General features: G+C 52.2%; 2 protein-coding genes across 4 annotated transcripts in view; both read left to right on the forward strand.

The window, feature by feature from the left end:
- The first annotated feature begins 5575 nt into the window (after positions 1–5575).
- On the forward strand, positions 5576–39742 carry SYNGR1 (synaptogyrin 1). 3 transcript variants are annotated; one of them, XM_054470154.2, is made up of 4 exons: positions 5576–5740; positions 28493–28730; positions 30200–30345; positions 35921–39742. In XM_054470154.2, the coding sequence occupies exons 1-4, from the start codon at positions 5642–5644 to the stop codon at positions 36074–36076; spliced, it is 639 nt and encodes a 212-aa protein (XP_054326129.1). In that variant the 5' UTR covers positions 5576–5641; the 3' UTR covers positions 36077–39742. The 3 variants fall into 3 exon arrangements, with proteins under 3 accessions (XP_054326129.1, XP_054326128.1, XP_054326130.1); XM_054470153.2 differs by having other exon boundaries at positions 5578–5740; positions 35855–39742; XM_054470155.2 differs by lacking the exon at positions 35921–39742 and adding an exon at positions 31765–32077 and having other exon boundaries at positions 5579–5740.
- A 10280-nt stretch (positions 39743–50022) lies between these two features.
- Positions 50023–69608, forward strand: part of TAB1 (TGF-beta activated kinase 1 (MAP3K7) binding protein 1) — a 32619-nt gene continuing 13033 nt past the window's right edge. The window contains exons 1-6 of the mRNA XM_054470152.2: positions 50023–50144; positions 65727–65863; positions 66221–66374; positions 67512–67598; positions 68438–68576; positions 69476–69589. Of these exons, the coding sequence (XP_054326127.1) occupies positions 50112–50144; positions 65727–65863; positions 66221–66374; positions 67512–67598; positions 68438–68576; positions 69476–69589 (664 nt within the window). The 5' untranslated portion in view covers positions 50023–50111. The remainder of the gene's footprint in view (positions 50145–65726; positions 65864–66220; positions 66375–67511; positions 67599–68437; positions 68577–69475; positions 69590–69608) is intronic.

Consider the following 69608-nt stretch of genomic DNA (forward strand, 5'->3'; position numbering starts at 1 on the left):
ATGTGGGGGATGAGGGGTTCTTGCTAAACTGACTTAGGAGGGTTCTTTGCTAAAACTGGATTTTACAAGGAAGTGCATAGGGGGGCTTAATAGAGGATCCAGAAGCCTGACTAAAGTTTGGCAATGCAAAGAATCTTTGTCAGTACATACCCACCTTGAAAACCAACCATAAAGCTGCAGCTAATAACATTTACTGATCCCATTCTTTGTATCAGGCACCATTCTAAGCATCTCTTACGCATTCTCTCAGTTAATCTCGACAATAATCCTCCGAGGTAGGTACTATGCTTATTTCTGTTTTCCAGATGAGGGAATAGGCTCAGAAAAGTGAAGCCATTTGTCCAAGGTTCCACAGTGAGTCAGGATAAGGGAAGCCAAGGCTTCTATCCATCCCCCCAAAATATTTGCACCTGAAATTCAGGATGCTAAACACCATGCTTTCTGAGATTTAATGTATTAGTATGATCAAATCTTAGGGGCAGAGGGTTAGGGACAGTCCAGTTATTCAGCCATATACCCCTATGACTAAGACAAAGCCTAATGTAGGGTGGACTTCGAATAAAGGTTTATTGAATTAATAAATGAAGGAGGCTGGGCGTGGTGGCTCACACCTGTAATCCCAGCACATTGGGAAGCCGAGGCAGGTGGATCATGAGGTCAGGAGCTCGAGACCAGTCTGGCCAACATGGTGAAACCCTGTCTCTACTAAAAATGCAAAAAAATAGCCAGGTATGGTGGTGTGCTCCTGTAATCCCAACTACTCGGGAGGCTGAGGCAGGAGAATCGTGTGAACCTGCGAGGCAGGGGTTGCGGTGAGCTGAGATTGTGCCATTGCACTCCAGCCCGGGCGACAGTGTGAGACTCCATCTCAAAAAACAAATAAATAAATAAATGGAGGAATATTGTCACTGAAAGACTAGCCTGAGCAACATAGTAAGACTTCATCTCTACAAAAAAAAAAAAAAAAATGAAGTAAGCTCAGTGGCATGAGTGCACAAGTCTGTAGTCCCATCTACTGGGGAAGCTGAGGCAGGAAGATGGCTTGAGCCCAGGAGTTCAAGGCTTCAGTGAGCTACGATTGTGTCACTTGACTCCAGCCTGGACAACAGAGCAAGACCCTGTCTCCAAAAAAAAAGGTGTAACTTAATGCAGTGAAAATCACCTCTTGTGTGGATAGTCCTGCAAGGTTTTTTTGTTTGTTTGTTTGTTTGTTTGTTTGGAAACAGAATCTCACTCAGTCACCCAGGCTGGAGTGCAGTGGTGCAATTTCGGCTCACTACAACCTCTGCCTCCCGGTCAGTTTAGGCGATTCTTGTGCCTCAGCCTCCTGAGTAGCTGGAATTATAGGCACACACCACCATGCCTGGCTAATTTTTGTATTTTTTGTAGAGATAGGGTTTCACCATGTTGGTGAGGCTAGTCTCCAACTCCTGGCCTCAAGTGATTTACCTGCCTTGGCCTCCCAAAGTGGTGGGATTACAGGCATGAGCCACCACACCTGGCCTGTTCTGCAAGTTTTGATAAACAATTTTTTTTTTTTTTTGGAGACGGAGTCTTGCTCTGTCTCCAGGCTGGAGTGCAGTGGTGCGATCTCAGCTCACTACAACCTCTGCCTCCCGGGGTTCAAGTGATTCCCCTGTCTCAACCACCCGAGTAGCTGGGACTACAGGTGTACGCCACCATGCCCAGCGCCCAGCTAATTTTTTTTTTTTTTTTTGAGACAGAGTCTCACTCTTGTCATCTGGGCTGGAATGCAGCGGCTCGATCTCGGCTGACTGCAACCTCCGCCTCCCAGGTTCAAGTGATTCTCCCGCCTCAGCCTCCTGAGTAGCTGGGATTACAGGCCAGGCTGGTCTTGAACTCCTGACCTCGTGATTCGCCTGCCTCAGCCTCCCAAAGTGCTGGGATTACAAGCTTGAGCCACCATGCCCGGCTGCTAATTTTTTGTATTTTAGTAGAGACGGGGTTTCACCATGTTGGCCAGGATGGTCTCAATCTCCTGACCTCGTGATCCTCTCACCTTGGCCTCCCAAAGTGCTGGGATTACAGTCATGAGCCACCGCGCCCAGCTGACAAACATTTTTTATTTTATTAATAAAACATGTTTTATTAATAAAATAAATTAACAATTTTATTAATTTTGTAACCATTCCCATAAATAAGATATGGAATGATTCTATCATGCCTCCAGATTTCCCCGTGCCTCTTAGTAGTAAATCTCTGCCCACCAATCCCCTGGCAACCGCTGATCTTTTTTCTGTCCTTAACAGTTTTGTCTTTGCAAAAATGTCACATAAAGGGAATCCTGCAGTCTCTAGACATTTGAGTCTGGCATCTTTCACTTTGCATAATACATTTGAGGGTCACCCATATTGTTGAGTGTATCCACCGTTCGTTGCTTTTTATTCCTGAGTAGTGTTTATTCCTGAGTAGTGTACCACAGTTTATACCCTCCCAACTTGAGGAGCATTTGGGTTGTTTCCAGGTTTGGGTTATTACAAATAAAACTGCTCCAATCTCTGTTCAGGGTTGGGCTCAGTGGCTCATGCCTGTAATCCCAACGCTTTGGGAGGCCAAGGCGGGCAGATCACCTGAGGTCAGGAGTTCAAGACCAGCCTGGCCAACATGGTGAAACCCCGTCTCTACTAAAAATACAAACATCAGCCAGGCATGGCAGCGGGCACCTGTAATCCCAGTTACTCATGAGGCTGAGGCAGGAGAATCACTTGAACCCAGGAGGCGGAGGTTGCAGTGAGCCAAGATCGCACCACTGCACTCCAGCCTGGGTGACAAAGCGAGACTCCGTCTCAAAAATAAATAAATAAATAAAAGAAATAAAACTCTGTACAGGTTTTTTTATGAGTAAACTTTTCACTTTTTTTTTTTTTTGAGACTGTCACCCAGGCTGGAGTGCAGTGGTGCCATCTCGGCTCACCGCAACCTCCACCTCCTGGGTTCAAGTGATGCTCCTGCCTCAGCCTCCCGAGTAGCTGGGATTACAGGCACACACCACCACGCCTGGCTAATTTTTTTTTGTATTTTTAGTAGAGACTGGGTTTCTCCATGTTGGTCAGGCTGTTCTTGAACTCCTGACCTCAAGCGATCCACCGCCTCAGCCTCCCAAAGTGCTGGGATTACAGACATGAGCCACCGTGCCCAGCCTAGCCATATTAATAGATGTGTAGAAGTATCTCATTCTAATTTTAATTTGTACTTCTCTCTCTCTCTCTCTTTTTAACAGAGTCTCACTCGGTTGCCCAGTCTGAAGTGCATTGGTGCAATCCTGGCTCACTGCAGCCTTGAATTCCTGGGCTCAAGCAATCCTTCAGCCTCAGCTTCCCAAGCAGCTGGGATCACACATACCACACCCAGGTCATATTTCTGACTAATGATGTTGGGCATCTTTTCTTTTCTTTCTTTCTTTTTTTTTTTTTTGAGACAGACTCTCGCTCTGTTGCCCAGGCTAGAGTGCAGTGGCGCGATCTCGGCTCACTGCAAGCTCTGCCTCCGGGGTTCACGCCATTCTCCTGCCTCAGCCTCTCGAGTAGCTGGGACTACAGGCGCCAGCCACTACACGTGGCTAATTTTTTTTTTTTTTTTTTTTTTGTATTTTTAGTAGAGACGGGGTTTCACCATGTTAGCCAGGATGGTCTCAATCTCCTGACCTCATGATCCTCCCGTCTCGGCCTCCCAAAGTGCTGGGATTACAGGCGTGAGCCACCGCGGATGTTGGGCATCTTTTTATGTGCTGAGTTGCCGTGTGTATATCGTCTTTGGTGAGGTGTATAACTATTCAAATCTTTTGCCCATTTTTTAAAAAGTGGGTCCTCTCCTTATTATTGATTTTGAACGTTCTTTATTTGGGATGCAAGTTCTTTAGATCTATGCTTTGCAAATATTTTCTCCCAGACTACCGTTTGTCTTTTCATACATTCTTTTAACAATGCCTTTTAAAGAGCAGAAGTTCTTAATTTTGATAAAGTCCAGTTTATCAATTGTTTCTTTTATGAATCATGTTCTTCAAGTTTTTTTTTTTTTTTTTTTTTTTTTGAGACGGAGTCTCGCTCTGTCGCCAGGCTGGAGTGCTGTGGCACGATCTCGGCTCACTGCAACTTCCACCTCCTGGGTTCAAGTGATTCTCCTGCCTCAGCCTCCCGAGTAGCTGGGACTACAGGAGCGTGCCACCACGCCTGGCTAATTTTTGTATTTTTAGTAGAGACGGGGTTTCACCATGTTGGCCAGGATGGCCTCAATCACTTGACCTTGTGATCCACCCACCTTGGCCTCCCAAAGTGCTGGGATTACAGGTGTGAGCCACTGCGCCTGGCCTTCTCTTGTGCTTTCTTCTAAAAGTTTTATATAGTCATAGTAGACACCTTATAAGTGTGCTGGATTAAATGCAAAAATGTATGTAAAGCCCTTAGCACACGGCCTGGTAGAGACTAAACAATCAGCTGAACCTAAGATGGACATTGACTATGTAATTTTTATAAGGAGCACCCTCAGGCCCAGCACACATTTCCTCCACACAGATGTTGTGTCCTGTCATCACAGAACGGCAGGATACCAGAGAAGCAAAAGCCTCCACCCACATCCTCATCCAACCTGCTCCTGGAACCAGTGAAGGTAACTGCAGACATAGAGAGGCCATAGAGCTACCGGGCAGCAGGAGAGCCAGCCCTGCAAGGTGGCCCTTCCCCTGCAGGGAGCAGTCCTCCATCTAGCCTCCATGGAAACCTGGAGGTCTAGCCCAAGCTGTGATGGGGTGATGGGGACTAGGCTCTGTTTACTGAGCACCTACTGTATGCCAGGCCCTTGGGTAAGGCATTGAATAAGTTAGACAACACCTGGGCCTCGGGAGCTCACAGACTAGCAGCAGAAGAGGCCATGAACAAACGATTGCGTAATTAATTGCTAGATTCAGGAAAGGGGCAACGTTCTGGGGTAGGAGGGGATGGGGAAGAGGAAGTCTCAGCCGCCGCCTCTGTGCCAGGCCCCTCCAGGCTGGGGGTGGGAGGGTGCGCGGGCACAGGGACACACATGACGTCATCGTAAGAGGCAGGGGAAGGGTGGTCCTGGGAGGTGGGGGCTGCTCTGGACGGCTGTAAGAGAGGGTCATTCACTTGTGGTTCATTCATTCGAGAAATATTCATGCGGCGCCTACTGTGTACCAAGCACCCTCTAAGAAGGACGAACATCGCTCCTGCCCTCTCATGATATTTGGGGCCGACAAAGCGGCAGGAAACAGCCAAACAAATCAAGCATGAAGATGGTTTCAGCAGAGCCGACGGCTCGGAGGGGCTGCGACCGGGGCAGGGGACCGGGGATGAGGGGCAGGGACACGGCCCACACTTGCTGCACACGCACCGCCCTCCCCCCAATACTTTGCAAAGAGGTCACCGCACTGGCTGCGAGCGCGCCCTGCGCCCCGGGCCGCAGCACGCGCGCCCCCGCGCCCGAGGTCGCGCGCCGCCCAGCCCCCCCGCTCGCGCCCCGCGAGCTGCGCCCGCCGCGCACGACTCCCCTTCGCGGGAGCCCTGGGCCGCCGGCCGCGCGCGCAGGGGAGGGGGCGGGGGCGCCGCGCACGCGCACGGGCCGGCGGCGCGCGCCGAGCGGGGGGCACCGCGCGGGTGCAGCCACGATGGAAGGGGGTGCGTACGGAGCGGGCAAAGCCGGGGGCGCCTTCGACCCCTACGCCCTGGTCCGGCAGCCGCACACCATCCTGCGCGTCGTGTCTTGGGTAAGGACGGACTGGCCGGCGGCTCCGCCAGGCCGGGGTGGGGGTGTGGGCAAGGGCGGCGCGCCCGGAGCGACCCCGACCCCGACCCCAACGGGCCCCCGGCGGCGCGGCGGCGGGCGAGGAGCTGCCTTGCCTGTGGGGCTCGCTGCCGCCGCTCCTACTTCCCGGGCCCGGGGCGGGCGGGAGCCCTGGCGCTCGCGGGAGACGCCGCTCCGGCTCCCGGAGCCCTGGTTTCCTGGGGCCCCCGGTTCGTGCGCCCCCCTTCCCGCCCCGGTTGCTGTGACCTCCAGGCCGCGGCTATGCAGCTAAAGGCTCGGATTGTGCGCGGCCGCCAGGGCGGACTGGGGACCGTGGGGACGGAGATAGGGTTTAAGGTGGCCTTTTCTGGGGGGTGGATCAGGGCGTGGACCATCTCGCTGGGGTGCACGCCGCGCCTGCGATGGACGTTGGAGGAGGAGAGGGCAGGGAACCGGGTTCGTATTGCCTAGCCCTGCCCGTGTGGAGCGATGAGTCGGGAACTGAGTACCTCTCTTCCACCCGGGAACTGCCTCTCCTTCTCTGCGTGACCTTGGGCTGGGAGCCACCCAGGAGATGTTCTCGAGAAATGAGGACTTCAATTCCGAGGTGGGGAGTGTCATCTCCTCTCATGCCTCAGTTTCCCAATTTATAGACAAGGTGGGAGGAGCCTTCTGGAGGCCCCATTGGGCTCTGACATTACATGAACCGGTAACACCCCTCCCACTCAGCATGCACCTGGATGCCCAAGGCGGGTGTCTGGGAGAAAGGTCTGCTCCCACAGTGAAGAGGCCAGGGTGGCCTCCAGCCTAGCTGGGGAGCAGGGTCCTCAGTGCAGAGGGCTGAGTGGGGCTCTTGTTCAGACGGGTGGTCAGGGGGAGGATGGGTCAGAGACAGCGAGCACAGAGGGAGGGGTTCAGGTGCCTTGAGTGGCACCCCATGGAAAGAAGCCCTGCTGGGGTCTGGAGAGGGGATTTCTGGGGCTCCCTGGGGTTGGCTGGCTGTATCCCAGAAACTCCCACTCGAGGTTCTGGCCTCTGCAGGCCTGGGGCCCATTCCTGGTGGGCTTAGACTAGAAGGGCTTGGACTGGGGATGCTGGGCAGGGGCACTGTCAGGGACCCCAGGGGCTACCCCAAGGCCAGCTGTGACCTCAGGGTGCCCAAGCTTCTCCTTTCCTTGGTTTTCAGGGTCTGGTTGGTAGGATGGCTTGGGTATGTATCCCTGGCCTGCCAAGGATGACCCCATTTAAAGCCTTTTCTTCTCAAATGCTGTCAGATGGGAGCTCTTTGAGGGCAGGAAAGCCCAGTTCCTTTAGCCCTTGTGTCAGTGCCTGCACAGAGCTGGGCACCCCAGCACATCTGTGTTTGTGGCTCTGAATTCATTTATCTGTGCCAGTCTCCTGCTCCCCAGATGCCCCGACAGACCCTTGGCAAAGGTGGGAGTCCTGGGGGGCACCTGCCGGATCAGACGGGTGGGCTGTGTTCACTTCTTCAATCTGCCCACCCCTGGGCCTCTGGCCTGGAAGGGCGAAGTCACTGGCTTTGTGAGGGAGCATGGGCATTCTGCCTGCTTGGGTCGTTTCTGCCTGGGATGCCTTCATTTAGCAAAGCTTTATTGAATCTGCTGGGCCCTGAGGGAAGGCAGCGTGACTCAGAAGCAGCCCTTGTTCTCAGGAAGCCACAGTCCCACTGGGGAGTGAGCCAGGTGCCCCCAGGCAGAGGCCACAAGAGCCAGGAGAGGGGTCTCCCTGCTGTGGAATCAAATTTCATGGTGAAGGTGATGTCAGATTGGGCCTGGTGGGATGAGGGTTTATACATGTGCACATCCAGGGTGGAGGACCTGGAAAGCAGGAGGAAGGATCAGCCCCTCTGAGCACCCATGGGGTGCAAGACCACACACAGCTACCTAGCTGGTTCCCCAACACTAGAGGAAGCTGAGGCTCAGCGAGCGAGGCCAAGTGCCTGGCCCAAGGTCACTAAGCGTGTAAATGGCAGACGAGCATTTGAGCCTAGGTCTTCCTGTCTCCAAAACGTAGTTCTCCCCCTGGGGCAGGGAAGAGTCCAGAATCCTGGAATGTCAGGATTGGAAAGGACACAAAGGTCACCTGGACCAACCAATGCTCAAACGACCCCACGACCTCCCAGCCCCGCTCACCCACGTGGATACAAGGCACTCACTACCTTTGTCAAACCAAGAGGTGTCTGATACGGGCTGATTGACACCTTTAAAAGTAGCTTTTTTTCCTGATCAAAGTAACACCTGCCAATTATTGGAAAGTATAAAAATCAGGTGTGATGGTTGCACGGTAGGAATGCACTTAACACCACTGAAATGGTGAAGATGGTAAATTGTATGTAACGTGTGTTTTACCACAACAGAAAAAGTTTGGTGGGGGGTGGTAATCATGTGATACCACCACTTAGGGAGGGCTGCAGTGAATATGGTGCTGTCTCCTTCTGGTCTCGAAACTGTGTGGCGTGCTGAGCCATTTAAACACATTGGGATCTGCGGGGATGCAGCTGGCGCCTGCTTTTGGCCCTCGCACCACAGGGCAGAGCAAGTGAAGCCTGAGCTCTAGGACCAGGGTGACCCGTTTATCCTGGTGTGCTGGGACTTCCTGCCTTTAGCATTCTGAGAGGCCCTCAGTCCAGACAAACAGGGACAACTAGTCACCCTGTCCAGGACTCCTGGACAACCCAGACCCCTACCACAGCCTTGAAGGGGCCCTAACAGCATATGCACATGGACCTGTGATTGTTTTTTTCTTTTTTTGAGATGGAGTCTTGCTCTGTTGTCCAGGCTGGAGTACAACAGTTGTCATCTCGGCTCATTGCAACCTGCACCTCCCAGGTTCAAGCAACTCTACTGCCTCGGCCTCCCAAGTAGCTGGGACTACAGGCACACACCACCACGCCCAGCTAATTTTTGTATTTTTAGTAGAGATGGGGTTTCACCATGTTAGCCAGGCTGGTCTCGAACTCCTGACCTCAGGTGATCCACCCGCCTTGGCCTCCCAATGTGCTGGGATTACAGGCTTGAGCCACTGCACCCGGCCTGGACCTGGGATTTTTGTAAAATTTGTAAAAGAAAGATTTTTTTTTTCTGTCGCTTTTCCAAAAGAGGACCCCCAAATCATGTAAGCTTCAGGGCCTCACCAACCTGGATCCACCCTGGAACCCAAGCCCTCCGAGCCCCTGAGTCAGCCTGTGCAGAAGCAGGGCCTCCAGGACCTGGCTTGGCTCTTTTTAATTTTTTTAGAGACAGGATCTTGCTGTGTTGCCCAGGCTGGTCTCAGACTTCTGGGCTCAAGTGATCCTCCCACCTCAACCTTGTGAGTAGCTGGGATGACGAGGCGAGGCGTGGGCCGCTGCATCCGGCATGGCTTGTCTCTCAACTAAGGCTTTCTCACTTCTTGGTGTCAGCGCCCCGGTGGCAGATCAGCTGCCACTCCTGGCACCCCCAGGCCACAGCTGTGACCTTCAGTAAGTGTCCCCTCCCCACCCTCTGTGCCTCAGTCTTCCCAACCGAACTGGGCTGGGCTGGGTCAGAAGTGCCTGATCTGTTGCGCGGTGACTGCCGCTTGTCAGTGACTCATTTCTTTGTTCTAAAGCCAGATGGGAAAAAAAGGAGTTACAGCAAGGAGCTAAACTGATTTAATAGAAAGGACCACCTTTTATTTGAAGTTTATATTCTTTTTTGCAGGGGGCTAAAGTGGACTATAGGGAATGAATATCAGTGCTGGCAGATGAGTTTTTTTTGTTTGTTCGTTTTTTGTTTTTGAGATGGAGTCTTTCTCTGTCGCCCAGGCTAGAGTGCAGTGGCGCGATCTTGGCTCACTGCAACCTCTGCCTCCCAGTTTCAAGTGATTCTCCTGCCTCAGCCTCCTGAATAGCTGGGATTACAGGCACCTGCCACCATGCCCAGCTACTTTTTAAATTTTTAGTAGAGACGGGGTTTCACTATCTTGGCCAGGCTGGTCTCAAACTCCTGACCTAGTGATCCACCCGCCTCAGCCTCCCAAAGTGCTGGGATTACAGGCGTGAGCCACCGCACCCAGTCAATGTTTCTTTAATTCTCTACTTTGACAAAATGAAAATGATAAAATGTTTGAAATGTTGCCATTTTCAGGGTTCATTTTTTAAGGCTTTGGCCATAATACCACATGGTTCTGTAAGTGGGGTGGGTATCTTCCCCCCCATTTTACAGATGACAGAATTAAGGCTCAGCCTGGAGAAGTGACTTGTGCTAGCTCAAGGCCTGGGCTTGTCAGAGACTTGGTTTGAACCCGGCCTGCCGGGCTCCATGTTCTGTGTATTCCCTGTGGGTTCCCTGCCTGGATCTCCATGGCACCAACGGGTAGCCTGAGGGGGGCAGCTTTATACCCCTGGTTTTTTTCACCCCCCCCACTCCACCCCCCATCATCCCAAGTGAACACTGAATAAAAAAGCTGAACTTGGCCAGGTGAGGTAGCTCACGCCTATAATCCCAGCACTTTGGGAGGCCGAGGCGGGTGGATCACTTGAGGTCAGGAGTTCGAGACCATCCTGGCCAACATGATGAAACCCCATCTCTACTAAAATACAAAAATTAGCTGAGCGTGGTGGTGGTCACCTGTTATCCCAGCTACTCAGGAGGCTGAGGCAGGAGAATCGCTTGAACCCGGGAGGCGGAGGTTGCAGTGAGCTGAGATCCCACCACTGCACTCCAGCCTGGGCGACAAGAGTGAAATTCCATCTCAAATGAAAAAAAAAACAAAAAAAAACTGCTGTGTTTTTTGTAAACACAGCAGTTTCAAGATAAGACCCCTGGCCTCCCCCAACCAACTTGCCATGTGCCAGCCATGGAGCCACGGGAAAATTCTGGGACCAGCGGGTGTCGGGGAAGAGGGTCCAGGGTAGAGACTTCTAGAACCTCTGGCCAGTTCTGATTTTCATTTGTTCATTCCACAAGTCCGCTGCCCAGTGCCAGCTGCGTGCTCAGTGCCACCCCAAGGCACTCTCGCTCCAGTAACGAGAACAGGATTGAGTGGGAAGCACTGTCCCAGAGGCTCGGGTCACTACAAGAAGGAATTCCCAAGGGGTGGCCCAGGAGAGGCTTGGATGACAGACTCACAAGCTGGACTTCCTCTGAGGGCAGTGGGAAGCTGGAGAGAGGGTCAAGGGTACTTCGGAAGCTCCTGTGGAAGCTTGGTTTGGAGAGGGCTCTGTGGCTGGGAATGTGTGGTCACGTCCAGCCTGTCCTCTCCCAGTACCGGGCACAGCCCTGTCACCTAGACAGGAAGGTGGGCCCACGGCCCTCGTTTGGCATTTATTGCTGACCATCCTGGAGTCTTTCTCACCTCTTCACCCCCTGTGGCCGGCTCCTCCGCCTCTTCTTCTCTCTCAGGTCTAGGACAGGGTCAGCTGCAAGGAGACCACCGGGAGGTGATAGATTTCTGCTGTGTCTTGGGCACTTCCTTATGTCCAAGGACAGCCCAGGGGCGGCCTAGAGAGCCGGAGAAAGCCTAGGGCATCAGGAGCAGGGCTATCAGAGCGGGACCTTGGAAAACCCCTACCTCTTTCAGCCTCGGTTGCCTCATCTGTAACATGGGATTGGAGGGCCTGGGTTTGGGGAGGCCTCGAGAGCTTACAAAAATGCAAATTTTGGCCAGGTGCAGAGGCTCACGCCTGTAATCCCAGCACTTTGGGAGGCAGAGGCAGGTGGATCACCTGAGGTCAGGAGTTCGAGACCAGCCTGGCCAACATGGCGAAACCCTGTCTCTACTAAAATACAAAAAATTAGCCAGGCATGGTGGCACGCGCCTGTAGTCCCAGCTACTTGGGAGGCTGAGGCATGAGAATCGCTTAAGCCCGAGAGGTGGAGGTTGCATTGTGCCTTTGCACTCCAGCCTGGGCTAACAGAGTGAAACTCCATTTCAAAAAAAGAAAAGAAAAAGAAAGAAAGGAAAAGAAAATGCAAGTTATTTTTGTTTGTTTGTTTTTGAGACAGGGTCTCGCTCTGTCACCCAGGTTGGAATGCAGTGGCACGATCTCAGCTCACTGCAGCCTCCACCTTCCAAATTCAAGCGATTCTCCTGCCTCAGACTCCTGAGTAGATGGGATTACAGGTGTCCGCCACCACACCTGGCTAATTTTTATATTTTTAGTAGAGACAGGGTTTCATCATGTTGGCCAGGCTAGTCTCAAACTCCTGACCTCAAGTGATCCGCCTGCCCCGGCCTCCCAAAGTACTGGGATTACAGGTGTGAGCCACCTTGCCTGGCCTGAATGCAAGTTTAAAAGGCCTGCCGTACGTCTGCTGTGGTGGGTTTTGTTATCCCCTCCTTAGATGAAAAGCTGAGGCCCAGACAGGTTAACTGGAGTCACTGGGATTGGAACCCATGGCCCCTGCTCCAGGGAGTCCCCAGCCACGTGGGGAGTCCCACATGAGCAGTGCATGCAAAGCAGTTGGGCGGTCCTGAGCCCCAGGGAGAAAAAAACAGGCTGGGAGAGGAAGGGAAGAGAGGAGGAGAAGCCAGGAGGAGGAGGGAGGGAGGGAGGAAGGGAGAGGCAGATGGCAGGGCTGTTGGAGGGAGCCACACTTGGCACCCAGACCGGAAGAACCAGCTGTCAGGTGGGAGGGGAGACAGGGTAGGCGCTGAGGAGTGCCTTGGCCTGGAGACCTGAGGCTGCGTTCTGCACCCTCTCTGCCAGTGACTGGCTGTGTGACTGGAGCAAGAGGCCCATGCTCTCCTGGCCTTGGTTTCCCCATTTGTCAGATGGGAAAAGGATAGTTGGATTGCTCTGGTGGTTCCCGACCTTTCCACCCTTGAAGAACCCCACTCTGGCTCCTAGTGGACTCCAGGTTGGGAACTTTGGATTGGTCAGTCTTTAAAGAAGTGATGTTGGGGCCAGGCGTGATGGCTCACGCCTGTAATCCCAGCACTTTGGGAGGCTGAGGTGGTTGACTCACTTGAGGTCAGGAGTTTGAGACCCAGCCTGGCCAACATGGTGAAACCCTGCCTTTACTAAAAATACACAAATTAGCCGGGTGTGGTGATGCCTATGATTACGCCTGTAATCCCAGCTACTCCGGAGGCTGAGGCACGAGAATCGCTTGAACCCAGGAGGCGGAGGTTGCAGTGAGCCAAGATCCCACCACTGTGTTCCAGCCAGGGCAACAGAGCAAGACTCTGTTTCAAAAAAAAAAAAAGTGATGTTTGGAGCCATCCCCTCATGCTTTGTGGGGGCCTGCAGCAGAGGGGGCCCTGGGCCCCAGGTCTATGCATGGGAGCAGAGCAGACAGCGTCAGCTGGAGCCTGGAAGGGCAGTCATGGCCTGTGTTTCTGGGAGAAACGTCCCTTCGGGGATGGAGTTTTGCTCATCTCCCCGCTGCTGGTAGAGCAGGGGCCAGGTGAAGGGGACCTGGAAAGAGGGGCGGCTGCGTAGCTGGGACAGCCCCAAGCTGTCAGACCCAAGCTGCAATCATGCAGGAGCTTTAACAAGCTGGGGCTCCTCCAGTACCTCACAGTCCAGGGGGCAAGAGTCCCTGAGCCTTCAGCCCCTCCCAGAATGTCCCTGACACCTTTTGTAAATTGCACTGTAACCTGGCCTCCCCCAGACCCTGCTTCCTGCAGCCTGCTCAGTGGGGGCTGCTTTATCCCTCAGACCCTCCCTCTGCTGGGCCTAGAGGTCGACAGGGTCCTTCTGGTTCCTGAGGCCGCTTCCAGGCCATTGTGCCCCAGCTTTGAATCTCACACCACTACTGGGTCGCCCACTCCCCTTCATGATGAGCCGGCTCGAGGCCACTTTGCCCGTTCTTCAAAGATGCCCACCCAGGCCGGGCACGGTGGCTCACGCCTGTAATCCCAGCACTTTGGGAGGCCAAGGCGGGTGGATCACGAGGTCAGAAGATCAAGACCATCCTGGCTAACACAGTGAAACCCCATCTCTACTAAAAAAAAAATACAAAAAAATTAGCTGGGCGTGGTGGCGGGTGCCTGTAGTCCAGCTCCCCTGGAGGCTGAGTCAGGAGAATGGTGTGAACCTGGGAGGCAGAGCTTGCAGTGAGCCAAGATCGCGCCACTGTACTCCAGCCTGGGCAACAAAGCGAGACTCTGTCTCAAAAATAAAAATAAAAAGATGCCCACCCTAGCTTGGTGTCAGCGCTCTCCAGCACTACTCCTGCTCCAGTCCTGGTCATTGGAGTGTCTATTTCTGCGACCGTTTCCACACCTGGCCTCCTCTCCCCGCATGGTCTTGTCTGCCAGCCTCAGCCAACTGTCACCAGCTGGACCCCAGCTAGGCCTGGCCCTGCCTTCCCAGTAGCCTCTCGCCCTCCCTGATCCTCCATCCAGGCGTCTCCTCCAACCCTCCTACCTTTCCACTTCCCTCTCCCTGCCCTGATCCTAGGTCCTTGGGCCTGAGGCCTCTGAACCACTGATCTTCCCCTGTGCACTGGCCCTCACCACCCCTTGGTCCCTCCTGTCCGCCTCCCCACCTCCCAGTGGCCACATGCTGCAGCTCCAGCTCTTCTGCGCATCACACTCGCCTGGCACAGCTCCGGTTAAATTCAGTCCTAGGCATCTTCACACCTGCGCCCCTCCTCCTAGACTATCTCCCCTGTTCTGGTGGCCCAGGCCAGCCTGGCTGCAGCCTCGTGAGCCTGTTTCTCTCACCTACTCAAGGACACACGTCCATCAGTTCTCTCTCCCTCTCTCTCTCTCCTCCACCTTCAGTTTCGCCCTCTCTACTCTTGGCTCTTCCGCATCAGCTTGCAAATGTGCGTGATTCCCCATCTCAGGAAGACACTCCCTCACTCATTTCTCTGGTCCTTCAGAAGAGTTGTCACCGTCTCCAGGGTTTCTTCTGTGGTCCCCCACACGCGCTCCCCACGGGCTCGCTCTCCCCTCCTCGCCATCTTCTCAGGCTCATTCCTGACCTTCACATTGCCAATCTCATGGCCGACTGTCATTGATGGATCTCTCGGCAGCGTCTGGCAGCCATGAGGGGTTTATGCATCCTCCCTTGAATCCAAACGGCCGCAGAATGTGGACACCCTCACCCCTCTCGTCCTCTCTTTAATATACATGCTGAGCATGGGCCGGATGAGATGCCTGGTCTGTAGGGAGGGCTGACAGTCTAGTGGAGGGAAATGTGGCGGAAACCAGTTAAAATATGGAGGTGAGCACAGACCCCTAGAGAGGGACAGGCAGGTGACACCAGCGTTGAGTCAGCGTTGAGAGGGCAGGAGCCAGCCAGGCAGAGAAGGAGGAAGGAGGAACAGCGAGGGCAAAGGCTGAAAGGCCTGGCAGAGTAGAGACGAGGCTGTCGCCCCTGCTGGGGTGTACGCTTGGAGGGCGAGAACTGCATCTGTCATAGCCCCAGGACTAGATTGGTTCCAGGCATCTCCTTAGGGCCCCAACTATGGATGGATGTGGCGGGAACTGCACCGATGGGTCTTCCTTCTAGCCACTGTTCTTCAGGTGTCCCACCTGGCCTTTAGGGCCCTGCTCAAATATCACCTCCCTGGGAAGCCTTCCTGGATTCTCCCAAGCTTGCGCTCCCCTTCCTGCTTCCCTTGGGCTCTGTGGGGATGACTGACAGAAATCTCAAAACAGGGAGCTTTCCCCTTCTGTGCCTTTCTTCTCTAGAAGGTGAGGCAGGGCCTGGGACCAGATTATTTCCCTGATGACCTGGAATTTGCACAGCAGGAGAGAAACCAAACAACCTCAGGCATGCAGGGACTGGCAGGGCGGGGACAGGCACTGGGGTGAAAAAAAGCAGACAGAACTGGATGGTTAACCCCGCCCTTCTTTTTTTTTTTTTTTTTTTTTTTTTTTTTTTGAGACAAAGTCTTACTCTGTCGCCTAGGCTGGAGTACAGTGGCACGATCCCAACTCATTGCAACCTCCACTTCCTGGGTTCAACTGATTCTCTTGCCTCAGCCTCCCAAGTAGCTGAGATTACAGGCATCCACCACCATGCCTGGCTAATTTTTTTTGTATTTTTAGTAGAGATGGGGGTCTCATCATGTTGGCCAGGCTGGTCTCGAACTCCTGACCTCAAGTCATCCACCCGCCTCTGCCTCCCAAAGTGCTGGGATTACAGCCATGAGCCATCACGCCCGGCCAATCCTGCCCTTCTTATCAACTGAGAGACCTCACAGAGCCTCAGTGGCCGCATCTATAAAATGGGTACAACAGTGCCTACCCCAGGAGTCTCGGGGCATGTAAATGAGGTCTAGCCCTGAAGGGCTCTGCAGTGTTTGGTTGGCATTTACACCCCTTTCTGGGTGGTGATGTTGCTCCCCTCTCCCATCTCTTCGCTGCCTCTGAAAGGGCAGAGGTGATAAGACGTGGAGTGAAGAAGGCCCTGGGGGGGTACAGGATTATGGGGATGGTGGTCCAGATACTTCTGCCACTGAGAGTAAGGCCCTGGGCCAGTCAAGCGAGCCCTCTCTGGGTCTTCGTTTCCTCCTTTCTCTCCTTTTTTTTTTTTGTAGATACGAGGTCTCACTATGTTCCCCAGGCTGGTCTCAAACTCCTGGGTCCAAGTGATCCTCCTGCCTCGGCCTCCTACATAGCTGGGATTACACTCGTGAGCCACCGTGCCGGGCCAATTTCCCCCTTTTTCATGAGGCTCCAAGGCCCCCTTGAGGTTACTCAGCCAGAGGAGAGGAACATGGGGCATTCTGGAAAGAGGGAGGGGCCTGCAGATCACCCAGGCCCAGCCTCAGCACCTTGGGGAGGCAGGGGTCTGCTCGCCCAGGCCCTGCTCAGCGGAGTCCACTGCACCTCCACCACCGAGCACTCGCGGCGACAGCTTGCTGAGATTACGCCTAATCCCCAGCGGGTCACTTCCAAGGCTGCACAACCCAGTGTGAGGCAGGGGTGGGGGAGGGGCCCGGAGCCCCACCTGCCCCACCCCCACCTATTCCCCAGAGCGAGACTCTTCAGGAAGCCAAGGGGCTGCTCAACACCCATCATGTGTCCATGCAGCTTCAGCCGTTTTCCCCACATGACCCTGGGGGGGGGCAAGGCCCTGTTCCTGTGAAGGGGGGCCCTTGGCAGCCTGACTCATTTCTCAAAGTGTGACTGCTCCCTTCTTCCCTCAGCCTTTCCCCAGGAGGCAGGATGGATGCCTGCACCAGGACAAGGGCAGGAAGGCTGGGTTCAGCTTATGGGGAGAGGGCTCGGCAGCCCCCTTTTCAGGGAGTGAGCTCCCTGTGCACGGGTGTGCAAGCAGAGGTGCCAGCCAAGGACGCTCTGGAGGGGATAATGCTCCTGCCCACCCCCGGTGCCGCCTGGGCCTCTCTGACTACCAGACTTGCTGTCTACTCCCCTCGAAGCCTTTCCTGACCCTCTCCCTGGGTCTGGGGGAGAGACATACACCCAACAACTGAACCAACAAATAGGAAAGAAGTTATATTGTGATGTTACCAAGAAAATTAATTGAGGCACTGGAGAATACTTTAGATCTGGAGTCTGGTCTGGAGGGCTTCTCTGGGGAGGTGTCTTTTGTGTTGAGATGTGCATGTTGAGCAGCCAGCTGAAGGAAGATCTGGAGAAATACAGGCATCCCAGGCAGAGGAAAGAGCCGAGTGTGAACGCCCTGAGGCAGGGATGAACTCAGGATGGCTTGGGAGGAGAGTGTTGGGAAGCTTCAGAGGAAAGCAGGAGCCCTGGGGTTTGGTGGGGGAAGGTCTTTACCTGGGCAGGGGGCGGTGGGTGAGCATCAATCCAAGAGTCTAGAGCTGGGGGGTGACATGACCTGACTTGGGTTTAAGGGGATTGTCTGGCTGCTGTGAGGGGACAGAGTGTGGGGGTGCAAGTGGACATATGGGCTGCTGTCATTGCCTGGAGAGGGGTGACAGTGGCCTGCCCCAGGGTGGAGGGACTTGACAGTTTTGGGAGGAGGTTGAAGCAGCTGGCCCGAATGTCAGACTGGTTGGAGGGGTTGAGTATGAACCCAGGACTGGGGCCCAGCAGCTGGTGCTGGGGAGGCTGAGAGAGGTCACTGGGGAGGCTGAGAGAGCCTGGGGCACTGGAGGAAGGACTCATGGCCCAAGCAGGGGGACCTCAGGGCCATTCTAGGGTGATGGACTTGATCTTCAGCCAGCGGAGGGACTGTTGAGGTTTGGAGTGGGTGATATCCCTCTGGCTGCTGCCTGGGAACTGCCTGGAGGAGGCTGGAGACGAGGCTGTGGTAGTGTCAGGCACCTGGACATGGGCAGGGGCCAGCTGCCTGGCTGCCTGCACTGCAGGGCAGGGACCAGGGCTCCCCCAAGCCGCTCAGCTCAGGGATGTTCCTGCACAGGGTGAAGTAGACGGTTCCATTTGGAGCTGGGAGGACAGAGTACCGTGGGCGCCAGATGTCATCTCTCTGCAGCTTATCTGGGGAAAGCCAGCATTGTCTAAAGACGTTTAAAACCAGGCCTCTAGGAGGTTCCTGGCAGCGTAACAGTGATCTCAGCTACCCCCATGCTGGCTGGGCACAGCTCGTCCTGAGCCTTCGTTAGCCGACGCCCTGCAGTGGGTCCTAGGCACACCCTGGGTGGTCTGTCTGCAGAGGGGAGATACCATCTCCCCTCAAGTAAAGTGGGCCCAGTGCCCTTTTGCACTGCGGGACACAGGGCTCAGGACCAGCAGGCATGCCTCCTTGGTCTCATGTTGACCTTAGAGTTTGGGATTCTGGAATTCGATCCTTCATGGATAGGCAGCTGGACACAGAGGTCGTGGGTGAGCTGGAGGAGCAGGCCCGGATGTGAGGCAGGTTCCCCATTTACCTGCTGTGGGTCAGCCAGAGGCAGGGCCTCTCTGAGCCTTAGCCTCCCTGACTGTGAAATGCTCTAAGTATAAGACTGCTTTGTGGGGATGATTTACAGATTTTTATGGGGATTAAAAGAGATGATTTAGGTGCCTTCTTCCATTGGCGCCAGCTCCGGGGAGGCTGTGGGCTGGTTCAGGGTCTCAGGGTGGAGACAGACTTGTAAATAGGTCCCAACCAAGAGTGGCCAAGGCTCAGGGTGGGAAAGAGTGACTGGGAAGTGGGATGTCCCTGAAGGTGTCTGGGAGTCACTATATCCCAGCAGCATTCAGAGGGCGAAGAGGAGTTCGCTCCCATTGAAGATGAAGAAGGTAGGAAGGCAGGTGCAGAGTTGTCAGACAGCCTGAGGACACCACCCACCCTCAACCCTCTGTGGGGGCTGCATAGGGTGGGGAGGGGGACAGATGAGATCAGGGTAGACCACAAAGGGCTTGGTGCTTCTGGGGTCTCTGTTTCTATGTGTCTCTGAATCCAGTAGCCAAGGATCCTGAAATCCAAGATTCTGAGATTCCTTCTGATTTGTTTTTCTGAGTTTGACATAGATCTCCACCAAGCGCCATCTGGAATCCGTTTTTAAAAAAGACTCAGGATTGGATTTTAAAGAGGGCGGAAAAAAACCAAAGAGGCTTGGCAGGTTTACCTTGGTGCCTTTTTTTAGCGTTTGCTTTAGCTCGAGGGAAGCTTGTTTTCCCTCTGCTTGCTGATGACCTGGGTCCTCCCTTGGCCATCACCCTCCATCCTCTCCTGTTTCTGGGCCTCTGGCTCTGCCTCTGAAGACCTGTCTCCCTTCCCCGCAGCGGATCCGCTTGTTGGATGAATTTTCCCCAGCGTCTCGGCTGCTGTGGCCAGTGTGGAATTTCATTCTGGTTTCATTTCCAGTTATCCAGTGGCTCCTTGCGGCTGCTCTGCGTGCTCCTTGCTGTCCCTGCAGATCTGGCCTTAGCAAGTGACCCAGGGATGCTGCCTGGCACAGGGCACCAGCTTTGGATCCAGAGAGGCTCAGGTTCAAGCCTCAACTCCACTCCTGCCCAGCTGCGAGACCTGGGCAGGTCCCTAGAAGCGGCTCTAAAATGGGAATGGGAATAAGAATATTGAGCTGGTGGAGTCAAGAGCATACGTTTCTGGCCACACAGCAGGCCCTGGGCAAGTCTCTGTTCCTCCTCCCATGTACTGTGAGTGGCTGAGGAGCAGAAACCTGAGGCTTGTGTCGTGCTTTGGGGGAGCTCCCACTCGGGGTGGGGGACAGCTGCTAAATGGAGAAGTTAAACCCTTGACACAGAGGGCAGCTGACAGTCCTGCAGAGGGTTCAGGAGACTGTAAGGGACTGGCTCTGTGTCCTCAGTGATATTCCTTCCCTTCCCCGAGCCTCAGTTTCCCCACTTGTGGACCAGCAGGCTGCAAGGGATGTGGCATTTGCAGGGGACGGCTCTGCTCCCCATTATCATCATTGAGCCTAAACCCCACGACTTCCTCCCCCATCTGCTCTTTTCTTTTTTTCTTTTACTTTTTTTTTTTTTTCCACACCTGGCTAATTTTTGTATTTTTAGTAGAGACGGGATTTCATCATGTTGGTCAGGCTGGTCTCAAGCAATCTGCCCACCTCAGCCTCCCAAAGTGTTGGGATTACAGGCGTGAGCCACGGTGCTCAGCCCCTTCTTTTTTTTTTTTTTTGAGACAGGGTCTCCCTCTGTCCCCCAGGCTGGAGTATAGTGGTGCAATCAGAGCTCACTGCAACCTTCACCTCTTGGGCTCAAGCAATCCTCTGGCCTCAGCCTCTGCCTGGCTAATTTTTGTATTTTTAGTAGAGATGGGGTTTCACCATGTTGCCCAGGCTGGTCTCAAACTCCTGGGCTCACCCAGGAGTGATCACTCACCTTCAAGTGATCCACCTACCTCGGCCTCCCAAAGTGCTGGGATCACAGGCGTGAGCCACCGTCCCCAGCTTCTTCACTCTTCCTCTCACTCCCTACGTCGGCTGTGTCTGCAGATTCTGGTGGCTCTTTCAAAATATATTCAGGCCGGGCATGGTGGCTCATGCTTGTAATCCCAGCACTTTGGGAGGCTAAGGTAGGCAGATTGCCTGAGGTCAGGAGTTCGAGACCAACCTGGCCAACATGGTGAAACCCCATCTCTACTAAAAATATAAAAATTAGCCAGGTGCGGGAGTGCATGGCTATAATCCCAGCTACTCAGGAGACTGAGGCAGGAGAATCACTGGAACCCGGGAGGCGGAAGTTGCAGTGAGCCAAGATTGCGCCCCTGCACTCCAGTCTGGGAAACAGAGTGAGACTCCATCTCAAAAAAATATATATATATTCAGCACCCACCACTTCTCCCCATCTCCACTGCCTGCACCAGCCCCAGGCCCGTCCCTCACCTGGGTGCTGTCGTAGCTCCTGTCTGGGCTGCTTGTCTTCACCTTTGCCACCACAGTCTTTTCTCTCCATAGCAGCCAGTCTGATTATTCTCAAACCTAAGTTGCATCAAGTCACTCAGCTGCTCTTCAGCCTGCAGTGTCTCCTGAACTCACCCTGGCCCTCGAAGCCAACCCATCTTCCTCGCCAGCCTCGCCTCTTGGTGTCTCCCTCACTTGCTCGGCTCCCACCGTGCGGGCCTCCATGCCGCTCCTGAACACACCCAGCTTATTTGCACCCAAGGCCTTGGCACCTGTTGCTGCTTCTTCCCTGGGCTCGGGTCCCTCACTGAGTCAGGCTTCTGCTCAAAGGTCGCTGCATCAGAGGCCTCCCTGGGCCCCCAGTCCGCCTCCTCTTGCCCTGCTTCGTTCTTCGTGACACTTTTCTCCCTCGGTGAGAACAGGGACCTCACACATCCTGTTCCCAACTGTGTCCTCAGCCTCTTGCACAGGGCTAGTACATACTAGGTGCTCAGGAAATGTCGAATGAACGAACGGCTGATGTCAAGCCCCAGAAGAGGCCTCCCAGGCCCCAGGGCAGGGCAGGCAGCTCACTCACTCCACTCCAGCAAACAGCAAAGTAGGTTGTAGCTCAGCCTGTAGCAGACGGTAGGGACAGTCAGTCTTCCGGGGAGGAAAACATGGAAAGGGGCCTGGGGCGTGCAAAGATGGGAGGCAGGTGGTGGGGGAGTGGAAGGATGTGAGACCCCAGGAGCGGTGGGCGGGGCCAGCACATGAAGGGCCTTGACCCCAGCCCTAGAAGCTTGGGTTGTAGGCCGCGCGAGGTGGCTCACGCCTGTAACCCCAGCACTTTGGGAGGCCGAAGGGGGCGAATCACCTGAGATCAGGAGTTCAAGACCAGCCTGGCCAACATGGCACAACCCTGTCTCTGCTAAAAATACAAAAATTAGCTGGGTTTGGTGGCGCACACCTGTAATCCCAGCTACTTGGGAGGCTGAGGCAGGAGAAAGGCTTGAACCCAAGAGGCAAAGGTTGCAGTGAGCCGAGGTCACACCACTGCACTCCAGCCTGGGCAACAGAGCGAGACCCTGTCTCAAAAAAAAAACAGTCTCCACCACAGCTCACCAGGCCTTGTCCCGCTGCATGTCCCATGTGCTTAGTTCCCGGGTCACTGCTCCAGCCATATTCCTTCCCACCTCACCGTACAAAACCTTTTCCTGCCTTCGGCCTTGGCACTTTCTGTTCCTGTACGTGGAACATGCTTCCCCCAGATCTTTGCAGGCCTGGCTCATTCTTATCTCCACCCAGAAGCCCTGCTTCAGGGCCATTTTCCCTGGCCACCACTGCTCCCTCCCAGTGTTTGCCAGGGACTGCCATTGCCTTTGTGATCTGTTCCACGAGTTTAGTGGCAGTCTAGCCTTCTGGGGCTGCTTACTCCAGGCCACGTGCCCTTCCTTGCATGCATGACTTCACTAATTCCTCACAATGCATCGTTGGTTTTGGTGCTATTGTTGCGCCCACTTGACAGATGCAGAAACTGAGGCTCAAGAGGTTAAGTCAGTGGCCTTAGGTCACCCCGCTGGTCAAGTGGCCACACTGGGATTCAGTGGGCCCAGGTCATCTGACTCAGAGTCCTGCTCCCCACACAGTCGGCTCCCACAACAGGGTCTCTTGGACTGAATTACCGCCTGGTGCCCCTCCCAGCACAGTGCCAGGAGCCGAGAAACTTGTGACCTGTGATGAATGCCTGACCGAGGCGGGTGTCTGCTGGGGCCATACAGCCCCGCCCAGTCCCTCCGAAGCTATTTTGTTCTTGCTCTGCACCCTCTTGGGGACACATCCTCTCCAGCACTTTCCTCCTGGCCTCTCTGAGGACTCCCTGCCTTTGTCTCCCAAGAGAGCCCAGTCTTAATGGTTCCTCCTCTGCTGTCCCCAGGGCCCAGGCTTCTGCCTGCTTGTTTCCCCTCCCACCTCCTCTCTGTCTTCAGGGAGCCTGATATTGTTCTGTTTTTGTAAGGAGATCCACATTTATTTTCAGCGCTGGCAGCAGTGGGGTCTCCTCCAGCCCCCGGGAGCACGTGTCTGTTAGTAAGTGTTCGAGAGGGGCCTTTCTGGTGTTATTCCTCTTTTCTGGGGCCTCGAGAGAGGAAATGAACGCTATGCAGCCCCCATGGGGCTTCCAAAGCTCTGCTCTGGGTACTTGCTCTAATTCTCCCATCAGCCCCAGAAGGGATGTTAATTTTTACAGAGGACCAATCTGAGGCTCGGAGAGGTTAAGTCACTTGCCGGAGGCTACCCAGCATAAGCAGCAGGCCTTGGATTTGAATTGGCAGGTCTGTATGATTCCTCAGTGTCTGAAGTCTCTTTCTGATCAGGAGGCTTTTCTGTTCTGGTTTGGTGGCATCTGATGACATCCAGGACTGGGCCTTAGGTTCCCAACCTGACAGTTTTCTGGTAGGAGCCTTGGACTTGTTGCAGTACACCAGTGCAAGGGGTTGTGTGACTAGCAGTCCCTGGAGTTGTGCAGTCCACGGCCCAAGCAGCTGGCCATGTACTGCACATCTCCCAGTGTTCAGAGTCTGCCTTGCTTGTCTTGGTTTGTCAGTAGCTCAGGAGCCCCTTTGACAGTGGCTCTGTCCTGACTTCAAAGGCGTTCCCCACTGTGCCTCTGAGCACCAGACTTGGGACTGAATCGAGTCGTCTGATCCCCAGTCACACTGAGGCTACCCTCCCGGCCTTCCTACCTGCTGGTCCTCTGCCTGATCCCTTGGGTCTCTGGGAGTAAATTCCATCCCTTCTTCAGGGCTCACCTCCAGAGGCTGAGAGTCAGCTTGGCCAGGAGGAAAAGAACATAGGTCTGGGAATCAGGAGACCTGGGTTCAACTTCAGCCTCTGCTGCTGACAACAGTGCCACCTTCTCTTTCTGAGCCTTAGTTTTTCTACTCTGCCAATTGGGGACAGTACAGATAGCCCTCTCCACTCGAGGGGTGATGATGAGGCCGCAGAGCCTGTGGGAGGCAGAGCTGTGGGCCCTGATGCCCTCACGGGTCTGAAGTCTCATGGTCATGGGGTCTTCCCAAATCAGGACTGGCAAATGGTGGCTCACAGGCCACCACTGCCCATCTCTGCCCATGGCTGAACCAGAACACAGCTTCAGAATCCTTTCTTTTTTTTACTGTGGCCAGATTAGCATAACATACCATTTTAATGTTGTATAATTCAGTGTACATTTTTTTCTTTTTTATAATTTATAATTTATTTATTGTAGAGATGGGGTTTTGCTGTGTTGCCCAGGCTGGTCTCAAACTCCCAGGCTCAAGCAATCCTTCCACCTCAGTCCCCCAAGTAGCTGGGACCACAGGTGCATGCCACCATACTCAGCTAATTTTTTTTTTTTTTTTTTTGAGATGGAGTCTTGCTCTGTCACCCAGGCTGGAGTGCAGTGGCGAATCTCAGCTCACTGCACCCTCCACCTCCCGGGTTCAAGCGATTCTGCTGCCTCAGCCTCCTGAGTAGCTGGGACCACAGGCACGTGCCACCGCCACGCCTGGCTAATTTTCTTTATTTTTAGTGGAGATGGGGTTTCACCATGTTAGCCAGGATGGTCTCGATCTCCTGACCTCATGATCCACCTGCCTCGGCCTCCCAAAGTACTGGGATTACAGGTGTGAGCCACTGCACCTGGCCCATACCCAGCTAATTTTGGTATTTTTTGTAGAGATGCGGTTTTACAATGTTGCCCACTCTGGTTGTTCCTTTTTATGGCCGGAAAATTGTCCAATTTATGGATGTACCACACTTTGTGCCCCCATTCATCTGCTGTGCACATTTAGGTCAGAATCCCCCTTAACACACAACATCCTAACCCAGAGGTCTCTAACCATTTTTTATTTTTGAGACAATGTCTCACTCTGTTACCCAGGCTGGAGTGCAATGACACGATCTCAGCTCACTGCAACCTCCACCTCCCGGGTTCAAGCCATTCTCCTGTCACAGGCTTCCGAGTAGCTGGGATTACAGGCATGTGCCATCACGCCCAGCTAATTTTTTGTATTTTTAGTATAGAGACAGGGTTTCACCGTGTTGGCCAGGCTAGTCTCGAACTCCTGACCTCAAGTGATCTACCTATCTTGGTCTCCCAAAGTGCTGGGATTACAGGCGTGAACCACCGCACCCAGCCGGTCTCTAAACTTTTAATCGTGCTCCTTTCAGGAAAAATGTTTGCACCAATCGTCCCATTCAATGTAGATTTATTGGTTTTATATATGCTACTACTGTACTAATATATCCTGTGCATTTTAAAATCCATGTAAACTATAGGCATCTTACAGAGATAAGATAATATTAAGAATGCTTCTCATATTTTTCCCATACCTGTCCTGGAATCATTACCCATCCTGGGCATCAGCCAGGAAGAAAATGTGTTCAACTCACATTGAAATTGTAGTTTCTGAGGCTGGGCGTGGTGGCTGACTCCTATAATCCTAGCACTTTGGGAGGCCTAGGTGGGCAGATCACCTGAGGCCGGGAGTTTGAGACCAGCCTGACCAACATGGAGAAACCCCATCTCTACTAAAAATACAAAATTAGCCGAGTATGGTGGTGCATGCCTATAATCCCAGCTACTCGGGAGGCTGAGGCAGGAGAATCGCTTGAACCCAGGAGGCAGAGATTATGGTGAATTGAGATTGCACCACTGCACTCCAGCCTGGGCAACAAGGCGAAAGTCCATTTCAAAAACAAACAAATGAGAAAGAAATTATAGTTTCTGGCCAGGCATGGTGGCTCACGCCTGTAATCCCAGCACTTTGGGAGGCTTGGGGCTGGTGGATCACTTGAGGTTAGGAGTTTGAAACCAGCCTAACAAACACAGCGAAACTCCGTCTCTACTAAAAATACAAAAGGTTAGCCAGACATGGTGGCAAACGCCTATAGTCCCAGCTACTCAGGAGGCTGAGGCTGGTCTTGAACTCCTGGACTCAAGTGATCCTCCTTTCTCAGCCTCCTAAAGTGCTGGGATTACACAGGTGAGACACCATGCCCAGCCAAAAAGCGTGAACTTTAGAGTCAGGTACCCTGGGTTTGAAGCCAGGTTCTGTCACTGACCAGTTGTGTGACTTTGGGTGTGTTAACAATAGCTGAGCCTTAACTGTCTTATCTGCAAAATGCTGATGGTGCAGGGTGTATTGGCAAGCTATTGCTGCATAACAAATTGCCCTACAACATAAGGTTTATAACAAGAAATATTTGTTATCTGACAGTTTCTGTGAGTGAGGAATCTGCTAAGCTTGGTGCCACTGCCTGAGGGTCTCTCACAAGGCTATAATCACAGCATCAGGTAGGGTTGTGGTTTCATCTGAAGGCTCAACTGAGGGTAGATCCATTCTTTTTTTTTTTGAGATGGAGTCTCACTCTGTTGCCCAAGCTGGAGTGCAGTGGCGTGATCTTGGCACACTGCAACCTCCACCTCCTGGGTTCAAGTGATTCTCCTGCTTCAGCCTCCCGAGTAGCTGGGACCACAGGCACGTGCCACCACACCCAGCTAATGTTTTGTATTTTTAGTAGAGACAGGATTTCACCGTGTTAGCCAGGATGGTCTTGATCTCCTGACCTCGTGATTTGCCCACCTCGGCCTCCCAAAGTGCTGGGATTACAGGCATGAGCCACCACACACCACGCCCAGCCCTTTTTTTTTTTTTTTTTTTTGAGACAGAGTTTCACTCTGTCGCCCAGGCTGGAATGCAATGGCACAATCTCGGCTCACTGCAACCTCCGCCCAGGCCCAGCAAAGAGTTCTTCTGGGCTCAAGCAATTCTCCTGCCTCAGCCTCCCAAGTAGCTGGATGACAGTCATGTGCTACCACACCTGGCTACTTTTTGTGTTTTTAGTAGAGACAGGGTTTCTCCATGTTGGCTAGGCTGGTCCCGAACTCCTGACCTCAGGTGATCCACCCACCTCGGCCTCCCAAAGTGCTGGTATTACAGGCATGAGCCACCATGCCTGGCCTGGGTGGATCCATTCTTAAGCTCACTGACATGGTATTGGCAGGATTCAATTCCTTGTGGGTGTCGGACTGAGGGGCTCAGTTCCCTGTGGGCAGTTGGCTAAAGACCCTCAGTTCCTTGCCATGCAGTCTTTCCAAAGGGTAGCCCAAAACACAACAGCTTTCATCAGAGCAACCAGGAAGTGGGGGAGGAGAGGACGAGCAAGATGAAAGCAGAAATCCTTTGTCACTTACTCCCAGAAGTGACATCCCATCACTTCTTGCCATATCCTGTAGTGGGGTCAGTGAGATAGCATGTGTAATATACCCCTGGGATCATGCAGGGTACCCTGTATCTGGCAGGATTGTGTCTATTGTTATTTTCTATATAATACACACACACACACATGCACACATATAGACAGTTTTTTTTTTTTTTTTTGAGAGTGTCTTGCTCTGTTGCCCAGGCTAGAGTGCAGTGGCTCAATCTTGGCTCACTGCAACCTCCACCTCCCAGGTTCAAGCAATTCTCCTGCCTCAGCGTCTCGAGTAGCTGGGATTACAGGTGCCCACCACCATGCCCAGCTAATTTTTGTATTTTAGTAAAGACGGGGTTTCACCATGTTGGCCAGGCTGATCTCAAACTCCTGACCTCGTGATCCACCCGCCTCTGCCTCCCAAAGTGCTGGGATTACAGGCATGAGCCACCATGCCCGGCCCGAGAGTTTTTCGTTTTGTGTTGTTTTGTTTTGTTTTTTTGAGACAGAGCCTCTCTCTGTCACCCAGGCTGGAGTGCAGTGGCATGATCACGGTTCACTATAACCTCCGCCTCCTGGGCTCAAGAGATCCTCCCCCTCATCTTCCCTGGTACCTGAGACTACAGGCACGCACCACCATACCTGGGTAATTTTTTTATTTTTTAGTAGAGGCGGGATTTTGCCATGTTGCCCAGGCTGGTCTCCAACTGCTGAGCTCAAGTGATCCTCCTACCTTGGCCTCCCAAAGTGCTGGGATTACAGGCGTGAGCCACCACCCCCAGCCCACTGTTATTTTTTCATTCATTACTCCATCCACTTGCCAGGCCTGGGTAGGGGCCTGAGACCCCAGACCAGCCCACAGCTCTGCAGAGGGAAGGAGAACACAAGATGGGGCCCAGCACATGCCAGCATCTGGAGGAGTCAGCCTGGGGGTGGGGGCTGGGCAGGTCCACAGCCTAGGAGGGCCTGTGGCTCCTTGTTCTTTGAGAGTTGGTCCAGTCCCAGGATATCTTGGTGTCAGGGCCTAGGAAGACCTTTAGGACCTGGCTGAGGGGTGTTGGAAGGGGCCACATCTGTGGTCAGAGAGTCCTCAGTGCCTGTGGCTGAGAAAGGAATGATTGACCCCCACCTGGCGCTGTGTGACCCACGCAAGTTGCCCTCCCTCTCTGGGGACCCCCCTCTGAAATGCCTGCTTAACCCAGGTCTTGTAGCTCACGGAGGGCCAGGCAGCAGGCGAGGGTGGCAGCCTCCCCGTCCCCTGGGTGGTGTGAGGCAGGGGTCTGCCCAGGTCTAAGGTGTGGCCCCGCCCCCGACAGCTGTTCTCCATAGTGGTGTTCGGCTCCATCGTGAACGAGGGCTACCTCAACAGCGCCTCCGAGGGGGAGGAGTTCTGCATCTACAACCGCAACCCCAACGCCTGCAGCTATGGCGTGGCCGTGGGCGTGCTCGCCTTCCTCACCTGCCTGCTGTACCTGGCCCTGGACGTGTACTTCCCGCAGATCAGCAGCGTCAAGGACCGCAAGAAAGCCGTCCTGTCCGACATCGGTGTCTCGGGTGAGCCCCACCCAGCGGGTACCCCCTGCACAGAGTCTGCAGAGCATTGTCCCGGCCGTAGGAGGCGGCTGCCGCCCTTCTTCCCATTTTCCAGATGAGGAAATGAGGTGCAGGCGGGTGAAGGGACGGACTCAGGGTCACATGGCTGGCAGCAGGAAGGATGGGACCAGGACAGGGCCTGGGACCCCAAAATAACCCATGCTGCCCACAGGCAGGGGGGCATGGATGGGATTCTAGTTCCTTCTAGTCTAAGGGACCCATGGATGGCACTGGGCATGTGCCAGCCCCCATGGGTTGGCCCATGTTTCAGTGGCCTCTTCTGTGCCACCTCCCTGGGGCAGCCTCATGAGGACTAAGCAAGGCGGTGACTGGGTGCCCAGTGCACAGCAGGGGCCCTGGAGCCTCAGCCTCCCCACGCCTCCCAGCCAGACCTTGGCAGGACCAGGGCCTGGACCTGTGGAGCCAACCTGACCTGCTGCCCTTTGCCCTTCAGAAGCAGCCTTTGGCAGAGGCACCCTGACCTCTGCTCCGTGAGTTCCAGGAATCTGATTGGTGGATGCTCTCAGTCAGGGGTCCGAACCCAAGGCTTCAGCCTCGCTGTTCCGAGGCTTGGGTCCCTGGACTGGGACCAACCTCTAGTTCTAAGCCTGGAGCTCTCAGGATAAGCCAGGCTGAAGGCAGGTCATGAGGCCTAGTTTTAGAAGGAACTAGAACTAAATGAATGGTTCTCAAACTTCCGCAGAGCCTCAGGGTTCCCTGGCAGTGCCTCTGGGAGGTGGGCTGGGCCCCAGGTGGGCACCTCACCTGCTTGGCAGATGCATGCCTTGTCCTGAGCAGGTCTGGGCTTCTCTGGGGAGACCTTGGCACTCACAGGAGATTGTGTGGCCATGAGGCTCCCACTGCTGATGCCCCCAGGCTCGGCTCTCTGTGAGCCCCTCGCTAAACCTGGGGCTCTGTGGGGTCGCAGCACGTTAGAAGTCGAAGCCCAGACCCACCCAGCAAAGCTGCCATCCTTGCCCCAGCCTCGTCCTCCTCCCCACACCTCATTTGTCTGGCAGCCTGGGGGTTGGGGTCTTCCTACCTGCAGAGCTGCAGGCATCAGGGGTGGACCGGGGGGGCCCATGTCAGGGGTGTGGCTGGAGATGGGGGTTTGGCAGAGGCTGCAGAAATGCGGCCTGAGTTGATTACCTTCTCTCTCCGTCTCTCCCTCCATCCTCTTCTCTCACTGCCCGTGGCTCTCCTCTGACTGGCCCTGCCCCTGCCCTGTCTGTGGTCTCCTCCCCCCTGCATCTTCTCTTGGCTCCCCTCTCTCTTCCCCTACCCCCTTTGCCTCTCTCTTTGGGGGTGGGGGAGCATGGGAGATGCACTCTTGAATGTCCCCCTGTTCCTCGGCTTCCCCATTTTCTCCCCACTCACCCTCTCCCCCACGTGTGGCACTGCCCATTCTGCCCGGTCCTGGGACCCCCCAGCCTTCTGGGCTTTCCTCTGGTTCGTGGGATTCTGCTACCTGGCCAACCAGTGGCAGGTCTCCAAGCCCAAGGACAACCCGCTGAACGAAGGGACGGACGCAGCCCGGGCTGCCATCGCCTTCTCCTTTTTCTCCATCTTCACCTGGGTGAGTACAGCCACCGCCCACCAGCCCACACTCGCCCCCTTTCCCCACTGAGCCCCTGGACGGGTGGCCTTTCGCTAGCCTGGGACCCGCTCTGCCTCTGGGAGCCCACACCACCCTCGCTCCCTCTTCTGCCTGCCTGTTTCTGCGGCGCTCACAGTGGTGCTGCCTCCCTCAGCAAGGAGGCTACAGCCCTTGGGGGTAGCATGGTCCCTGGAGATGGCAGACCCTCACTGTGGTGCAGAGCAGCCTTCCTGGGGGTCACGAACCACCCCCGCCAAACCACTCTGGGTGAATGGTGATTATTATCCCCTTTCACAGATGAGAAAGCAGAGGCCTAGACAGGAAAGTGAGGCTTGCAGGGTTTGAGGCTGGGAAGCAGCCCTGCCTAGGAGTCAGGAGACCTGGTTCCGATCGGGGCTGCCTCTAATTTTCCCAGCCTCTGTCTTCCCATCCGTAAAATGAGGGGGTAGGATTTGGGGAGACAGGTGTCGACATCAGATGCGCATGGGCCAGGCAGGGCCTGAGAGCCGTGAGCAGGCCGGGTGACACATGCGTGCCTGTCCTAAGAGGGTACTTCTGCGCGGCTGCCAAGCAGGAATAGGGACCTAGAGAAGGCAGAAGTCTGAATTTCTACATGAAATCTGATCTTGATATGTTGGAAGTTTATTCAGGTTGAAGCAATATATTGTGTGTGTCAAACAAAGCATGTCTCTGGGCCCAGGAGGCCCTGAGCTGGCAGGCTGGAGGGCCAGGCAGCACAACAGCTCGGCTGGCCCCTCTTTCCCACTGCTCTGGGTCATCTCTGTTTCTTCTCTCCTAATCACCCTTCTGCAGAGATCTAGGGTCACATCAGCTCCATAGCCCCATCCCAAGAGCCCTCCCCATAAGCCACAGTTGCCTCCCCTCTGGGCCGGCCAGCAGTTCTGGGCCCAGGCTCCTGCAAGGAGACTCTTGAGGCTACATACAGGCCGCCAGCCACCCCTGTTTCCCCCATCCTCCTGGGTTTGCCCCGGGTTGATGTCTTTTTTCTTTTTGAGGGCCCCTGGATATCCATTTTTGGGGGGTACACCCATCTCCCCAACAATATTAGAAGATAGCATTTGGAGGGGGAGACCCGTGGTTCAGGCCCTAGTGGGCCAGCCTTGGCTGCTCCAGCCCTCGGTGTCCTCAAGGCTGGGTAGGAAGAACCAGGTGACCCCAGGGGATCTCAGTCCAGAGAAGGTGCCCCAGGAGTGGGGACCACCTAGCCTACAGGGAGGAGTTTAGGGGCGGGGCTCACAGAGGAGTAGTGGATGATTTCTAGCCATGGGTCTGAAGTACCTGACCAACAGGTGCCTGCCCGGCCCCCTGAAGCCAGCCTCCCTCCTGGCATCTCTCCAGCTCTTCCCCACTGGCCTCACCCGTGCTCTCTCCTGGCAGAGCCTGACCGCAGCCCTGGCCGTGCGGAGATTCAAGGACCTAAGCTTCCAGGAGGAGTACAGCACACTGTTCCCCGCCTCGGCACAGCCGTAGGCCTCCCCGGCTTGCAGAGGCCGGCAGCCCTGTATCGCCCCTGGCAGTGAGGTGGCAGGAGCAGCCTAGTGCCAGAAATGTCCAAGATGCAGGGCTTGCGGGGCAGTGGAAGGCTGGCTTGAGGAACCAATTCAGGTTCTCCACTGACTCATTCATTCCTTCACTGCGTCCTTTGTTGATTCTTCATGCGTTCATTCATTCAGTAAACATTTATTGAGCAGCTGTTTTGTGCCTAGTGATGAATTAGGTGGGGTCCTTGGCTCCAGGAGCCCACAGGCTGGGGAGGAGAAAACAAACACATCAATATCTCTTCCAAATGGACATCCGTGGACAGTTACCAGGTTGGTAGTGGCCCCATACATGGGCTGCCTGGAGGCGTTCATGGTCCCCATTGCTGAGCTGTGGGTGCAGAGCAATAGCCTCTCCCTTCACAGCGGTGTGAAGAGTGACCTCACTGTCCTCAGGGTGAGCATCCTGGCCGAGGATGTCAGAGGACTCCTGGTCTGGCTCTGTCCTCATGTGCTGTGTGACCCTGACAAACCCGTGCACCTCTCTCAGCCTCAGTCCACTTACCTGAACTGAGGGGTGATAATGGACCTACCTCTCAAGGCTGTCGTGCCAGTGAAACAAAGGCCAGCACAGGGCTTAGCACAAGCATGCTCAATAAATGTAAGCTCTTTTGTTCATTCATTCATTCATTCATTCATTCATTCTTCTCTCCAGAGAGTCAGGGGCACCTCCAGAATGTCTACTTTGAGAGTAACTCTCATGTGATGAATCCTTGTTCCTCCAAAGGATTTTGGTCTCTGGTTCTACACAGGTTTCCTCCTTGGGGACCCCAGCTGCCTGGGCAGGAACTCACCCATTCCTCCACTCTCTGCTGGAGTTGAGGAGGCTGGTGGAGCACAGACAGTTCCCCAAAGCAATGCCTCAACCCTGCAAGGGCCTGAGCACACCGAGAGTGAGCTTCCTGGCACTGGAGGCATCCCAGTGCAGACGCAAACTGCCTGCTGCACACTGGAGATGCTGCAGAGAGGGCACCTACACTGAGAAAGTGGGGCCAGGGGACCACCAGGTCCCTGGGCTCTCAGCAGAACTCCCATCCTCCCTGCCCAGGCCAGTGGGGGCCCAGGCCTCTGCTTTGCTCCTGTCTTGTGGCCCCTTAAACTGGTTGCCCAAATGAAGCTTTGACTTAGTGAGGGCAGAGAGCTGACCACAGACACAGTATGAGTGCCTACAGCCAGAGGCTTCTCCCTAGAAGGATCAGTAGGGGTCATCTGCTCCAGCCCTCTGCCTCTGTACAGGAAACCAGCCTGGATAGTAGAGCCAGGGAGCTCGGGGAGAACCGAGTCTACAGACATTGCTCTCAAGGTTCATTCGGTCAGTCCCTGTGGGCTGGCCAGGGCTCAAGTGTACCCTCAGGGGGCTCTTCACCTCCCCTGCTTCTTCAGGCTCTGGCGTCTGAGCCCCCAGCAGCCAGGACCTCATGCCAACATACTGGGAAACCCCAGAGGGCCACACCTTATCCCTTAGCCCAATTTCTTTAGACCTGGTCTGTCTTTCCCAAGGCTCTGGCACTTTGCTTTAAATGCCCACCTCCCAGAAAGTGCTTCCCCTCAGAACTTTGGTCAATGAGTACAATCAAAAGGTAATGTCCTAGCTGGGCGTGGTGGCTCATGCCTGTGATCCCAGCACTTTGGGTGGCCAAGGCGGGCGGATCACCTGAGGTCAGGAGTTCGAGACCAGCCTGGCCAACATGGCAAAACCCCGTCTCTACTAAAAATACAAAAATTAGCTTGGTGTGGTGGTGGGTGCCTGTAATCCCAGCTACTTGGGAGGCTGAGGTAGGAGAATCACTTGGACCCAGGAGGCAGAGGTTGCAGTGAGCCAAGGTTGTGCCATTGCACCCCATCCTGGGTGACAGAGCGAGGCTCTGTCTCAAAAAAAGAAGAAAAAAAAGAAAAAAAGAAAAAAAAAGGAAATGCCCAGTCACTGGGTTTCTGGAACTTTGTGGAATAAAACACTAGGTATATTTACTCTCTACCTCTTCACTAAGTGGCTCTTTTAGGTTGTTGGTTGACTTAGTGCCTTGTCAGGGGCCAATCAAAGGGAAGGAGGTGAGGGCGCCCTGACCTGGGAAGGGATAGGACCCCATGTTTAGGGATGGGTTCTAGCAGTAACTCTGCCACGGGCACTTCCTTTTCTAGGCCTCAATCTTCCCAGCCCTAAAACAGGGGTCTGGAGAGTATCAGCACATTCCCATCACAGGCAGATTCCCTGGGACGGGAAAGTTTCTGGAGAAGGCTTTTGCAATAAACCTCTAAGCTGCTTTTCTAATGACAAGTTTGATTTACTTAAACTGTGACTTAGCTCAGTGTGGTCAGTGTCATTGTCCTTAATAACAATGTAATTGCTTTTATTGAAAAATAATTTCCTAACCATGCATGTGTGCTGTAGACAAGTCTTTCCCAATCTGAGATCTGTGAAAAAAAAAAGGGGGGGGCTTCAGGCTAGGCGCGGTCACATTGAATAGTCAGGGCTCTGCCAAGTCAGATGATCCTGAAACTTGTTTCACTCTATTTAACTCAGTTTCTCACTTAGAATTAGGTTCAGCAGCAGGTGACAGAAATCCCAAATAACAGTGATTTCAACAAAGTCCAAGGCTGTGGAAGTGGTCCAGGGCTGGCATACTGGCTCCAGAGGTCTTCAGTGACCCAGGCATCTTTCCTTTTTTTTTTAGAGACAGGGTCTCACTCTGTTGCCCAGGCTGGATCATAGCTCACTGCAGCTTCGAACTCATAGGCTCAGGCAATCCTCCCACCTCAGCCTCCTGAGTAGCTGGGACTACAGGCCAGCACCACTATGCCTGGCTAATTTGTTTTTTGTGGATTTTTTTTGGTAGAGATGGAGTCTTGCTACGTTGCCCAAGCTGGCCTTTTTTTTTTTTTGAGACAGTCTCACTCTGTCGCCCAGGCTGGAGTGCAGTGGTGCTGTCTCAGGACACTGCAACCTCTGCCTCTGGTTCAAGCGATTCTCATGCCTCACCTCCCGAGTAGCTGGGATTACAGGTGATGCCACCATGCCCAGCTAATTTTTTTATTTTTAGTAGAGATGGGGTTTCACCATGTTGGCCAGGCTGGTCTCAAACTCCTGACCTCAAATAGTCTGCCCACCTTGGCCTCTCAAAGTGCTGGGATTGCAGGCATGAGTTGTCGGGCCTGGCCTCTCCTGCTTTCAAGAAGAAGATCAGATTGTTATTGTGCCTGCTGTTTCAAGTGCCTTTAACTCAACATAGTCAATATGCCAGAGGTGCATATTTTAGCCCAGGCTGGTCTTGATCTCCTGGCCTCAAGCGATCCTCCCGCCTTGGCCTATCAAAGTTGTGGGATTACAGGCATGAGCCGCAGTGCCTGGCCCCCAGGCATCTTTCATTCCTACAGGCTTGGCTCTTGGTCTTTATGGTCCCTTTTGGCAACTAGAGCTCCAGCCATCACATCTGCGTTCCAGGCATCAGGTCAGAGGGTGGGACAAAGAACATGAGGGTACCCCATTGGCCAAAACGTAGTCACATGGCCATGCCTAGCTGCAAGAGAGACAAAAGAATGGCTCTTAGGAGATGCCAACAGTCCTTGGTCCCGCTGAGAAGCTTTTTTCAAGGAGGCTGTTGTGAGCCTTTGAGCCATCTTAATGCTCCATAATGGAGATCTAGAACTTTTGGTAGCCCAGACTGACATCTGGGATTGGGAGACAGGGGCAGTGGACTTCTGGAGTACTTTCTGGCTGGATTATATGGTTCTGGGCATTTCCGGGGGTGGCTGTGAGAACAGCCTTCCTTCTCCACAGCCAAGCTTGGTCTCATGTTTGGTGCTTTGAGGATCTTTAACCCTCTCCTGCCTGTGTCCTGTGAATTAACCGCCACTAACCCAGTGCTCTTGTCTGTCTCTCCCCTAACCACCCCCTCCCACCTGTCCTTGTCCTCGCCGGCGTTCGTCCCCAGGCGGGCCAGGCTGTGCTGGCCTTCCAGCGGTACCAGATTGGCGCCGACTCAGCCCTCTTCTCCCAGGACTACATGGACCCCAGCCAGGACTCCAGCATGCCTTACGCGCCCTACGTGGAGCCCAGCACTGGGCCGGATCCCGCCGGTATGGGCGGCACCTACCAGCAGCCGGCCAACACCTTCGATACCGAGCCCCAGGGCTACCAGTCGCAGGGCTATTGACCCACAGTGACCGCCTGCCCCCGCCCCCTCCCCCATCTGTCCCTTCCCTCCACACCCAGCCCCTGCTCCCGCCCAGGCTGCCCTGCCCAGTGTCTCATCAGCCTCTGCCTTGTCCCACTGAGGTCCAGGGTAGCTCGGGGCAGTGGTGGGGCAGTCCAGTGTTGGGGACTGTCTACGTGTGTGCAAGTATATCCCAGGGCATGTGCCCCGCAGGGGCCTAGAGGGTGGGGGCCAGGGGTATTTGCATTCATACATTGTGTCATCAAGCATTCCTTGAGCGTCTACTGGGCATCCGGCCTGTGCTGGGCATGGATGGTGAAATTGGCAGAAATGGCCTCTGGAAAGGGGAGCGATGAGCTGTGGAGGAAGCCCTGGTGGTACCAGAGGCCAGAATGGTGGGAAAGACAGACCCAGATAATGCTGGGAAGTGTGGCTACACCGTGGCTTGGTCATAGGGTGAGTGTGAACACCCACAGGACACTGGGGGCTGTCACCCTGCTCTGGCAGTCCTGCTAAGAGTGTCAGGGCTGTCTCCATTTTATGGTTGAGGAAACAGGTCTGGAGAGGTCAAGATTACTTGCCCAGAGTCACTCAGGCAGCTAGTGATAGAGGTGGGGCCAAACCCAGGCTGCCCGACTGCAGACCACGTGCTCTTCCCTGGCCACCCACCTCCTCCCATCCCCACGCTTGGGGCTTTCCTGCTCAGTGTTACTGTCATTCTGGGAGGCCTTGGGGCCCTCAGCCCCTTGAGACACCCTGATTCTGCTGCAAGCCAAGGGCCTGTTCTGCCCCAGCTGTTCCTCCTCCCCTGGGGACAGCCCCACCTCCGGGTCCCTCCACCTACATCCCCCTGGTCCTACCCCTGGCCCTTGGCCTCCTCCAAGAGGGCTCGCCCCAGGTGCTGCTCTGTGCTCTGCGTATCCCACAGACGCTTGTTCCAGGGGGCTCCAGCAAACCCCTTTGTGGTCTCTCAAAGGACTGATCACTGTCCTTGCCTCTAGGAGGGCTCACTAAGCCCTTACCTAGGGCTGGGTGGACAACAAGGCACAGATGAGTGTGTGACTGGCCCGAGGTCATGGTGAGTGAGTGGCAAAGCTGGGCCTGATGCCCGGGTTTCTTGGCCCCAGCTGCCCAGCAGGTGCCTCGATTTCCTGCCCTTGTGACCTCCCAGGAAACAGAACTGATCTGGGACACTATGTCACCTCTCCTCTCATCTGGGGCCAGTCAGGGTTCAGGGGCTGCAGCAGCCAAGCGCATGAGAGGTGTTTCCTTGGCCTTCCAGAAGGCCCACTACAGAGCCAGCCTCCCTATGGGAGGCAGAGCAGCAAGGACAGGGCTTTGGAATCAGCCAAATCAGCTCCTGGGCTGTAGCCGTGGAGAGACACTGCCCCCAGGATGACACAGGCAAGAGCCCCTGAGGCATGGGAGGCCCAGGGAAGACCATGGGCTGTAGGGGAGAGGGTGGCAGGTGACCCAAAGGCCCAAAGAGGGCCATGGGGCCTGAGGAGGTCATAATCTCTTCTGAGTCGGGGGCAGGTCAATTCTTGCACAAGGTGGGCTCTTCACTGAGCCATAAGGGACAGGGAGGTGTGGGAGAGCACTGGGGGCCCATCCCCCTGTCCACCCAGTGTCCACTGGCCCGTCCCTCAGGGAGCAGAGCAGAGCAGGTGGTGGATGGGCCCAGTGCTGGGTGTTTCCACCACCATCCCCCCATCCCCCCTCTAAGAATCCTAAGAGGCAGGCAATCCCTCACCTGCTTACTCACTCAGCAGTTATCTGGCCCCTGTGCTGGGGATACCAAGGGCATAGGTGGTCCCTGCTTCGATGGCCCTAAAGCTGGGCCAGAGTTAAGGGAAAGAGGAGGAAGTCCTAAGCAGAGAAGTAGCGCCATTGTCCCCATTTAACAGAAGGGAAACTGAGGCTCGGCAAGCATAGGCGAGTTGGCAGTGGAACACAGATCTAAACTCAGGTCTGTCCAAGTCCTCCCAAGGGACAGCAGTGATGGAGAGGACCCCAGCCAGCTGAGTGACAGCTAGTTGTTGCTGATTTCATTTTCCAATCCAGGGAAGGGGCTCTGTCCACAATCCCTCCCGCCAGGTGGCCCAAATGGGACCAGCATGAGGGCAGGTTATCTGTTGGCCTGAAGAGTAAAACCTGTACCAGGCCAAAGGTGAGGGTGTGAGTGAGTGCAAGAGTGTTTATGGCAGAGTGAAGTTCTGTGCCCACCACAAGAGGCTGTGAGATGTTCTGACCCTCACCCACTGTCCACCAAAAGCCTCTCCTGCTGATGGGCACTAGGAGACCTCAGGGTACTGCCCATCTGTTTCTCCTTGGGCACCAGCCAGCTGCTGGTGATCCTCAGCCGGAGGGCAGGGTACCAGGTAAGCTTAACTCCATCTTGGGTGTTTGTGACAGGCCCTGCCTGCCACCCTAGGCAGGGAAAGTTGTCAAGACTCCTGCCAGGAATGGGGGGTGCTGAGTCATTTCACGAAGAATCCCTCACTCTTCCCAGGTTCAGCCCAGAAGCCCTCCCAGGCATGATCTTCCCCATTAGGCTGGGCTCTGGCAGGGGCCTGCCCAGGATGGATATGAGAGAGGGTGAGAGATGGAGGGTGGGATTTGGATGGGACCCAGGGCTCCTGACTCTGCCCTGGGAGGTTCATGGGGAAGCTCGCTCCTTCTGTTGGCAGAGGACCGCCCCTGGGGGACCCCAGGCCCAACTCTGTCTGGTATCCCCTTTCCTCCCAGCTGGCCTCCCCTGCTTCTCCCTTGCTCCCAAAGCTTCCCTTGGAGAAGGGCCCTCCTGCAGCTGGACCCTGCAGGGTGGCTCCCTCCTCCCCATCAAGCACAAGAGAGGGCCCAGGAAAAAAGGTTTCATGTAAGCATAGAGTCGCAAGGACGCTTAGAGTTGGCAGAGTCTGGAGTAGGGAGACAGCGACTTGTCCAAGGTCAAGCACGGAGGGAGAGGTTCAGGAGTCAGGTCTTCTGCCTTCTGAGTTGGCTCATCCCGGGCAGTCACAGACTGTCCTGCCTGCACGGCTCCTATCCACCTGGGGGTGTCGCAGTTGAGGGGCTAATTCCCAGGGGACTGACGTTAGTTCCCTACTCCATCCTTCCCTGGTGATTCTTGATCTTCAAAGCCTCGGGGATCCCAGATTTCCCCATGTAACTGAGACCCCCTGCCTGTTAGCCCTGGGAGACCCCTAACCTTGGCCCAAGACCCCTTTGATTCTCTAAGGAGCACGAAAGGGGGAATGCCCCTCCTGGGAGTTTATGGGAGAAGGGATTGGGCCGGCTGCCTCCCAGTGATGCACTTGACCTGACACTCCCCATGTCCTGGTGCGCACAGCCCTTGTCGGTGCCCCGGCCCCTCCCGCAGCGTTACTGCCTGTGTATAGTATAAATATATATATTTTCTATATATAAGATGTATAATATAAGGCTCCACAAATATATCTGTGTGTGTGTGTGCGTGTGTGTGCGGTGAAGGGCGGTCCCCATCCTGGGCCCCCACTCTAGGCCCCCCCACCACCTGGTTAAGTCTCGAGTGAATCCAGTGGCCCTGTGGCACCCTCCTTTATGACATCCATCCATCTGTGGTGAACCAAGTGAAGGTGGTGACTTCTGGTGACATCGTAATAAAGTGAAGACTCAGAACCCACCAGCGATTGCAAGCGTGTCACCGTGTTTCTTTGTTCTTCATGCTGCCTTTGGCTTGGATGCTCCATCCCGTTTGTCTCCTTAGACAGGCCATGTCTTACTTGGTTATTATTGTTTGTTAATTTTTCATTACACAATGAACCTATGAATATATTATCTTTTTAAAAAGTAAAATTGGCCGGGTGCAGTGGCTCATGCCTGTAATCCCAACACTTTGGGAGGCCAAGGTGGGTGGATCATCTGAGGTTAGGAGTTCAAGACCAGCCTGACCCACATGGTGAAAACCTGTCTCTACCAAAAATACAAAAAAAAAAAAAAATTAGCCGGGTGTGGTGGCGGATGCCTGTAATCCCAGCTACTTGGGAGGCTGAGGCAGGAGAATCACTTGAACCCGGGAGGCAGAGGTTGCAGTGAGCTAAGATCGTGCCATTGCACTCCAGCCTGGGCATCAAGAGCAAAAATCCGTCTTTAAAAAAAAAAAAAAAAAAAAGGAAAATCATTACAGTTGAAGCCAGAGTCTCTTAGCTTACATGTGCACATGTCCACATACATGCCCCATCACCATTTCCTATCCTGATTCCTTCCCCAACCACCAGGAGTAAACAAGATTAGGTGCTTGGCCTCATTCCTTCCAGACCATTTCCATGCTTTTACGTACACATGTTTTACAAGACATGGTTTTTAAATTTACTGGCCTTTAGCTGGGTGCCATGGCACATGCCTGTAATCCCAGCACTTTGGGAGGCCAAGCTGGGAGGATTGCTTGAGCCTAGGAGTTTGAGACCAGCCTGGTCAACATAGTGAGACCCCGTGTCTAAACAAAACAAAACAAAAAATTAACCCGGTCACAGTGGCTCACACCTATAATCCTAGCACTTTGGGCAGCCTAGGCAGGCGGATCACGAGGTCAAGAGATCGAGACCATCCTGGCCAACATGGTAAAACCCCGTCTCTGCTAAAAAGACAAAATTAGCTGGGCCTGGCTGGATGCAGTGGCTCACACCTGTAATCCCAGCACTTTGGGAGGCTGAGGTGGGCAGATCACCTGAGGTCGGGAGTTCGAGACCAGCCTGACCAAAATTGAGAAACCTTGTCTCTACTAAAAATACAAAATTAGCCAGGCGTGGTGGCACACGCCTGTGATCCCAGCTACTTGGGAGGCTGAGCCAGGAGAATTGCTTGAATCCAGGAGGCGGAGGTTGTGGTGAGCCGACCGTGCCATTGCACTCCAGGCCTGGGCAATAAGAGCAAAACTCCATCTCAAAAAAAAAAAAAAAAAAAAAAAATTAGCTGGGTGTGGTGGCCAGCACCTCTAGCCCCAGCTACTCTGGAGGCTGAGGCAGGAGAATCACTTGAACTCGAGAGGCAGAGGTTGCAGTGAGCCAAGATCACACCACTGCACTCCAGCCTGGTGACAGAGTGAGACTCCGTCTCAAAAAAAAAAAAAAATTAAATTTAGTTGCCCTGAGCTGGCAAAAAATTTACCCAGAGCCTGTAAAGTACCAGAAACTTGCTAGGCGCTAGGAGTTCAACACCAAAGGAGGTAGACAGTGCCCTCTTGGAGATGATCACACAGTGGGAGAAATGGTGTTAACTAAACATGCAAGCAAAAATATCAATTGTGCTAAGTGCTGGAGTGGGTTGGAGAGAATATGCGATGCAATTTAGATCACCCCGACTAAATCAACCACCACTGGTTGAACAGGTGGACCCTTGACTCAAGCGCTCTCCATGAGCAAGGGTTGGATGTGAGCGGGTGGGCTGGTGAGTTATCCAAGCTGGTGAGTTCTGCAAGGAGGACCCAGGACTAGGGGTCCCCGACTGGGAAAGAGCTTGGAAGTGGTGGAAGGCAGGTGCAGTGGATGCACAGAAGGGAGAGAGAGGAGAACGAGGAAGGACAGGCCAGAAGGTGCTCATGGATCCCACAGTGTAGGGCCTGGAGGCCTCTGTAAAGCCATGAACGGTGGGTGACCACAACCGTGCATGCTCTCAAAAGACCACTCTGCTGGGCAGATGGCAGTCAAGAGACAGGTCATGACCGTGAGAGAATGGAGAAGTCCAGATGTATTTGAAGAAGGCACAGATCTGCAAACGAACGGAGGCCGGGCGCGGTGGCTCACGCCTATAATCTCAACACTTTGGGAGGCGGAGGCAGGAGGATCACTTGAGGTCAGGAGTTTGAGACCAGCCTGGCCAACATGGTGAAACCCCGTCTCTACAAAAAAAAAAAAAAAACTAAAATTAGGCTGGGCATGGTGGCTCATGCCTGTAATCTCAGCACTTTGGGAGGCCGAGGCAGGCGGATCACCTGAGGTCGGGAGATCGAGACCAGCCTGACCAACATGGAGAAACCCTGTGTCTACTAAAAATACAAAAATTACCCAGGCATGGTGGTGCGCACCTGTAATCCCAGCTACTCAGGAGACTGAGGCAGGAGAATCGCTTGAACCCAGGAGGCAGAGGTTGCAGTGAGCCAAGATTGCGCCACTGCACTCCAGCCTGGGCGACAGAGTGAGACTCCATTTAAAAAAAAAAAAAAAAGATTTAACTATTCATATAAATCAGTTTCATATGTGTCTGATTTAATTTTAAATGTAAACTTATACAACAATGTTTTAATGTTTTCTTTGACATTTTCTATAACTTGTAAAGGTTGTACAAGAAACTGAAAGTTACTTCATGATTTCTATACAATTTTAATGATCTGTTTATGCATTTGATTGCTGGGTCTTCGATTACAAGGAAAGCTTAGTTTTAAAACTGCCTTCAGAGTAAGCTGCACATAAAATAGAATTATTTTCTGTAGAATATGATGATCTATACATTTAATTTTTATTTCTAAGACTGTGGATATTTGCAATATTGCAGCAGGCTTTTTTGTTTGTTTTTGTTTGGTTGGTTGGTTGGTTGGTTGAGACTGAATCTTGCTCTGTTGTCCAGGCTAGAGTGAAATGACATGATCTCGCCTCCCTGCAACCTCCACCTCCCAGGTTTAAGCAATTCTTGTGCCTCAGCCTCCCAAGTACTGGGATTACAGGCATGAGCCACTGTGCCTGGCCTGCAGCAATTTTCAAAACCAGAGATTCTTTTTTTTTTTTCCTAGCATCCCCATGGATGCCAGGGCAAAAACCAAAAATTCTAAAACTCTTTGAAGAATCCTAACAGCTCCCTGACGTGCTTTATTGCAACATCCATGTGTATGTTTCCATGTTGTAATAACTTACTGACAAGATTTACTGCCTGACTGCTGCCAGTACCTGTCCCAGCATTTAGGCTGTGAGCTATATTTGTGCAGATGTTACAGGCAAGGGCTGTTTCACGTGGAGTCTCTTCTCCTACCACGGAGCCTGTAATGGCATGGAGCCATTACACCCACACCAGTTTCTTCTGCTGCTGCCACCAATCTGGGCACAGATCCTGGCCCCCACTGTCCCCACACAGCCCCACAGTGTCGCAAACTGTCCAGCCATGTGGGTGCACACAGGGTGGCCAGGCCAATTGCTAGGCAACTCTGCTGCCCACCGCCTGTCATCCTTGCTGGTCTGAGCCTGCTGGTGCATATGCTTCTTTGTCCCACTGGACTTCCTTTATAAAACACAAGTTCAAATATAAAATGACGAAGAATTTCAAGATGGTGAAATTCAAACAGAAATTAATGCAGCGCATTCAACCAAATGCTAGGCCTATTCTGAGAGCAGGGCGCTGTTCGACTGTATGGGTCCCATGCCCATGAGTGCAGTCCTGCTCAGCGCACTGATTCTGGCCCCTCTCCATCTCCCCTTTATTTTATTCTGAATCTTTTTTCTTCTCCTTTTAGTCTCCTTGTCAATTAGATAGCTACACTTGACTATGGGCCTGAGCTATGCTACGTACTTTGTAAAGCACTGTCTAGTTCACTTCTTTTCTTTTTTCTTTTTTTCTTTCAGATGGAGTCTTGCTCTGTCGCCCAGGCTGGAGTGCAGTGGTGCAATCTCGGCTCACTGCAAGCTCCCCCTCCCAGTTCACGCCATTCTCCTGCCTCAGCCTCCCGAGTAGCTGGGACTACAGGCACCCGCCACCACACCTGGCTAATTTTGTTTTTGTATTTTTAGTAGAGACGGGGTTTCGCCGTGTTAGCCAGGATGGTCTCGATCTCCTGACCTTGTGATCTGCCCACCTCGGCCTCCCAAAGTGCTGGGATTACAGGTGTGAGCCACTGTGCCCGGCCTCCTTTTCTTTTCTTTTTCTTTTTTTTTGGTTGTTGTTGTTGTTGTTTTGAGACAGAGTCTCGCTCTGTCACCCAGGCTGGAGTACAATGGTGCAATCCAGGCTGTAGTGCAGTGGCGCAGTCTCAGCTCACTGCAACCTCCGCCTTCCAGGTTCAAATGATTCTCCTGCTTCAGCCTCCCGAGTAGCTGGGATTACAGGCATGCGCCACCATGCCTGGCTAATTTTTGTACTTTTAGTAGAGACAGGGTTTTGCCATGTTGGCCAGGCTGGTTTTGAACTCCTGACCTCAGGTGATCCGTGCCCCCTCGGCCTCCCAAAGTGCTGGGATGACAGGCGTGAGCCACCGTGCCCGGCCTTGTTCACTTCTTTCAACACCTGTGATGGGGCACTAAGATGCTCCCATTTTACAGATGAGGAGCTGGGCCAGACAGGAGAAGTGGCCCAGCACAGTTATACCTGTGCAGTGCCTGACTTGACCAGTAGCAAGTCCAGCTTTAAAACCATGGTCTTAGCCTCTTTGCTGCCTTTTGTTAAACTATTTTTATACATTTGCGGTCACTCACATAATCCTTAAAGCCTGTTTTTGATGTGAAAGTTCCCCCAGCTGTGCATGCTTCTGGATCAGCAAAGGCTTCGGCTTTGGTTACCCATCTGTTCTTTGTGCTTATCCAGCGCTGGGGTCTTCCCAAACCCTGTCCCAATTATGTGACCTAGAAATGCGACTTCAAATGTTTGAGAGATCTCATGCAGAATTGAATGCGCTTTTCCTCAAGGTTTTTCAAAAGTTACATCGCTGGACGGGATGACTCACTTCTGTAATCCCAGCACTTTGGGAGGCTGAGGTGGGCAGATTGCTTGAACTCGGGAGGCAGAGCTTGCAGGAAGCCAAGATCACAGCGCTGCACTCCAGCCTGGGTGACAGAGTGAGACCCTGTCTCAAAAAAAAAAAAAAAAAGTTATATCGATTGAACAGTAGCAGGGATTGTGCCCTCAATGTCAATGTAGAGGACTCGCAGGTTCATCCTCCATCCACACTTGCTTCCTTGGTGGTCCATCTGGTCTCACAGCTTTAAATACCCACCACATTCTGACTGTTCTCAAGTGCACACCCCTCAGGTCAGCTACTGGTATATCCAACTGCCTTTACTCTGAGATGTCTGGTTGACATCTCCCGTGAAGACCCCAGGGATCTGCCTTGCTACTTCTCTCATCCCATAGCTTGCTACCCTCCCCAGTGCTTCAGCCACGCTGGCCTCCTTGCTGTTCCTAGAACACACCTAGCACATTCCTGCCTCAGGGCCTTTGCACTTGCTGTTGCCTCTGCCTGAAATGCTCTCCCTGCTCCACCTCAGATCTCTGGGGGAGATCTGAAACCTTTGCAATGGGTTCATCCCTGGTCATGCCTTTTAAAAAGGCACCCCCGACCAGGCACAGTGGCTCATATTTGTTTTTGTTTTTGTTTTGAGACAGAGTCTCTCTCTGTCACCCAGGCTGGAGTGCAATGGCTCGATCTCGGCTCACTGCAAGCTCCGCCTCCTGGGTTCACGCCATTCTCCTGCCTCAGCCTCCCGAGTAGCTGGGACTACAGGCACCCGCCACCAGGCCAGGCCAATTTTTTGTATTTTTTAGTAGAGACAGGGTTTCGCTGTGTTAGCCAGGATGGTCTCGATCTCCTGACCTCGTGATCCACCTGCCTCGGCCTCCCATGCCTGGCCAAGTGGCTCATATTTGTAATCCTAGCACTTTGGGAAGCCAAGGCGGTCAGATCAGTTGAGCCCAGGAGTTTGAGACCAGCCTGGACAACATGGCAAAACCTTGTCTCTACAAAAAACAAAATGGAAAATTAGCCAGGTGTGGTGGCACACCTGTAGTCCCAGCTACTCGGGAGACCGAAGTGGGAGAATCACCTGAGCCTGGGAGGTCAAGGCTTCAGTGAGCTGTGGTTGCGTCACTGCACTCCAGCCTGGGTGACAGAGTGAGACCCTGTCTCAAAAAAAAAAAAAAAAAAAAAGTAGCCGGGCGTGGTGTTGTGTGTGTGTAATCCCAGCTACTCAGGAGGCTGAGGCAGGAGACTCTCTTGAACCCAGGAGGTGGAGGTTGCGGTGAGCCGAGATCGTGCCATTGCACTCCAGCCTGGGCGACAAGAGCAAAACTCCATCTCAAAAAAAAAAAAAAAAAAAAGGCAGCCCACCTCCACTTTGTTTTCCTCCATAGCACTTGTCACCACCTGACATACTTACTAGTTTATTTATTACTTATCTCTCCTCACCGAATGTGGAAGTCTCATAAGGGCAGTGCTCTTGTCCCTGCTTACCTGGCATGTACTAAGTGCTCTATTGAGGATTGTCGAATTAACGCATGAATCTTCCCACCAAATCTCCTCCTTTCTCTGTGCTCATCATCTAAGTAAAAGGCACCATCATCTCCCAGTCACCACCCTGGGTATTATTCCAGATTTGTCCCTCTTTTCAAAAACCCAAGCATACGCCAGATCTTGTTGACTTAACATCCTAAATATTTCTCAAACTATCCCTTCTGTCACTGCCTTGGTTCTCCCCTTCCACAGCAGATGCCTCAAATGCATAGAGTAACATGCTGCTTTGCACACTGAAGGTTTCAGCATCCTCTCTGCCCGCTGCGCTCTCTGTCTACCCGCCAGGCCCAGACCTGGCCCTCTCTAGTGGCCCTGTCTCGGCAGATCCTCCACCACTGGGCCAACGGCCTGGGCCAGGAACCTGGGAATCATCTTCCACTCCCCTTTCTTCTGCTTCCAATCAACTGCCAGAGTCTTTCTACTTGATCTATTTGGATATTTTTGAAAACTGTCCATTTCTTTTATCCTCATGGCCACCATCCTGGTCCAGGCCACCTCCTTCTTTTATCTGGGTTATCCCAGCAGGCTCCTAATACTGGTCTCCCTGCTTCCTGTCTGACTCAGTGGGATCCCTCTGAAACACAAATATGATCATGTGACTCTCTCACTTAAATGAGTCCCTACCCTTACAAGATAAAGCCAAGTGCTTCTGTTGCACCCATATCCCTCCCTGATGTGTCCTCCTCAGCTTCAGCCACAGTCGATTTCTGTCTTTGCCAGATCCCCCCTCACTTTGACCATGCGATCCCTTGGCCTGAGATGTGCTTTCTATCTTCTCTGCCTGCTCAATCCCTCTGCCCTCCTAGACCCAGCTGGAAGATCACCTCCCCTGTGAAGTCTTCCCTGACTCCCCCAGCAGAATTAACTACCCCCTCTCTTGGGCTTCTGGCTCCACTCAGTTTGTCCCAGGCCTGATGAACAAGGATATCTTGGTGAAGGTGATAACTGGCCGAAAAGCAGTTGGGGCGCCCAATGGCGCGGCCTTCAGAAGCACCTTCTGTGTTTTTGGAACTGTTGTCAGCATCCCAAGGTGAAATGGTACAAGCATATGGCATGAGCATGGGGAAACGGGTCTGGTGAAGGGAAGAGAAGCCACATATTTGGAGCAGATTCTGTTCCTGTGCTAAAGGCTTGGGAGTTGTTACTTTATTTAATCCTCGTAACATCCCTGGGAGGTAGGGGTTTTAAAAACAAAGACAGTGGTGGCCAGGCGTGGTGGCTCATGCCTATAATCCCAGCACTTTGGGAGGCCAAGCAGGGAGAATCTTTTTTTTTTTTTTTTTTTTTTTTTTGAGACAGAGTCTAACTCTGTTCCTAGGCTGCAGTGCATTGGCGTGATCTCGGCTCACTGCAACCTCCGCCTCCTAGGTTCAAGCAATTCTCCTGCCTCGGCCTCCCGAGTAGCTGTTATTACAGCCACACACTGCCACGTCCATCTAATTTTTTTTTTTGAGACAGAGTCTCACTCTGTCGCCCAGGCTGGAGTACAGTGGCGCGATCTTGGCTCACTGCAACCTCCGCCTCCTGGGTTCAAGCGATTCTCCTGCCTCAGCCACCCAAGTAGCTGAGACTATAGGCACATGCCACCACACCCGGCTAATTTTTTGTATTTTTAGTAGAGACGAGGTTTCACCATGTTGGCCAGGATGGTCTTGATCTCCTGACCTCGTGATCCGCCCACCTCGGCCTCCCAAAGTGCTGGGATTACAGGCGTGAGTCACCGCACCCGGCCCGGGAGGATCTTTTGAGCTCAGACGTTTGACACCAGCCTGGGCAACATGGTGATAGCCTGTCTCTACAAAAATACAAAAATTAGCCGGGCACAGTGGCACATGCTGTAGTCCCAGCTACCTGGGAGACTGAGGTGGGAGAATCACTTGAGCCCAGAAGCTTGAGGCTGCAATGAGCCATGATTGTGCCACCGCACTCCAGCCTGGACAACACAGTGAGACACAGCCTGGACAACACACTGTTTTGTTTTTTTTAAAAATGGTGGGGGTCAGGGAGAGATGGCTTGCAAATGAATCTTTGTTTAATTTTATAAAAAGCAGGCAGGTGCTGGGTGCAATGGCTCACGCCTGTAATCTCAGCACTTTGGGAGGCAAAGGCAGGCGGATCACCTGAGGTCGGGAGTTCAAGACCAGCCTGACCAACATGGAGAAACCCCATCTCTACTAAAAATACAAAATTAGCCAGGCGTGGTGGCGCATGCCTGTAATCCCAGCTACTTGGGAGGTTGAGGCAGAAGAATCACTTGAACCTGGGAGTCAAACATCTCTCTACCAATGGGACCCTGTCAATGGCTTGCTTAGAAGGCAACAACTTCCCTGTCCTCCAGATGAATAAACTCCTGCCTGGGGCCCACTTGGTCAGAGCCTGTCCCTACAACCCCTTCATCTCTCTCCTCCATCTCTGTGCAAGCCACAGGGGGCTCCTGTGACAAGTGTGCTTTTTTTTTTCTTCTTGAGACAGAGTCTCACTCTGTTGCCCAGGCTGGAGTGCAGTGGAGTGATCTCGGCTCACTCACTGCAACCTCCACCTCCCAGGTTCGTGATTCTCCTGCTTCAGCCTCCCAAGTAGCTGGGATTACAGGCGTGCACCACCATGCCCAGCTAATTTTTTGTAGTTTTAGTAGAGATGGGGTTTCACCATGTTGGCTGGGCTGATCTCGAACTCCTGACCTCAGGTGATCCACTGGCCTTGGCCTCCCAAAGTGCTGGGATTACAGGCATGAGCCACCGCGCCCACCCCGGTGGAATGTCTTATGTACATAAATGTTGTCCTCTCCAATTAAACTGTTAACATTTTAGGTTGGGAGGGGTGGCTCACACTTGTAATCCCAGCACTTTGGGAGGCCCAGGCAGAAGAATCGTTTTAGGCCAGGAGTTTGTGACCAGCCTGGCCAACATAACGGTACCCCATCTCTACAAAAAATGTAAAAGATTAGCCGGGCGTGGTGGCGGGCGCCTGTAACCCCAGCTACTCGGGAGGCTGAGGCAGGAGAATCGCTTGAACCCGGGAGGCAGCAGTTGCAGTGAGCCCAGATCACGCCACTGCATTCCAGCCTGGGCGACAAAGCAAGCCTCCGTCTCAAAAAATAACATAACATAACATAACATAATAAAAAAATAAAATAAAACAAAATAAAATGTTAGCTTTTTGAAGGCCTGTCTTGCTCGCTGCAGAACCCACTATAGAGCCAGGCAGGGTCACCTAGCTAGCATTTGCTGAGTGAATGAATTGTCCTCCCTTGTCCCAACTGTGTTCACAAAGAACCCTCAGTTCAAGACCAGCCTGGCCAACATGGCGAAACCCCGTCTCTACTAAAAATACAAAAATTAGCCAGGCGTGGTGGCTCATGCCTGTAGTCCCGGCTACTCGGGAGGCTGGGGCAGGAGAGGCGGGCACCTGTAATCCCAGCTACTCGGGAGGCTGAGGCAGGAGAATCGCTTGAGGCCGGGAGGCAGAGGTTGCAGGGAGCTGTGATCGTGCCACTGCACTCCAGCCTGGGTGACAGAGTGAGACGCTATCTCAAAAAATAAAAAATAAAGATGGGCGAGGAGCAATCGGCCCCAGGAAAAACAAAAACAAAAAACAAAAAAAACCAAAAACAACGTGCAAGAGCGCGCCTGCGCACACGGTCCGCTACGGCCCCGTCGCTCTTCGGCCGTGTGGTGGCGCTGGGCGCATGCTCCCCGGCAGCGTGGTCATCCTCGCCTCCTTCGGGCCGCTCTAGCCGCCCCACTCGCTGCTCTGCGGGGAGGCGGGCGCTCCCGCAGGGGTTCCTCCAAGATGGCGGCGCAGAGGAGGAGCTTGCTGCAGAGTGTGAGGAACCGGCCCGCTCTCTGGGCTTGGGGTTGGGAGCCTGGGCGGGGGTGCTGTCGGGTGCAGGAACGGCTCCTTCTCCGAGTTTGGACAGCCGCCCTCTCCGTGGTGGGGTGTGTCAGCCACCTTCTCCTCTCCTCGGGCTGGCCCCCACTTTCCCGGGGCCAGGGCGTGTGTGCGCGGCGGGCCCGGCCCCCGGGTCAAGGGCGCCGGGGCTGTGGGCTGCTGCTGCCGGGCGTCGAGGGCGGGAGCGTCCTGGAGCCAGAAGGGAACACGGCGTGCGGCAGCAGAGCTATCCGAGTCTCGAGCGCACTGCGACACCGAGCAGTCGTGCAAGGATAATAACAGCAGCATCCACAGTGTACCGCTTACTGCATCCCCGGCGTTGTGTTAATTGCTTTACATTTGTCAGTTTCATTTTCGTAGCAGCCCCCTGAGATAGGTGTTACTGTTATTCCTATTTGACAGACTGAGACACTGAGGTGGTCGTTTGCCTAAGGCCACACGAATGGTATGTATTGAGGCAGGATTAAAATCAGGCAGTGTGATTCCAGAAATCCCCTTAACCCCTGGGCTGTACTAAAGGAATGACCAGTGGTGGCTGTCACTGGGTTCTGGTCCTGGCTCTAACTGACTGTGTCTCCCTCAGCCTCAGTTTCCTTCTCCTAAGGCGAGAGCGCTGAGTGGAAGAATTGTCTTCAGACTCATCCCTACCTCCGGTCTGGACCCTCATGGGTTTGGCACTGTCTTCCAGGCCCTGCGTCCTCTGACGCACATGTGCACATAGATGCACACACATGTTGGCACCATGGCCTACTCTGACCTACCAGAGTAGGGTGCCGGCCTCCTGGGTCCTTCCTATGCATGGCACTCTGTTAGAATTGCCTATGGACTTGTCTGCCTCCTGTACTAGAAAGTAAACTTCGCCAGGCGCGGTGACTCACGCCTGTAATCCCAGAACTTTGGGAGGCTGAGGCGGGTGGATCACGAGGTCAGGAGATCAAGACCATCCTGGCCAACATGGTGAAACCTCGTCTCTACTAAAAATACAAAAATTAGTCGAGCATGGTGGCGGGCGCCTGTAGTCCCAACTACTCGGGAGGCTGAGGCAGGAGAATAGCTTAAACCTAGGAGGCGGAGCTTGCAGTGAGCCAAGATCGGGCCACTGCACTCCAGCCTGGGTGACAGAGCGAGACTGTGTCTCAAAAAAAAAACAAAAGAAAGTAAACTCTTTGAGCACAGGGACCTGTGATCTCTTGTTTACCGCTGTGTCTCTATTATCTACCACCATGTGCTGGGCACTCAATAAACACATTTGTGAAAGGATGAGTAAACGTTTGTAGCCAGGTCCAGTGCTTGCCCTTGGCTTCACAGAGGTGAGTAGACATTGGCTCAGGGATAACCTGGAAGCAGAGCCTTGAAATTATTCTCCCAGAAGCACAGTTCCCAGGCCTCCCCAGTGGGAATTGCTGTTTTCCCCTCCACACCTTTGCTGCCCCTTTATTTTATTACTGCTGGGCAGGTCTGTCTTGTTACTGAGTTGGCATTGACTTTAGACGGCTGGCCCTCTGCTTTGTAAGCTCCCAGAGGGCAAGGTCCCTGTATAAATGTCCCCACTGTAGTTAGCATTTGGGAAACGCTGGTTGGATTGTGACATTGGGAGGGAAAATGGTAAATGGTGCAGGCTGCGTTGGCTTGCTGAGAAGAGAGCAGCCACCTGGGTCACGTAGAGCAGGTGGCTGCCAGCTTCTCCCCTTCCTAGAAGTGATGGAACCAGAGGGAATTGTGTTAGGCAGAAGGCCAGCTCTACTAGCCCCAGAATGTGTTTCTCCAGGTGGTGGTGGCCTTTTTTAAAGAAAGAATAGTTAGCTTTAAACACATTGCATCTTGGTGCAAGGCAAAGGATGGCAGGGATGTCCTCAGAAGGCCCCTCCACCCTCAAGATGATCAGGACATCCCTCTCACAGGTTGTACGGATGTCCAGGTGGTGTGTAGGGCTTGCTGATGTCACATCCACTGTCTCAAGTCTGGGGAGAACAACTCAGCTCAGACACCTGCATTCAGAGATGGCTGTGAGGGCTGCTGGTCTGTGGCTACTGGGCAAAGATGAATGAGGCGTGGTGCCCACCCTCACTGCGTTTGCAGATCAGCTTGGGAGAAGGAGCATATGCCACTGGTACAATACCTGGGGCACTGTCGTGTTATTGTAGACCTGTGTCAAGAGCCCTGGGCAGACAGCAGAGAATTTTAGAGGCTTTAAAGGATGAGAGGAGTTTGCCAAGCAGAGGAGAGGAGGGGCATTCCAGGAGGACGTGTGTGTGTGTTTTCTTGACACGTGTGTTTTTGTTTTTGTTTTTCTTCCTAGAGATGGGGTTTCGCCATGTTGCCCAGGCTGGTCTCGAATCCTGGGTTCAAGCAATCCTCCTGCCTTGGCCTCCCAAAGTGCTGGGATTACAGGCGTTAGCCACCGCATCCGGCTAAGGACAGCTGTTTAAATATGTGTGCATGTGTTTGTTAAGCTTTTCACAAGTTAAATACAATTAGTACTACAAGTCTATGTATTGAGGGGCTGCAGAGTGGCCTAATTTGTCTGGGTCAGTGGGGGTTCACAGGAATGGCATTTGCAAGGGTATGCTGGGGCCACTTGGTAGATCACTTGGTGGGAGCATCATTGCAGGCACTGTGGTACCTTGAAAGGTCTTTTGAAGCAAAAAGCTTTTTTGTGGGAGTATGGGGGAGACAGGATCTCACTCTGTCGCCCAGACTGGAGTGAAGTGGTGTGATCTTGGCTCACTGCAACCTCTGCTTCCTGGGTTCAAGTGATTCTTGTGCCTCAGCCTCCCAAGTAGCTGGGATTACAGGTGTGCACCACCACACCAGCTAACTTTCGTATTTTTAGTAGAGACAGGGTTTCACCATGTTGCCTCGGCTGGTTGTGAACTCCTGGCCTCAAGCAGTTCGCCCACCTGGGCCTCCCAAAGTGCTAGGATTACAGGTGTGGGCCACTGCGCCCGGCCACAAAGAGGTTCTAAGGAAAGCTTGATGTGTTCAAAAGGACCCAGACCTTTCAGTCGGATAAAACAGTATTAGTCTCATACTGGCTTTGGGCAAATCATTTTACGTCCCTGAGCCTTAGTTTCTCCAAACCAAGAGGACTCTGGGGAGTATTGTTGGTGTTAAAGGAACTGACGTGTTCCACTACTAGCCTGGCTTGGTTGCCCGCTAACCAGAAACTTCTACCTTCAGTGCTGCCATGAGTGAATGTCTGCTGTTCATTCCCTTAAATGTCCCTGAGCACTCACTGTGTGCTAGGCACCCTGCAGGTGCAGGAGACACTGCCTTTGTGGAGCTGATGGTCTAGTAAAGGGGACACACAGTGAGTACTGAACAGATACAGATCATCTGTGATTTTGTAATATCCAAACTACAGCATCAGGTGGTGCTGTGAGGAACAGTCTGGATTCACACGCAGAATGCTGGGGGTGCCATTTTGGACAGGGTGGTAAGGGAAGACTTCTCTACATTTGATGAGATGAAAAGGGAGAAATGGGGCAGTGTTCCTGCCCAAGGGAGCAGGAGATGCAAAGGCTGCTGTTGCAGGAGCCTCAGGGGTGCTGGTGCAGCTGGGTGGAGTGCCTTGGGGGAGCATGAGAGTAGCTGAGGTCTGAGGGAGCTGGGGGCCATGCCGGGCTTCACAGGTCGTGATGTGGCCTCTGGATTCCATTCTTCATGTGATGTGAAGGTTGAGTAGGGACCTGATGTGACTTATGATTGGAGAAAAATCCCTCTTTTTTTTTTTTTTTTTTTTTTTTTGAGACGGAGTCTCGCTCTGTCACCTAGGCTGGAGTGCAGTGGTGCGATCTCAGCTCACTGCAAGTTCCGCCTCCCAGGTTCATGCCATTCTTCTGCCTCAGCATCCCGAGTAGCTGGGACTACAGGCGCCTGCCACCACACCCAGCTAACTTTTTTTTTTTTTTTTTTTTTAGTAGGGACGGAGTTTCACTGTGTTAGCCAGGATGGTCTTGATCTCCTGACCTCATGATCCGCCCGCCTCGGCCTCCCCAAGTGCTGGGATTACAGGTGTGAGCCACCGCACCCAGCCAAAAAATCCCTCTTGTGTGTTTGAGTGGTGAGAGTGGAAGCCTGGGACCTCCTAAGAGACTCCTAGAGTCATCCAGGTGCGAGAAGGTGGCTTGGCCATGGGCATGGCAGAGGAATGGTGGGAAGTATCAGATTCCAGTTGTGTTTTGGAGGAAGAGCTGATGTGATTTGCTGATGGATTGAATGTGAGGTATGTGACAGAGGAAGAAGAGTCAAAAAGGACTCTTAAGGTTTTGGTTTAAACAACAGTGGTGCCATTTACTGGGTGAGGGGGCACCCTGGGGCAGGGGGAATCAAGAGTTTGATTTTGCCTGTACTGTTACTTAATTATAAAAAAGAAAATCAGGCTAGGCATGGTGGCTCATGCCCAGAATCCCCGCTCTTTGGGAGGCTGAGGAAGGAGGATCACTTGAGGCCAGGAGTTCCAGATCAGCTTGGGCAACATAGTGAGATTCCATCTTTAAAAAAAATAGTGGGGCATGGTGGTATGTTCCTGTAGTACTTAGGAGACTGAATGGGGTGATTACCTGAGCCCAGAATTTTGAGGTTGTAGTGAGGCTATGATCCCCTCACTGCATTCCAGGCTGGGTGACACAGCAAGACCCTGTTTCAAAAAAAAAAAGAAAGTAAGCTTAAAATCAATTTTTTAAACTTCGACATGTCCTGAGCAATTATATCTGAGATCACAGGTGCTATCTGTGTAATTTATCTAAAGGATCTTAAAATAAATACATAGCCACTAAAATAAAAAGGTCCATGAGGGCACCACCTATATCCATTGTGTACACCCAGCTGCTGCCCTAGCACATTGGAAGTGCCCACAATGATTATTAGCCCCTTTAAGAACGAATGAGGAGCTCTTTAGGATGATGACATGGAGAACCTTCAATGAAAACTCTGGTGGGAGAAGTGGGGACCAGGAGTGGATCTGGTCTCAGAGAAGTGGGTCATCCAGAAGGTTGGAGGTGGTGGGGGCGTTGGGGCCTTGGAAGCTTTTTGAAGAGAAAGGTCTACTGCTCCCCTGCTTTGAGCCCTCTTCCTGGGGTTGTGAGTCTCCCTTTCTGAGCTTCCTTTTCGCTTCTAAGGAATGTGGGTGCTTTCACGACAAAAACACTTGGCCTTTTCATAGCATAATTTGGTATTCAAGCTGTGGCTTGAGCTTGGAACCATTCTTTGTCCATTTCTGCTGCCCAGGACTTTGAGATGAGTCTGTGTGGGTACTTTGTGAACTATTATGTGACATGGACACATATGTACATGAGGAGTGAATGCTTACATCACGCACAGGGTGTTTGTAAAGCCCTTGTTGGGTTAAATACTGTTGGATCACTGTAGAAGCTTTTCATACCAAAACATTAATTTTGGAAACTCCTTCACAAATCAAATCAAAATTAGGTCTTTTGAAACAGACTTCTTAACATATTTTTGTGAAATTTCTCATGAGCAGTTCGTTTCTCAGACATGGAAGAGTTAAGTCCTGTGTTCACTGTTGTGTGTGTTGCAGTGGCTCCGCGATGAGGCTGTGCTGAGTGAGAGACGCCCCCTTCTCAGCTTCTCGCAGGCTCTTGCTCCCTGCGCTCCAGCGCCACTCACGGCTGGTGCTGGCAGGCCTGGCATTTGGGGGTGTGGGAGAAAGTATGCATCAGTGTGTGCAGGGGTGGAGGGGTGGGTGGTTTGTGTGAATAGAAAGTACATGACCTTTCTGAAAATTGTTCAGAAATGTGGAGGAAGGAAGCGAGAGACTTGGCAGTCCTGTAGGCTTTAATGGAATCAGCAATGGACACTCGGTATGGCTAATCCTCGATGGAGATGGAAAGAGACAGCACACGATCCAAGCCCACTCAGCTGCAGCAGCGTGAGTCCGCTGGGGAACACAGAGAAGACAAGATACTCTGACTCCCACATTGGTAGAACCTCCTGAGGTTCTCCGGCCACTGTAGTGAATCAGTGTCTGGCGAGCGCCCGAATTACGTGAGAAACTGCCCATGTGTCATTGGATCTAAGACACCAGTATTTTAAGGACACATCAATGTTTTGTTTATTGCTCAGAAAGAGAACTCACAGCTAATTAACTTGTAACATACCAACTCCAGAGATGTTAACATGTGGAAAATGTAGGTCTTCAAATCAGTGAAATAAGGTAATCTAATTAACAATACCAGGCTATAGCACAATGGTTGCCACAGGGCCACTTGGTGAATGGCCAGTGGTGAATGGGGCCCAGCATGCACAGCGGGGCCACTGGGATAGGTTTCTCAGGGGAGGGCCTCATGGTCTTGGGCAGTGTTTTCCCAGTGTCTGGAACATACAGCGAGGTGGTTTGTGGCGGCGAACAAAACTGATCTTACAAATTGGGAAGACTGTGTGCTTTTCTGTTCTCTCTCAGACTTTCTAAAGATATATAAAAAAAAACTTGGTTTGATCCTAGTATGTCCCTCACATCTTTCTGATACTTGCTGATCCACCCCCAGTCCCATTTTTAAACATAGAACAGGGCTCCAGCAATATAGCCAGCAATAGGTTCAGCTAAAAGTGAATAACCTTGTTTTGTTTTTTATCGTCTAGATGTGGCAAGTAATACTGGTTTTCCACCTATAATACTGGAAAAGTTTACATTCAAAATGAAATCAACTGGGTGTGGTGGTGTACCTGTAGTCCCAGCTACTCGAGAGGCTGAGGCAGGAGGATAGCTGATGTCTAGGATTTCAAGGCTGTAGTGAGCCATGATTGTGCCATTATACTCCAGCCCGGGTGACAGAGCGAGACCATGTCTCTTTAAAAAAAAAATAAAATAAAATAAAAGGCCGGGCACGGTGGCTCACGCCTGTAATCCCAGCACTTTGGGAGGCCAAAGCATGTGGATCACAAGGTCAGGAGTTCAAGAGCAGCCTGGCCAAGATGATGAAACCCCGTCTCTACTAAAAATACAAAAAATTAGAGAAAAAAATTACCCAAAGAGCGTATGTAAAAGTACCCATGGTAAGGCAAAGCCTGTCCTTTTCTGTCTTTTTAAGTCCTGTCTACCCTAAAGGCACTGCTCAAATCCAACTAGGGCCAGAGGCCCATGATTCCCAAACCTCAATCATCCACTCACCATCTTCAAGAAATTATCTTTCACTCAAATGATTCCTTTTTTTTTTTCTCGACAGTCTCACTCTGTCACCCAGGCTGGAGTGCAGTGGCGCGATCTCGGCTCACTGCAAGCTCCGCCTCCCGGGTTCACACCATTCTCCTGCCCCAGCCTCTGGAATAGCTGGGACTACAGGCACCCACCACCACACCCATCTAATTTTTTTGTATTTTTAGTAGAGACGGGGTTTCACCATGTTAGCCAGGATGGTCTCAATCTCTTGACCTCGTGATCTGCCCGCCTTGGCCTCCTAAAGTGCTGGGATTACAGGTGTGAGCCTCTGCACCCGGCCTCTGGTCATAGTTTTTTAGAGATCGTTTGGAACAGTAAGTAGAAGGCCTTGTCTGTACAAGATACACAGCTGAGTGAGATTGTTAATCTGTCAAAGGGCAAAATTCAAAACTGTCCATAGTCTGGAAGGCTGGGATGAATGCATTAAGATATAATTCGACTGATATAAATTTAGATTTAAAACAACCTTCTATAGTAGTTTGGCTGGGGGAGACAGACATGGTAGAAACTCACAGGAAAAGGACTTTGTTATTTTACATAGAGGCTAGATGCTCATCTTCTCTTGGGTACATGAAAGCTGTTGATTTGCATACTTTGATTTTCTATCCTGCCGCCTAACTGATTTCTTTTTCTGTTTGCATTAGTTTTTCATTGATTCTTTAGGGTTGCCAGGCGTACTGTCCTATCAACTGCGAACAGAAATGACTTCCTTCCCGGTTTTTATGCTCTCATTCTTTGTCTAACTGCCTGGGCTAACACAGTACCTCCAGTTCTGTGTGAAGTAATAGAGTGGGCAGCCTTGCTATGGCCCTGATCTTTTTTTTTTTTTTTTTTTTTTTGAGAGGGAGTCTCACTCTGTCTCCCAGGCTGGAGTGCAGTGGCGTGATCTCGGCTCACTGCACGCTCTGCCTCCCAGGTTCCAGCGATTCTTCTGCCTCAGCCTCCCGAGTAGCTGGGACTACGGGCACCCACCACCACGCCCGGCTAATTTTTTGTGTTTTTAGTAGAGACGGGGTTACTGTGTTAGCCAGGATGGTCTCGATCTCCTGACCTCGTGATCCGCCCGTCTCGGCCTCCCAAAGTGCTGGGATTACAGGCATGAGCCACCGCGCCCGGTCTAATTTTTTGTATTTTTAGTAGAGACGGGGTTTCACCGTGTTAGCCAGGATGGTCTCAATCTCTTGACCTCGTGATCTGTCTGCCTTGGCCTCCCAAAGTGCTAGGATTACAGGTGTGAGCCACCGCACCCAGCCCTATGGCCCTGATCTTAATGAAGCGTTCCCCACTGAGTAAGTTGCCAGCATTAGGGCTGAAGTATACATAGAGTAGCATGTTCAGAAAGGAGCCATCAGTTTCTGTTTTCTGGAGTGTTTTTACCAAGAATGGACCAAGACTCCTTAGATAATTGTTTATCTAACAATAGCACTAGTGTCCATACCCACCCAAACACCATTTGCCAGTTTATAAAATAATAAATTCCCGAAATATTACTGCCTCAACATTATGAAAATCAGATTTCCTAAAAAAGTACTTAGCAGTGTTGAAATATCTAGACACTATTCACAGGTACTTAATGAACAAGGCACGTGCTCAGTAGATTGATTGCCGTCAGACACACAGGTTTTCTCATTTGGGAAAGTTTGTTATTCCCACATCAGCCAAATATAGCACAGCATACAGTGGTCAGTAGATCATCAGCTTACTCCTGGTCTCCTGTTGTGAAACGCTCTCAGATGAATTCTTCTTGTGCCATGACACACCAACATGGCAAGTTCCTCAGTTGCCTGTTTGAGCTTGTTTCTTTCTTTACTTGTGGAAGACAATTTCACTGGCCTTTTTTTTTTTTTTTTTTTTTGAGACAGAGTCTCGCTCTGTCATCCAGGCTGGAGTGCAGTGGCGTGCGCGGTCTCGGCTCTCTGCAACCTCCGCCTTCTGGGTTCAAGCGATTCTTCTGCCTCAGCCTTCCGAGTAGCTGAGACTACAGGTGCTTGCCACCACGCCCGGCTAATTTTTGTATTTTTAGTAGAGACAGGGTTTCACCATATTGGCCAGGCTGATCTTGAACTCCTGACCTGGTGATCCACCCACCTCGGCCTCCCAAAGTGCTGGGATTACAGGATTGATCCACCATGCCTGGCCTCACTGGCCTTTTTTTAATAGTGTATGTCTAATGTGGAACAGACCCATAAGTTGCTTGGGTCTTATTTATTTGGCTGGGAAAGTATGGATTTTTTTAGAAAGATTCAAGTCCTTGGAAGCCTGTGTCTGTCCCTTATGGGAATTAGATACTGGCAGAGGAGGTAACTGTGATTACAGCATCGAAGACAGGTTTTGCGTTGTGGTGACACATTAGTGTTAATATTATTCATCTCATATGAGAGGATGAGTTCAATCCATCTTAATCTCATTTTTAATCACAGGGCTCTAGAAAATAGAAATATCTTTTCCTCCCATGTTTTAAAACACCTGTGGCGCTTTGGGGTGCTAAATATTGACTTCTTTGGCCATCTTTTCAGGAGGAAGACATGGGATACTCCTGACTGGGTAGATGCTTTTGTACTTCTGCTTAACCTCATATTTAATTTCATTCCATCTGGTGGCGGGAGACAGACTAGAAAAGGAGCTACCATTGGAAGTATATTTGCCTGGTTATAGGAGACTTTTGTGAGCTCGCTGGAAATGAAAATATACTAAGCAGATCTAAGACATAGGGGATAATTGGCAACATATCAGTTACCTGAAGAATACTTAATTCACTGGTTATTAACTCATTCCCATGGCCCAGAGGCCTTGCACTGCCCTCCCACCCAGGCACATACGTGCACACGTATTTGCAAACACGGCATGGAGCGTCTTTCCCCTGTGCTCACTAGAGAGGCCACACCAGCCCTCTCGTGCTTCCGTAAACCTGACATGCTTTTTTTCATCTTAGGGTCTTTTTACGTGCTGTTCCATCTGCCTGGAAGGCTCCTTCTCTGCCTTCTAGAAAGTCACTGCCCCATAGTCATTCAGTTCTGGCTCAGACGTCACCTCCCCAGAGAGGTCTGCTTTTCTGACCACTGCATCTAGAGGCCCCCCCGCCCCCGCCCATCACGCTGTGTCCCGTTACCATGGTGTGTTTTCTCCCTAGCACGTAGCCCTGTCTGAGATTCCCTTGTTTATTATTGTATTGTGTGTTTGAATTCTCTCTCTCCCTAGAAGGGAGGCTTCAAATAAGGAACCTCTCTGTTTTCTCTCCTGTGTCCGCAGTACCCAGAATACTAATGCTCAGCAGATATTTGTTGAAAGAATGTATGTAGTGATTTAATGTACTGTAATCACATAATATCATATGTGGGTCCTGAAGACTTAAGTTCCCATTTATGTTAAGAGAGGCATTAATTTTGCTTTAAAATGAAACAGTTCAAGATTAGAACTAGACCTAATTTTGTGTTACTGTGAAGCCGTTTTTCTTCTTCTTTTTGAGACTGAGTCTCACTCTGTCACCCAGGCTGGAGTGCAGTGGCATGATCTCAGCTCACTGCAGCCTCCACCTCCTGCATTCAAGCAATTCTCCTGCCGCAGCCTCCTGAGTAGCTGGGATTACAGGTGCGCACCACCACGCCTGGCTAATTTTTGTATTTTTAGTAGAGACAGGATTTTGCCACATTGCCCAGGCTGGTCTCAAACTCCTGACCTCAAGTGATCCACCTGCCTCAGCCTCCCCAAGTGCTGGGATTACAGGCATGAGCCACTGTGCCGGGCCAGCAGTTTTTCTTTTGGCGTTGCTTGAACTGAAAGTGTTAAATTTAAGCCTGGTGTCATGAGGAGCTGAGCAGCATTGTTGCCATTTCTACTTCTTTTTTTTTTTTTTTTAAATTTAGTTGTGACATACTTGGCTCAGCTAGCACTTATTGCCATTTCATCTTCCTTTTTTTTTTCATTTCCATTAGTAGGGTTTGGTTATATTGTCTGTTTTCAAAGGCTGTTAGAAGGCGTTAGTAGCTTTTCAGACCTTGTAGTAAAATTGTGTTAATAAAAAATAAATAAAAGTCACCCAATGAAGACATAAATAAGTGTAGAGACACACCGTGTTAATGGATTAGAAGACTCAACATAGTGACAATGTCTGCTTTCCCCAAATTGATCTGTAGATTTAAAACAGTTCCAGTAAAAATCCCAACAAGACTTGTGGATATAAGCAAGCTGATTCTAAAATTTATATCAAAAGGCAAAGGAACTCAAATAGCCAAAACAATTTTGAAAAAGAGCAAGAAGATAAGGAGACTCACACTAGCCAATTTTAAGACTTACTATAAAGCTACGGTAATCAAGAATGTAGTATTGGTGGAGGGGCAGACACATCGATCACAGGAACAGGATAGAGTCTAGAAGTAGACCCACACAATTCAATGGAGAAAAGCTAGTCTTTTCAACAAATGGTGTTGGAATGATTGGATATCGAAATGAAAAAAGAAATGGACCTAAACCTCCTTCCTGCCTTACACAGAAATTAATTCAAAATGGATCACAGATCTAAATGTAAAATATAAAACTATAAAACTTTTAGAAAAAAACATAGGTGCTCTTTGTGACTTGGGGCTAGACAGAGAGTTCTTAAACATGACTCCAAAAGCATGAACCGTGAAAGAGAAAAAATTGATTAAATGGACTTCATCTAAACTAAATCCTTTGCTCTGCAAAAGACACTACTGAGTGAATGAAATGCTAAGTTACAAATAAAAAGAACTCTCAGAACACAATAGTTAAGAAAATAACCTAATTTAAAAATAGGCAAAAAACTTGCACTTCGCCAAAGAGGATGAGTTGGTGCCAAATAAACACGTGAAAGATACTCAATGTCGTTAGCCATTAGGAAGTGGCAGATTAAAGTCACGATGAGCTACCACTACCCACCTCTTAGAATATCTAAATTCAGAAAAAGACAATACCACATGGTGGCAAGGACGTGGAGCAGCCGGAACTCAACATTGGAAATGCAAATGGTTCAGCTGCTCTGGAAAACAGTTTGGCAGGTTCTTATAAAGTTAAACATATACTTACCATATGAGCCAGCCCTCTCACTCCTAGGTATTTATTTACCCTGGATAAATGAAAAGTTACATTAATACAAAAACCTGTACATGAATGTTTATAGCACATTTCTTCATAGTTATAAGAAACGAAACAGCCCAAATGTCCTTCAGTGGATGAATGGATAAACAAACTTTACTACATCCAAACAATGGTATATTACTCTATGAAAGAGAGAGACTATTGGTGCACACAAGCTAACAGCTTGGATGAATCTTAGAGACATAATGTTGAGTGAAAGAAGCCAGTCTCAGGAGGTCATGTTTACTGCATCTTTTCATTTATGTGACATTGTGTGACATTTTTGTTTTGTTTTGTTTTTTTTGGAGACAGAGTCTCACTCCGTCGCCCAGGCTGGAGTGCAGTGGTGTGCAATCTCGGCTCATGGCAACCTCTGCCTCTCGGGTTTAGGTGATTCTCATGCCTCAGCCTCTCGAGTAGCTGGAATTACAGGTGTGCACCACCACGCCGGGCTGATTTTTGTATTTTTAGTAGAGGCAGGGTTTCGCCACATGGGCCAGGCTGGTCTCAAATTCCTGGCCTCAAGTAATGAGCCCCTCTTGGCCTCCTAAAGTGCTGGGATTACAGGCGTGAGCCACCGCACCTGGTGTTTAATATGACATTCTTAAAAAGACAAAGCCATAGCAGTGGAAAATAGGTTGGCAGGGATTAGGGGAGGGAGTGCGTTGGGAGTGGAGCTGCCCTGTATCCTGAGAGAGGTGGTAGTTACACACATCTCTACATGTGTCAACATTCACAGATGTGCGTGCCCCAAAAGCCAGTTTTACTCCATGTTAATGTAAAAATAAAACAAACTCCCACACCCTGCAGAAGTTGCTCCAGGGTGCAAAATGTAGAGCTGAAGCACCAAAATAGATAAAAGCAGAATAAAACCAATTACATGAAAAAAAGTGAAGTCACTCCTGTCAGTATATAACTAAACAGAAGCTACAATTTGCCACAAAAGCTAACCACAGGCTTTTTATATATCTGATTGCAAAAGCCTGTTGAAGTGGTTTCCACATCCTTTCTGGAAGACTTAACAATAACTTTTAAGAAGTTGCACACAGTATCTGTGTGTGTTTTATTTCTTTTACAGATTATTCACTGTTGGCATATAGAAATGCTACTGATTTTTGTATGTTGATTCCATATCCTGCAACTTTTTTTTTTTTTTTTTTTGAGATGGAGTCTCGCTCTGTCACCCAGGCTGGAGTGCAGTCGCACAATCTCGGCTTGCTCACTGCAAGCTCCACCTCCCGGGTTCATGCCATTCTCCTGCTTCAGCCTCCAGAGTAGCTGGGACTATAGGCGCCCGCCACCACACCCGGCTAATTTTTTGTATTTTTAGTAGAGATAGGGTTTCACCGTGTTAGCCAGGATGGTCTCGATCTTCTGACCTCATGATCCACCTGCCTTGGCCTCCCAAAGTGCTAGGATTACAGGCTTGAGCCACTGCGCCCGGCCCATATCCTGCCACTTTACTGAGTTTGTTTAATCAGTTCTAATAGTTTTTTGGTGGAGTCTAGGTTTTTCCAAATATAAGATTATATCATCTGCAAACAAGGATCATTTAACGTCTTCCTTGCCAATTTGGATGCCCTCCATTCTTTCTCTTATCTGGTTGCTCTAGCTTGTGTTTGTTTAATATTTCAATAAAGCTTTCAATACAATCTTTTTTTTTTTTTGAGACAGAATCTCACTCTTGTCGCCCAGGCTAGAGTGCAGTGGCATGATCTCAGCTCGCTGCAACCTCTGACTCCTGGGTTCAAGCAATTCTCCTGCCTCAGCCTCCCCAGTAGCTGGGATTACAGGCATGCACCACCACGCCTGGCTAATTTTTTTGTGTTTTTAACAGAGACAGAGATGGGGTTTCACCAGGTTGGCCAGGCCGGTCTCGAATTTCTGACATCAAATGGTCCACCCACCTCAGCTTCCCAAAGTGCTGGGATTACGGGCGTGAGCCACTGCACTCAGCCAATACAAATTTTATTTTCCTTGAAATTGAACTGTGGTTCTCCCAGTTATTCCAGTTTGCTCTAGTTCTGCACGGTGGTCCTGGGAGTGCCCTTGTGAACAAGGCGCAGTTCTCAGGTAGGAGGCCAGATTTGGGGCAAGCTTTCAGGGAGAGGCAGGGAATCGCACCTGGGCCTTACATCAAAGTTGTTCCTGGGGCTTAAAAAATACAGATGCTCAGGATGTACCCTAGGGAGATTTGGGAAATTCAGAAATTGTGTTTAGGCCGGGGATGGGGCCAGGGCCTGGACCGCTGTGTGAGCGTGTTTAAAGCTCTGCAGTGATTATGTTGAACAGCCTGGTTTGAGATCCAATGGGGTGGAATGGGCATTGCAGACAGACAGGGATGCTGGAATCAGCGTGCCGTTGGGGTACATGAGAGGGCCATCAGCCAGTCCTGGGTAGGGTCATCCTGAAGGAAGACCTCCTGGAAGTGGTGACTCCTGAGCCAGAGTCCCGAAGGACCCGGAGAATTGCTAGGGAAGAAGAAGGAGGGTGTTCATGTGGAGGCAAAGAGCAGGGGATGGACAGGGCTGCAGGCATTCGGGACTGGGAGGGAAGGATATGGCAGGGGAGATGGGAGAGGACATCGGGGTGGCATGAGGATGTCTTATAAACTAGCTCATAAACTCCGACTTAAAAGCCAGTCTCAGTCACTCTCCCTGGCACTTGGAGGTCCCAGTGCCAGAGAGAGTGACTGAGACTGGCTTATAAGTCAGAGTTTCTCCAGGCTGGGTCTTAGGTCACCTGAAAGCATCACCCATGGGGAGCGGCCTGTGCTGCAGATGTCCTGGGCCCTGCCCAGATCAGTCATTCTGAGGGTGGGGCCTGCAGCCTGCAGCCTGCAGTGGTGGTAACCAATGCTCAAGGGATTTCTTTGTAGTGTGCATTTGGAGCCAGTGCAGTAAGAGGTGGGTCCCCAGAGTTTCCTGCCAAGAGTCTGCGACGTTTGTGTGTGTTTCATTAGGTTTCGTAACGGCTCACTCCTGGAGGTCATTGCTGCGCCTTACATTTGGGAATGCTGGAGTCTTTCAGTTTTCCTGGGAAACCAGTTTGTAGACTAGCCATAAAAACAGCAAACCCTTCTGCAGGTATCTGTTCATACAAACATTATTGTTTTCCAGAAGGAAGTGGAACCCTCTGTGTAGGGCTGCGGGCCTGCTAGGTTTTTGTTGCAGAAGGAATAGGTGAAGTGGGGTCTACCCTGCAGACGCGGTGGCGCCTCACAGCTTCCTGGTGTCCTTCCCCAGGAGCAGCAGCCAAGCTGGACAGATGACCTGCCTCTCTGCCACCTCTCTGGGGTTGGCTCAGCCTCCAACCGCAGCTACTCTGCTGATGGCAAGGGCACTGAGAGCCACCCGCCAGAGGACAGCTGGCTCAAGTTCAGGTGTGTGTGCCAGCATTTCTGTGTTGGGCCCAGGGAGTTGGTTGGTTTGCAAGCAAGGAAAGACACCGACCTTGCAGCTTTCTCATATGGGCTTGCCAGTGACATGTGGCCCGTGAGAGGTGGCCTCTGCTGCTGTCCTGCCAAGGGCCTGCTCTGATGGGGTAGCGTGAGCATGGGGAGGAGGGTATCCCAGAAGGTCATAGCCAGAGTGAAATGATGCCCAAAGCAGGGGGACCCAGGAGGGGCCCTGAAGCTACAGCTGCTGTAGCTTTAGTCTCCCCCAATTCCTTTCCATTTCTCCCTCCACCTCCATGAGACCCTGGTCTCAGGCTTCCCTCTGCCCTCTCCCTCTTCCAGGAGTGAGAACAACTGCTTCCTGTATGGGGTCTTCAACGGCTATGATGGCAACCGAGTGACCAACTTTGTGGCCCAGCGGCTGTCCGCAGAGCTCCTGCTGGGCCAGCTGAATGCGGAGCACGCCGAGGCCGACGTGCGGCGTGTGCTGCTGCAGGTAATGGTGCCAGGGCTGGCAGTGACCCAGCCACATCATGTCCCCCACCCCAGGGCTTGGGCCCTGCACCTCTAGCATGTTGCCAGGGTTGGTGTGAAGATCCTGCCGGCCCCTTCACCCCGGTAGAGGAGCAGCTCCCAGCATAGGCCCCCCCACCCAACAGGAGTCCAGGACCAGCCAGCAAGCAGCAGGCCTTCAATGGCTGGCAGAGGAGGTACTGCTGGAGACGGGGGGATTTAGGGATGGGAGCTTGGAGAGAGGTGTGAGATGGGAGCAGGGCAAGGCCTGGTAGAAATGGGGTCATTTAGAGCTACCCCTTTCTTTCCTATGTGGTCAGGTGCTCAGCCTCCAGCTGCAGGAGGCATCCCTGGGCATTCAGGAAAGACCTAGCCTCCCCTTTCTGAGGGGCTGCCGCCCTCATTGACTGGTTCTACCTTTCTGCTTGCTCTGTTGGGAGTTTTCCTCCTGGCATCTCCTTTCAGGAGCATGTCTCAAGCTCATTTTAGATGAGAGGATGGGCTTCTCTTCCCGGAGAGGGGTGGTGCCAGCCTTTTCCTGCCCTTCACGACCTCAGGCTCCATTGCCAGTGATCCTCAGCAGATCTCACACGGGGGGAGAAGGTGTCAGTGTCACCAGTGTCCTGGGGCTGGCAGGGTTTGACAGAAGCCTCCCAGGAAGAAGTTGTAGTAATCATACGAGCTGTCATAGGCCTGGCAGTTTCTCTGAGCAGTTGTCTTGCTGAGTGCCAGGGTGGACTGTCTTACCTCACCCCTGGAACAACACTTAACCTCCATTGTGTGAAACTGAGGGGGCCAGAGGTCACACCAGCCGGACCTACGCCAAGCCTTTGCTCTTAGCTTCTGCAGTGTCTCCTGCCTCCTAGCCCTCTGCAGTGCCGCCTCTGCAGGGCGCACACCCCTGTGAGGCTGAAGGGCTTTGTCAAAGACATTGATCTGCAGGAAGCAGCTGGTGCCTTGCAGTGCTGGGCCAGAGGCAGGACTGACATGTGGGAAGCTCCATCACACAAGAACCTGCAGTGAATACAGCGAACCTGTTGCTGTTATTAATAGAGGGCATTTTAGCACCAGTGACAGTGGTGTTTTGAACCAGCCTTTGCCCTGTCCTGTGTCCCTCTAGGCCTTCGATGTGGTGGAGAGGAGCTTCCTGGAGTCCATTGACGATGCCTTGGCTGAGAAGGCAAGCCTCCAGTCGCAATTGCCAGAGGTAATTTCCCCAGCCAACACCCAGGGGAGTAAAGTCCAGGCCCAGCTTTGCAAGGAGCATGGATGGACTCATCTACTTTATCTTGACATTACTGGGCCAGAGCAGCAGGAGTTAGGGAGCAGTTCCTGATGGGGGACACTGGTTGTGGCCACAGGTGAGGGACCTCGCTGCTCTGCTGTGGGCAGCTGCACACTAAAGCTCAGCAGTGGCTGGGCAGTGGTGGATATGAGGAAGGGCTTTTCCCAGTCCTTCGACCTGAATGGGTCCCCACCCTTGTCACCCACCTGCTCACATCGCCCACTACCACCTGCAGCGCTTACCTCTGTGCTGTGAGTTAGGTCATCTCCGGCTTTCTGGAAGAACCTTCCCCTGGCGCTGCAGCGCAGGCTTCATCTTGGCTGTGCCATGGACCATATGTCTGTCTGTCCTCCGGGCCCTCGGATCTTTGCTCTTAAGAGCAAAGGGAGGCCAGGCACGGTGGCTCATGCCTGTAATCCCAGCACTTTGGGAGGCCGAGGTGGGCGGATCACAAGGTCAGGAGATCGAGACCATCCTGGCTAACACGGTGAAACCCCATCTCTACTAAAAATGCAAAAAATTAGCCGGGCATGGTGGCGGGTGCCTGTAGTCCCAGCTACTCGCGAGGCTGAGGCAGGAGAATGGTGTGAACCTGGGAGGCGGAGCTTGTGGTGAGCTGAGATCATGCCACTGCACTGTAGCCTGGGGGACACAGCGAGACTCCATCTCAAAAAAAAAAAAAAAAAAAACAAAGGGAGGGAGAGGGCTAGGAAGATGGTCCAGAGTTCTGTCCTGCCCTGACCCTCTGTTGATGGTTGTAGGGAGTCCCTCAGCACCAGCTGCCTCCTCAGTATCAGAAGATCTTTGAGAGACTCAAGACATTGGAGAGGGAAATTTCGGGAGGGGCCATGGCTGTTGTGGCGGTCCTTCTCAACAACAAGCTCTACGTCGCCAATGTCGGTGAGCCCCCTCCTGTCCCAGGGCAGGGAGGACTGGGGAGAGGTCAGCCGCAGGGGTCGGTGCGTTGTTTGACAATCTGCTTTCCAGACACTTCACGCACTTTAAACTCAGGGTCTCCTGAGACCATTTGGGTATGTCCCTCTCCACAGCGATGCCTCAGTCCCAACTGGAAGGGAGAAAGGACGGGATGGGAGGCAGGCGTCCTGGCCTTTAGTCCCTATTCGGTGTCTTAACTCGTTCTGGACGAGTCGTATCCCATTCTGGGTGGCCTTGGGGGCCGCTGCTTCTGGAAGAGGTTACCTGGCCATGAAAAACTAACCAGTATGCCCATGAACAGCTGCGAGATGGGGCTAGGTGATAGGGACATTGGGGTTTGTGAGAAGACCAGACAGGTGCAGGTTTCAGTAGAAAGAACTCTGTAGAGACCCTTCTGATGATGCTGCCTTTTTTTAATACTCTAGTGGAAAATTTTCCACAATATAGAACAATAGAGTGACTGATATTTAATGAACATTCATGTGCCCATCCCCAACCCCAGCAGTTATCAACTGTGGCCAGCCTTCTTTTACCTGTGGATTTTTGTCCCCATGTTCACTATTTTGAAGCAAACACCAGACACTGTGTCATGTTATCTGTAAATATTGCAGTCTGTTATCTCTAGAGAAGAGGTCTGTTTTATTAAGATCATAATCCTGTGATTACACTGAAAAAGTTAAACCCAATTCTTTCGTATCATCAACTGTCCCTAACTGGTGACTCACCCCGTTCGTCTGAGCCTGTTTTGCCCATTTCAGGTATTTCCACGTGTGAGATGCCTGCTTTTTCCCTCTCTGCCTTCCCAGTATGCCCTATTTCTCTCTGTGCCTGGTCTTTGCTTAGCTGTTCACATTCTGCCACAGGTACAAACCGTGCACTTTTATGCAAATCGACAGTAGATGGGTTGCAGGTGACACAGCTGAATGTGGACCACACCACAGAGAACGAGGATGAGCTCTTCCGCCTTTCGCAGCTGGGTGAGTGGGGAGAGTGGGA

This window comes from Pongo pygmaeus, chromosome 23, assembly GCF_028885625.2.
Source record: "Pongo pygmaeus isolate AG05252 chromosome 23, NHGRI_mPonPyg2-v2.0_pri, whole genome shotgun sequence".
Taxonomy (NCBI): domain Eukaryota; kingdom Metazoa; phylum Chordata; class Mammalia; order Primates; family Hominidae; genus Pongo; species Pongo pygmaeus.

Excerpts from the sequence above, each read along its gene's own strand:
- SYNGR1 (XM_054470153.2), top strand. The coding sequence starts at position 5,642 with ATGGAAGGGGGTGCGTACGGAGCGGGCAAAGCCGGGGGCGCCTTCGAC. Across the intron at positions 28,731-30,199 it reads GTCCGACATCGGTGTCTCGG|CCTTCTGGGCTTTCCTCTGG; the intron begins GTGAGCCCCACC and ends GGGACCCCCCAG. Across the intron at positions 30,346-35,854 it reads TTTTCTCCATCTTCACCTGG|GCGGGCCAGGCTGTGCTGGC; the intron begins GTGAGTACAGCC and ends GTTCGTCCCCAG.